This window comes from Molothrus ater, chromosome 3, assembly GCF_012460135.2.
Source record: "Molothrus ater isolate BHLD 08-10-18 breed brown headed cowbird chromosome 3, BPBGC_Mater_1.1, whole genome shotgun sequence".
Lineage (NCBI taxonomy): Eukaryota > Metazoa > Chordata > Aves > Passeriformes > Icteridae > Molothrus > Molothrus ater.
In genome coordinates this window covers 106,758,646-106,830,734 of record NC_050480.2, presented here as the reverse complement: position 1 = coordinate 106,830,734, position 72,089 = coordinate 106,758,646, and the positions used below count along the sequence as shown (strand labels likewise).

The 72,089-nt window shown below is 37.6% G+C and overlaps 1 protein-coding gene across 4 annotated transcripts; it reads left to right on the top strand.

Annotated features, from left to right (window-relative positions):
* The first annotated feature begins 14,787 nt into the window (after positions 1-14,787).
* Positions 14,788-63,222, top strand: HACE1 (HECT domain and ankyrin repeat containing E3 ubiquitin protein ligase 1). 4 transcript variants are annotated; one of them, XM_036380600.2, is made up of 24 exons: positions 14,788-14,950; positions 19,311-19,365; positions 20,422-20,511; positions 22,347-22,451; positions 24,150-24,225; positions 24,526-24,657; positions 25,517-25,599; positions 27,678-27,774; positions 30,387-30,488; positions 32,062-32,168; positions 35,908-36,154; positions 41,134-41,471; positions 42,573-42,641; positions 43,290-43,377; positions 44,606-44,717; positions 44,800-44,897; positions 45,085-45,172; positions 45,771-45,920; positions 50,842-51,038; positions 55,679-55,810; positions 56,510-56,608; positions 56,937-57,007; positions 61,789-61,902; positions 62,316-63,222. In XM_036380600.2, the coding sequence occupies exons 1-24, from the start codon at positions 14,875-14,877 to the stop codon at positions 62,416-62,418; spliced, it is 2,829 nt and encodes a 942-aa protein (XP_036236493.1). In that variant the 5' UTR covers positions 14,788-14,874; the 3' UTR covers positions 62,419-63,222. The 4 variants fall into 4 exon arrangements, with proteins under 4 accessions (XP_036236493.1, XP_036236494.1, XP_036236495.1 ...); XM_036380601.2 differs by having other exon boundaries at positions 14,789-14,950; positions 35,908-36,058; XM_036380602.2 differs by lacking the exon at positions 42,573-42,641 and having other exon boundaries at positions 14,789-14,950; positions 35,908-36,058.
* Positions 63,223-72,089: the final 8,867 nt, after the last annotated feature.

Here is a 72,089-nt window from a genome sequence, read left to right as displayed (position 1 = left end):
TACATCCCCCAAACTAAACTGTATCTGTTTTCTGGATCCAGAACCCCACAGGCCAGGTACAGCTGCAAACCCGAGTGATCAGTTCCCAATGGCAGGGAGGACAGGGGAGGCCACAAGGTTCAGGAGCACCCAGAGGTATGTGCTGTAAAACAGACTCCCCAGCTACAGTTTTGCCCCTCAGCAGGTTCCTTGTTGCACAGGAACCTTGCCATACATCCCAATTCAGGGAGTAAAAAGGTGAGTGACAAAGATGCTGAGAGGTCTGAAAATTTCAAAATTCAAATATGGGTTTCATGCAGTACAGGAAAACACACACACACACACACACACACACACACACACACAAGAAATCTGGAAAATCATATTTTTAATAAGTTTTTGGAAGCTAAACCCAGGATAACACCCCCAATCCTATCCTTCCATAGCCTTGCCACAAGGTTTTAAAAAGACACCTTATCTTATGGTACACAACATTCCCATTTGCTTGGCTGGCTCTTCAGGCACAGTCCTTATCCCCATCCTGCCCTCTGGAAAATGCTCTAGTGCAAGGAGAAAAGTGAGACAGAAGACTGGTAACACTCATCAGGTCTGGGTTGGTTTGTTTTCTGCCTGTGTGTGTTTGGGAGATCCCAAGAGATACTGGAAGCTGATGCAGAGTAGGTGGATGACTGTAGTGGTTATGGGTGGGCAAGTTTTTAAAATAAAAGTGGCAGAATAGAAGATAAGGAATGTGATGGGCAATCTTAGGAATGCAGGGCAGGAAATGCATTCTGAATTAGTGTCTTGCCATGGGGGAAGGTATACATCATCTATCATCATCACTGTCAATGGTTAAAACTGGCATTGACAGAAGCATCCATCTGTGACTGTCGTGGTTTAACCCCAGCCAGCAATCAAGCCCCACGCAGCCACTCACTCACTCCCCCACCAGCTGAGGAGAGGATTGGAAGGGTGAAAGCCAGAGAACTCGGGGTTGAGATGAAGACAATTTAATAGGGAAAGCAAAAGCTGAGCACACAAGTAAAGCAAAGCAAGGAACTAATTCATTGCTACTCATGGGCATGCAGATGTTCAGCCATTTCCAGGAGAGCAGGGCCCCATCATGTGTAATGGTGACTTAAAATAAAAATGCCACCGCTCCAAACGATCTCCCCCACTTCCCTTTTCTTCCTTTCACTTTATATCCTGAGCATGATGTCATATGGTCTGGAATATCCCTTTGGTCACTTTGGGCCACCTGTCCTGGCTGTGTCTCCTCCCAATCTTCAATGAATCTCCCAACTTCCTTTCCAGCATAGGCAGCATGAAAAGCAGAAAAGGCCTTGGTTCTGTTAAAACCCTGCTCAGCGATAACAAAAACATATCTATATTATCAGCATAAATCTCAAACACAGCCCCATACCAGCAACTATGAAGAAAATTAACTCTACCTGTGCTGAAACCAGCATACAATTCCAGTAATTCCTGAACCATACAACTAAAGTCATAGCTTACAACAGCTTAAAGGCACATCCACTACAATCTCCACCCCTGGTCCCCTGTGGGGTCACAAGTCCTACCAGCAAACTTGCTCCAGCATAGGCTTCTCACAGGGTCATGTCACATCCTCCTTCAGGCATCCACCTGCTCCAGCATGGGGTCCTCCATGGACTACGTGTATATCTTTGTTCTCCTGTGGATTCACTTGTCGGAACCCAGGACATTCCTCTGATTGCCATGGAGAACTTGAGACCCTGGTGAGGGGCTCAGAGACCTTGGCACGGAGTCAAAGACACCTGTGCCTTCAATTTCAACCCATGGAGAAAATTGCCAACTTTGTGAGAAGATTTACAAGCCAAAAGAGTTTGAGTACAATAATAGTTAACTTGTCACAGGGTGAAAAAGTTTTGGGGATTTAGAATGGGGGTTCAAGAGGCAAGATGGAGGAATCTGGGTGTGTCCTGTATTTCTTCTTCTTCTTCTTGTCCTCTGTTTTCTGCTGTGATGGTGACACTTTTGGATTGGTTTAGAGTACAGACAGACTGTCTAACATAGGTGACAGATATTGGAAAATTATTGTAAATAAAGTACATGTAGTTTTTAGTATAAAAAGCTAACACCGCCCCAAGGGTGGTCAGTGTGCCACGAACTGACCTGCTGGACTGACCTCAGTGGGTCAGAGAAAGAATGTATTAGACAAGAGAAAATAAACAACCTTGAAAACCAGAGCTGAGGAATCTCGATTTCTTCTTCTGTCATGGGGCTGGGAAAAAAAGACTCTTTAATATCTCAGGAGCCATTTCATTCACTCACCCATCACAGTCCTTTCAACTCAAGTTCACACTGGAGCTCCAGCCTGTCCAGTAGAGCAGCACAGAACACAGCAGCAATGCCTGGCCACCTGCCAGCCCAGGCGCATCGCCATGGCTGTTATCAGAATGTTCCCAGGCACAACAGAGGGAGCTGATAAGCAGTACAGCAGCAGTGAAAGTGAAAAGCAGCCAATAACCAGCACAATACAGTCAGGAAGGCAAGCCCCATGGAAGGAAAGGAGCCTGCTCATTACTAGCTAAACAGCATTATCAGATGTAAATTCAGTCTGCCACATCCTAATCAAATCTACCATTACTCAAAGTCTTTGAACCCCACATTGGGTGCCAAAATAAGACATGGTTTAACCCCAGCCAGCAATCAAGCCCCATGCAGCTGCTCACTCATTCCCCCACCAGAGAGATCAGGCAGAGAATCTGAAGGGTAAAGCCAGAGAACTTGTGCGTTGAGACAAAGACAATTTAATAGGGAAAGCAAAAGCCAAGCACACAAGCAAAGAAAAACAAGGAACTGATTCACTGCTTCCCATGGGCAGGTATGTTCAGCCATTTCCAGCAGAGCAGGGCCCCATCTTACTTAACAATGACTTGGGAAGACAAATGCCATCTCTTCAAATTTCCTCCTTCCTCCTTCTTCCTTCCACTTTATATACTAAGCATGATGTCAATATGGTCTGGAATATCCCTTTGGTCACTTTGGGTCACCTGTCCTGGCTGTGTCTCCTCCCAATCTTCAATGAATCCCCCAATTTCCTTTCCAGCATGGCAGTATGGAACACAGAAAATGCCTTGGCTCTGTGCAAGCCCAGCAATAACAGGAACATTTTTGTATCATTACCCCTGTGTTCAGCACATATCCAAAACACTGCCCCATAAGAGCCAGAGTGAAGAAAATTAACTCTGCCCCAGCTGGAACGAGCACAATAACTTTGTCTTAAAATGGTAAAACCAGAAAAGCACATCCTGAGAAGAGTGAGCAAGAAAATATCATTTAAGAAACCAATTAAGCATCAGGCAAGGAAAGAAAACTCTCTATTAATGGAGTACAGTAACTCTATTAGCTGTCTTCAATGAAACTTGAGCTTGGGTTGTACTGACTAATGTAAAGATACCCATGAAACCAAGTGCTTCATGAGCTTCCAGTGTAAGAGCTGGGGTGCTACACTACTTAGTCTTGTGACATGAACAAGATCTTTAAATGATGAATTCTAACAGAGTGTGTTTATAGGTATTGAAAATATAAATATTGTTATCTGACTAATCTGAAAATTGATTTTTTTCTGTTGGAAGCATTGGACTTTCTGCAGAAATTATGTGTGTTAGATATATTTTTAGATAAGTTCTGAAATTTCATTGTCTTGCTGACATTTGCATCGCTCCAGTGGTACTCATTATAAAATAATTGATGAGCACTAAGTCAATGTAAGTTAACTTCTGAGTCTATGATTCTGCAGCCCTTGTGACTGTGTTACTGGCCAATATGTCTAGCTGCTTTCCAGAACAGAAAGTACACAGGAATGAACCGATTATGAACCAAAAACTAGACAAGATTCCAAGCAAATTACAAGACAGAAGTTAAGAGAAACAAGAAAAAAACAGGTTTTCATCCTTTATCTTTTTACTTTTAATATTTGCAAAGGATTATTGTAAGTAAAGGATACTGTTATAATAAATTATGTATAAGGAAAAAGCTTTAACATCCCAAAACATTTTCCCTCCTAAATTTTGAAACATCCTACTACAGCCCATTCATTTTACAAAGCACAGAACAGATCTCAGCAGAACATGAATCATCTTTCAACCAGGCACACAACCTACATTTGCAGCCATGCTTGTCCCAGATGGCAGGAGACTTTCAGCCACGGGACACAGGTTCAGACAACTGGAGGCTCCACATGAGAGCACCGTCTCCCTTCCTGCCCTGTGTGAGTGCATTTGGTATGTCCCTGTCTTGGGATTACTATTAGGCAGTTGCAGAGTGGTGTCTCTGCTCTCTGTCATCTTCTCACCACTGAGAAAACCAGAGCCAAACCCCACAGCACCTTTAATCTGCATATTAGGATGCCTGCTCTCATCAGAAAGCAGAAGAAAATGCCCCAAGGAAGACTTGCAACCATCAAAGAGTGCATTATGAAACCTGAAGATACAGAAGGGGAATTAAATTTTAATAAAGTAACTTTAGTAAAATTGCTTTCTGTTAATAGCTGAATGCCAAGAGTCGGTGAACTTCAGTCAAGTGGTTTGTAAGGCTGGAGGTGTGAGGTGCAGGGCAGGCTGGCAGCCTTTGGGAGGATCCCATAAGATGGCCTGTCTGCAGTGAGCCAGTGAAGAAACCAAAGATTCCAAGTTTAATTTCCTGGTAAGTGTTGTGGTGCCTTGGGATATTTCAGCTACAAGATGATTTGTAAGGGGTTTAATTGTGTTATGGGCAACCTGTCTGTGATTGGTGAGGAAGCAAATGCTGCAGCTTGTCATTGGATCTCACAGTAAAGGAAGCAAAAGCAAATTTGGGTCAAAGCATATTTTGGTGTTTTGTCTGTATTTTTCAGAATCTGGGAAAGATCCTGCTGGAAAATTGCCTTTTTTTCACAAGATCACTTTACAGATCCTGGATATCACTTCAACTTTTTGAGCACAACTGGAAGATTGTATGGACTGCAGAAATGAAGGGTTGAGCAGAGGCACAGAAGCAGACAGCAGTTTTTCAGGCAGATCAGAGCAGAACAAAGCATCACAGTCTGAACAACCAGCAGAAACAACAACTGTGACTGCTGGCAGTAGCTAATGGTAAATCTGGTGAGCTAGCAGGTAGCAAATACAAGAACAGTGCTGATGTGAGTAGCAAGAGGTAAATAGAGTGTCCCTCAAAATAACCCCAATGTAGAGCACAGCTCCTTTGTCAGGGCTCAAATGGTGAACCATGAGGGAATGGATTGTAAAGTATTCCAGGAACAATGATCAATACCTGTCACTTGGATGTATCTAACCTGGACTGGAAATGGAGATTGGACTTTCTTATGGTCTTGCAGACATTCAGAACTGTTGGATTAGAACATGGTCAAGACTATTAGGAAAACAAAAATAGCTTAACAGAAAAAAGCCCGAAGTCTATATAGTCTGATGAAAGATGCTTGGAGAAAATGTGTGGAAAAGGGCAAGTGGGGAGGAACAAATCCCTGCTATGTCCTTCCTGTGAAGAAGAAACAAATATGCACAGGGGCTATATTTGGATCTGATCGTTCATTTTCATGAATATGTTTAAGACTATCAATATTATTCCTATATCACTTCCTCCACAAATATTTCAACACGATCAATAGTTTTCCCCTGCCTAGTTACTTACCAGAAAGGAGCCAATCAGAATAATCTGCTGTAATTCATTAACACTGACATCTTGTGGCTGCTTTTAGGATGACGCCTTCTGCCCGAACTTAGAAAAGACTGAATTTATCCCTCGGCTTAAACAGCTACTGTACATCCTCTCTATGTTACTGAGGATGTATTAGACACACGATTCTGAAAATTATGCAGTAGCCCCACCAGGGACCTGAGAAAAGAATTAATGCTGTATCAAAATTTAATTATCTTTTTTATTTCCCCTGCAGAGCTTTATGGTGTTGAATTGTTAATGCACAAAAGCATTCTTATCACTGCAATCACAGTCTCTTTAATCTTGTCTCTGTTTGCATGATAATATTTATCATCTCAAATATTTTTAGAATTGTTAGTAATCCTATCCTAGCACACTGAGCAAACTTCGTGGCGTTGGCTAGAGTAACAATGGAGTCTCCTTTGGTTTGAAAGTCTCTTTAATGATGTTCTGTCTTTTGTGAGTTAAAAGTTACCATGCCCAGCAGAATGTGTATAGTGAGACTTGCCTTTTGCATATATTGAATCAAGACAGTTTCTGGGACTCAGGTGTGCTCTCCAAGGTTTCATCATGTATTTTAGTGTGATGCAAGGGTAAAAGATGCACATCCTGTCTCTGCAAAATAGGATCCATTACAGAGAATACTATTTTTGGCAGTCCAAAGACTATAGAAATTTCCACATTATTTTTTTAATCTCAGGGATTGTGTTAAGAGGCTCAATATTCACAGTCTTCTAAATTTTAAAATAGAAGTTTCTTTCTTAAACAGATGTTTGCAACTGGCAATGTGTTGATACCAGGCTAGAACATAATTGGGACGTTTATCTGAAGCTCTGCAATCTTTTATTGGTACTTGATTAGCTTGTTCATAGGCATCAACAGTGTCTGCAGGAATGCTTTACATGAGGTCTGGGATATCAAGGGGAGCCCACCTGTGTAGCATCAGCAGCAAGAAACAGAAACAGCAGAACAAATATCTTTAGTCACTTTATCTGGTGAGGATAGATCAACCCTGTGTATGCAATTAATTCATTTATTTATTTGCTTGAGAAAAGAAAGGAGATTGCCTTCCTTTGAACTTTTCTGACTGACAGAATGCTTCTTTGTCTCCCAAAAACTAAAAATAGCCAAGATTTAATATACTCCCAAGATGAAAATGAGCTGATTAGGACCAAATTAATAGATTTTGCTTGTCTTCAAAACAGAATCAGTTCTAAAATGACAGCAAATAGTGTCAGCCTGAATTCAATTTTCACAGGGTTAACAAGGACCTGAAACAGGGAGAGATAACGAAAACCTCAGTATAGCACAAACTCAAAATTTGCAGCAAGTGGAGCAAAATAATGGTTCCACTGTTCATTCAACATTTTTATGTTGTTGTTCAGGATGTAACATAGTATTTCAGCATTTTTCACCTTGCAGGTTTCCTTCTGATCTCTGCTTGAGTGTAGTGGTGATGAGTTACAGACCTTAAGTTATGTTTATTGTTGAAGAATTGTAAACATGCATGTTCTAAAAACATGCATGAGAGAAATAAAAGAAACGGCCATCATTATGTGGAGAAAAAAACTTTCCTAACATCTGCAGAGAGCTCCTGCTGCACAGAATAAACAAACACAACTAACCAGAGAAGTGGTAGGAAAAACATGACAGCCAGAAATAATCTTGCAAGAACAACATCACCAGTGTTAGAGAGACAAGGACAGAATGGTTATTGATTTTTTCTTGGCCAAGCAGGTGTTTAAATACTTGGCTCTTCCCTGATTCCACCTAGACTAATACTGAGAGAATCATAATGATTAGCAGGAAAAAAAAAAGCCTTATGTTTATATCTTACTTGCTCTTTGGTATTTTTTTTCTTAAAAATGCTTTGTGCAGATGGGTTTTCTAAAAGAAGAGTAATGATATTTTTTATATATGAGATATAGTTGTAAGCTTTTCAAGCTCCAGTAAAGACAATGCTAACTTCAGGGCTTTGACATTATGAAAATAGTTCAAAGTATTTTCACTCTAATCCTTGAGCACTTTGGATTTGTTTTGAGGCACATTAAAGCTTCCTTTTGAAAAATTAATGCAAGGGAGATGTAGCACAAATATAGCAGAAATAGAATTGGTAGGAGCTGCTTCAGACCAGGAGCCTGAGTGAATTAGACAAAGTTTAAAAACATATCTTCAAGCCTGGACATATTATTTTTGAGAAATATCAGCAACTCAGTTTTAAGGAAATGTAGGTAGGTGTCAAGTAGCATTAACTGCTCCACAGAGGATAGAAATGGATGCTGCACAAGCTGTAATTGATGGTCCTTTAGTTTAGAAATTTTGACAGTCTATGTAAATCATGTGGGTCATAAAAATAGACAATAACATTTAAAAACTTATTTTAAAAAAATTTATACGTCTTTTTCAGCAGTACCATCATTTCAGAAAGAGAAACCAGGACATAGTATAGTTTATGCAGCAAAGCAGCAAAGAAATGAAAGGCAAGATAGTTCAACAAGGCAGATAAAATAAAACCAGAAAAAGTGATGGGGAATTTTTGTGATGTCCTGAGCCATAACTGCTGACCTGTCAGTTGGCAGAATCAAAGCAGCTGTGGTGCTTTCAGGGCCTTCTCTGAGCAATTTTCCCTCCTTGACAAATTTTTTCATCCTAAAATGAAAAAAAAAAAAAAGTAAAAGTATATACAGTTAATATTTTTCTAGAGCATGGTTTCCAGTGTTATCTAGGGCACTAAGTTTGTCCATTAAAATAATATACTAAAATGACTTCAAGAAATCCCATTAAGTGATTATAAAGCCAGCATATTTTTACATGGGATCATATTACTTAAAAATAAGACAAGGCATAAAAATAATAGATCTTATTTTGTGAGTTTTTAATATTTTAATCATTATTATTATAATGAATTATTGTTAGGATAATAATCAATATAAAATATTATTTTATTATTAATAATTAATGCAGCCTCTCTTAGTATTGCTTTGGCATCTGTAGGAGAAAAAATGAGGATCAGAAATCAAATCTGAAATCAGCCAAGTTCACATTTCTTTTGACAGTAGAAATAAATGTAGAGATAATCCATATTACTGTAATTGACTTTTAACCCTATTGACAAAAAAGCGGGGTTGTATGGATTGTTTTTAAGATAGATATGCAAATTAAAAATTGATTTCCAGTACAAATAACACATAAAAGTTAAACACCTTAAAGCTACATTTTCTTACCCTCAATACTAATGATAACAAGGTGAAATGTAGATTTTGGAATCCAAAATATCTCTGGAAAAACAAGGATTCATGTATACATGTATAAAGCTTATCTATCCAATGATGAAAATGTTGCCTGAAGTTTCACAGTGGTAGCATTTTACATGGCCAGATACAGTAAAACACAGCTGCATGAATTAGTGTACAGGACAGACATGCAGCTGTGGTAGCACTGGAATTCTCAGAGATAGGTACAGAGCCTCTGTTACTGTTTTCATTGGGATTATGCACAGTTCTCTGACTGCAGTGCCCTTGATCTAATTTCCTCAATCCCAAAGAGTATACATCCAGCAATAAGAATGGATCATTTTTGGGATCACTGAATGGATCACAGGGCTGGAACACCTATCCTATGAAAACAGACTGAGAGAGTTTGGGGCTGTTTGTCCTGGAGAAGAGAAGGCTCAAGGGAGATCTTCTGGGGCCTTGCAGCACATAAAGAGGGCTTGCAAGAAGCCTGGAGAGAGACTCATCACAAGGGCATGCAGTGATAGGACAAGGGGGGAATGGCTTTAAGCTGAAAGAGGGCAGGTTTAGAATAGATACAGGAAAAAATTCTTTAGTGTGAGGGTGGTGAGGCACTGGAACAAGCTGCCCAGAGAAGCTGTGGAGTCCCATCCCTGGAGGTGTTCAAGAGCAGGCTGGATGGGGCTCTAAGAACCTTGGTCTAGTGGAAGGTGTCCCTGCCCATGGCAGGGTGCTGGAGCTAGATGACCTTTATGGTCTCATCTAATCCAACCACACTTTGATTCTATGAAGACAAGCCCCCTCAAGAGCAGAGGGAAAGCACACATTTCCTGTGAACATCTTATGTTCTTTGATAGTAACATGGGGAAGAGAAAGATAGTTGAAGATCTCTGTGAATTAAGTTGATCTCCACTACAATTCTGCAAAGGTTCTCAGTTCTATAGCTTCATCTTCATGGCAGGCAAGTCCCAGCACAGTAAATGAGGGCAGTTTTCAACCTTAGTCTGCTGGCATGTCCAGAAGAAGCTGACTCAGCCCACAAGGAGCACATGGCTGTTGGGAAAAATGGCTCCAAGCCACACTCCAAAGATGTGCTGACTCCTAACCCTGCAATGCAGTGGAGAAGAAAATCTCTGCTGGCAGAGCTCCTTCCAGGAAGAGCTCAGATTGCACTTAGAGCTCACTGCTAGGGAATAGAATCAAGGCAAATGGAATTTCAGCAGGAAGAACATTGGCTCATGCCTGTCTATCTTGGGTATCCCTTAAAAGTATCATACTTTTTTCAGATTTTTAGGGGATTCCTTTATGAAACATGGACTACCGTGCCATCTTGGCTTGTATCAGAAACAGTGTGGCCAGCAGGACCAGGGCAATGATCATACCCTTATACTCAAAAATGGTGGGGCTGCACCTTGAATCCTGTGTTCAGTTTCAGGCCCCTCACTACAAGAAGGACATCGAGGTGCTGGAATGAGTCCAGAGAGTGGCAACAAAGCAGGTTAAGGGTCTGGAGTACAGTCTTCTAAGGAATGGCTTAGGGACCTGGGTTGTTTAGCCTGGGGAAAAGGAGGCTTGGAGGGACCTTACTGTTCTCTGCAATTACCTGAAAGGAGAACGTCAGGCAGGGGCTGGTCTTATCTCCCAAGTAACAAGAGATAGGATAAGACCAAGTTCAAACGGATTCAAGCTGAATCAGAGGAGGTCTAGATGGGGTATTAGGATAAATTTCTTCACCAAAAGGGTTGTCAATCACTGGAACATGCTGCCCAAGAAGTGGTTGAGTCACCATCCCCAGAGGTATTTAAAAGTTGTGCAGTACTGGCACTTAGGGACATGGTTTAGTGCTGGACGTAGCAGTGCTGGGTTAATGGTTGGACTCAATGATCCTAGAGTTCTTTGCAGGCAAAATAAAAAATTATGCTCTTTATCTATTTCTAAGTATTTACTGATATTTTCCCTTTCTTCAGAGATTCAATATTTTTTTCAAAATAGTGCTGTCTCACAGGACTTCTTGTAAATTAATAGGGCCTGTTGAACTGAATCCAAGAAGAAACCCTTTTATTTTTTTCGTAAAAGGAGACCACAAACTATAGATGAAATGCACTTTCTCACATATTGAATCTGTTCCTGTATTTTAGTGTTCTGTGATGACAAAAGGTACAGTTTAGGACTGGATGCTTGAGCTCAGCACTGTCCAGAGAAGGCTCTTTGTGAATAACTAGCAATCTAGACAGGAAAGACAGAAAAAAACTGAGATCCAAAGTTTACTAAGTCTTTATGCCACAAATTTTTGTTGGCATTTAAACAGAGAAAAAATCAATATCAATTCCTCACTTCTTTGCTGTAGGCTAACTAGCATAAAGTTCTTCTAATTTTGTATGTCTTTGTGAAGAATGTACAGAGGAAAAAACAGAGTGAAAGAGCTGAATGTTTTTAGTTTTACACAGTACTGCATTCCATTTCTGACAACAATCTGTGTTCCTCCCAATGATGAAAACAAAATAATTCTTATCTCTGAAGAAAAGTTTTCTTGTAGAAAAAAAAAATGCCACGAGCACCAGAGTTTTAACTGTAAAGGATGGTATTATCTTTTTTGAAAAGAGACAGTCTACCTCTAGTCCTTCCTGAGGCTGCTCACAGCAATGAAATTGCACACATAGCAAGGACAGCGTTTCTTTCACAGGGCTGATAATTGGTTTGATTTCATTCACTGTGAAAGTCAAGTTTGACCAATTACTTGTAGGCAGTTGAATATGACATCTTCAGATATGTAAGTGCAAGGAACAGATATATTGAGGTCCCCTTATCTCAGTATTGAAGGGAACTCTGATGATTGCATTCAATGAGCAAATGACTTAAACCTTAGGTGGTAACTTGGGAACCTTAATCTTTCCTTGAGATCTCAATTTTTTCCTTGACATCAAGAAAATTAATAAAATTTAGAAATATTGCTATACCTGTCATAGTAAAAACAAATTAATCTAATTTTACTATTTTCAGCTAATTTTGCTCACTTAAAAGTTCTCCATTTAAGACTTAGTCTTACTACAGATGTCTTACAAACACCTCCAAAAGTGTCCAATTCTAGTGCAATACCCATTTCTAAACTGGACAGAATTAATTATCATGCAGAGGGGCCTAGTTCTCCACAGCAGTCAATATAGGCATGGACAGCTGCAATACCACTGGAAAAGCAAACTGTTCAAGTAGAAATTTCCTGGAACATACTAAAAGCTCATAAAGTCAAGCTGAGACTTTTTTGGAATGATGCAGTCTACTACAAAGTAGTCTAAAAAAAAGAGAAACCTTAGCCATATATGCAGCCCTCAAACCCAGTGGGTGGATCTGGAATTAGATCATCCTCTGAAAGAGATACTGAATGTTGTGACCATTGACACTGACCACTGAGATCATGTCACCCCTACCTGGATTTCTCTCTGGCCTCCACTGGATATTCCTTCCTTGAAGTTTTATTCAGTCATCAATTAAAGCAGTTATTGAACGTTGTAGATTTCTTCATGCTGTAGTGGAAAGAAAGAATAAGGCTACAAAGCTGCAAATGCCCATCCATATGTCCTATCTGTTTGGGAATGTCTTGGCAAGTAGAATGAGTTTGTGCAACAGACCTGAAATAGGGTTAAAAATGGAGGGTGAGAAGGCAGGGATGTTCGGAGTGATGGCATTTGTCTTCCCAAGCCATCACTACACAAGGTGGAACCCTGCTTTCCTTGGCATGGCTGAACACCTGCCTGCCCATGGGAAATGGTGAACAAATTCCTTGTTCTGCTTTGTGTGCAGATTTTGTTTTACCTTTTAAACTGTCTTTGTCTAAGGCCCTGTGCAGAGAGAGCCTGTGCTGCAGGAGATTTGCTGGCAGGAGCTGTGACCCTGTGGGGACCCACACTGGAGCAGCCTGTTCCTGAAGGCCTGCACTCCATGGAAGGGACCCATGCTGGAGCCTGTGGCAGGGATATATGCTGGAGAAGTTTGTGGAGGACTGACTTCTGTGGGAATGACTCCACACTGGAACAGAGGAAGAGTGTGAGATGTCCTCCCTCTGGGGCAGAAGAAATAGCATAGAGAGTGTGTGATGAACTTACCACAGCCCTCATTTCCTGCCCCTCCTACACTGCTGGTGGGGAGAAGGTGGAAAATTTAGAAATTTAGGCATGAAGTTGAGGAAGAAGGGAGTTGGGGGGGGGGGAGAGGTGGGGAAGGTGTTTTTTTTTTTTAAATTCTGTTTTTGTTTCTCATTAACCTACCCTGATTTGATTGGTAATAAATTAAATTAATTTTTTCTCCAGGTCATATCTTCATGACATTCATTATTTTTCCATTTCTACTTTGTCCTGTACAGTGTTTCTTTTCCAGATAGCAGAGTCCAAGTCGGATAGCAGAGTCCAAGTCAGCTCTCACTTACATGGAATCCAATTCACAGGGCCTTTTGCAATAGAACAAGAGGTCATGGTTTTAAACTGAAGGAGGGTTGACTTAGATTAGATATAAGAAAAAATGATTTTTACAATGGGAGTAGTGAAACGCTGGGACAGGTTGCCCAGACAGGGGGATGCCACAGACCTGCAAACGTGTAAGGTCAGGTTGGACAGTGCTTTGAGCAACCTGATCTAGTTGAAGACATCCCTATTCATTGCAGAGAGGTTGGAATAGGTGACCTTTAAAAGTCTATTCCAATTTAAACTATCCCATGATTCTTGATTGTCCTTGTTGTCCTTTCTGAACCCTTTTCAAATCTTAGATAGCTTTTCTTCCTTTTTCCAAGTCAGAGTCATTGGAGCATTTTACAGAATGAAACAATGAAAGCATCACACAGAACCAGATCACAACAGATCCCATATACCTTCTTGCATTTGGAAGCTGATCATGAATAAAATCTTGTTAGGGTATGTTTTCTTTACATTCAATTTTTACATATTTTTTTATTCTCACTTTACAGCATTGTTATGTAGCCCATACTCCTCTGGTTTGCCAAGATTATATCAACACCTGAAGCGTCATTAAAGCCAAAATACCCAAGACTGAATGCTCCTTCACGCTTGACAACATGTATTATTGTCCTAGAGCAAGAAATGAATTGACAGGCTCATGCTGGTATTTGTTTCCTTGCACAGTTCCAAGTGTCTATAGATTTTGTGCTGGCACTAGAAGGGCAGTGAAGCTGGTGAAGGGTCCTGGAGCACAAGTCCTGTGAGGAGAAGCTGAGGGACCTGGGGTTGTCTGTTCTGGAGAAAAGGAGGCTCAGGGGTGACATTATCACCTGAAAGGAGGTTGTAGCCAGGTGGAATTGGTGTCTTCACCCAGGCAACCACGACAGGATGAGAGGACATAGTGTTAAGCTGCACCAGGGGAGGTTTAAGCCGGACGTTAGGAAGAAGTTCTTCACAAAAAGGATGATGAGCCATTGGAACGGGCTGCCCAAGGGGGAGGCAGAATCACCATCCCTGGAGGTGTTTAAGAAAATTCTGGGTGCGGCACTTGGTGCCACGGTCTAGTTGACATGGTGGTGTTCAGTCATAGGTTGGACTCGATGATTTCAGAGGTCTTTTCCAACCTGATCGGTTCTGTCATTCTGTCCCGCTTAGGTGCGTTTGCAGCCCCATTCCCTGCCGTGCTTCCGGGGAAACGAGCCCGCACGGGCAGGATCACCGGGCAGGGGCGGCTTCAAAAGGCATCACATTTTTATTTTTATTCATAACAAGCAGACGTTTAAAGATCCATTTTCCACGAGTTTCAAAACCCATCGCCCACACCCCTTTCCTTCCTTGAAGGAAAAGCAAACTGAGGGAATTCGCCACCGCCCCCAGCTCCGCCCCGCGCATGCGCGCAGGGTCCCGGGGTGGCGGCGGCCTGGGCGGCCTCGGCGCCGCCAGCGCCGCGATGGGCTGAGTGGGGGCGGGCGGTGGCAGCGAGGGGTGTCCGCGGCTCCGGGCTGGCCGCTCCGAGGATGGAGAGAGCCATGGAGCAGCTCAACCGGCTGACCAGGTCCCTGCGCCGCGCCCGCACCGTGGAGCTGCCGGACGGTAGGAGCAGGGCCCTGACAGAGCGGTCGGTCCAGGCGGCCTCCGAGCCCGGGCCGGCGGGGATGAGTTGAGGCGGCTGGGGAGGATGGAAACGGGCTCTCCGCCTCTGACGGGCTCCGTTTGTTTGTTTGTGGTGCTGACAGCAACAGCGGCTCCCCTTCCTTCCCCCGCTGCCTCCGTGGCGGGCGCGGGGGATCCCTGAGCCCGGCGAGCGGGTGCCCGGGGTGCCGGACACCGGCTGCATTCGCTGCTAAATCCTTCGCCAGGTGCCTCGTCGATGACAGAGCAGTGATGAAAAGTCTTCGTGGTTTTTTTATTTGGTTTGGTTTTTTTTGTCTTTTAGCGGTACTGAATTTTGTTTGAAAAGGCATTGTAAGTCGCTGTCACCCGTCACCGCCTAATTTTTTTTGGCTCTAAACCACTTCTACATGGGTGCTGGTCCCCCATATCAGGATGGATTTGAAAGCAGAGCTTCAGGCTCTTACGGCAAGTGTTTTGTTGTTCTAGCCAGGTCCAGTTTTTGGGAGGACTAACTGTAAAACTCTTGGACGTGCAGAATTCTTGTGAGTCATGTGCGGTCACTTTGCTTTCTTCAGTGTTTACTTTAATGGATGAGCTCTTGGCTGCCTGTCTGCCGGCTTTCATCTCCAGTGGTGGAGGACAGGAAGTCATATTCTGTTTTTTCTGTGTATTCCCTCTTTGGACTTCCTGGTGTCCTGCTGAACTGTGCTACTACACCCTTCACTTATTGTCACCTGTCAGTTCCAGTGTCTTGCAGTGCAGTTGCTCATAAATTTCACTTGACAGGCAAGTTTCAGGCAGATTTTGCTGCTGCTTGCAAGCCTTTGAATGGCAGCAGTGAAAATGGATGTAATACTATTAACTTAAGCTTAGACTTACAGAAATAATGGAGTAGCACCGGTTTAACTGATTGAAGATGCTAATATGAATAACACTTTGCACAACCTGTATCAGTTGGAGCTGCTTTAAATTTACTTCAGTACTAATGTAGGCAAATTGATTCTGAATTTTGTCTGTTTTCTTCACATCTTGGGCAATTTTATCTTACACTTTATAGGTAGTTATGTCTGTGGAATGGCAGTGCAAGTGCAAGCCTTGAGACCTTTGGAACAAGTACTTCTATCATCCTTTAGTGCAGAAGGAGTGTGAGTTCTATGCATTCCTTAGGAATTGCATGAAACGAATCAGTGGGACTGATATAAGGAGATAAATGGGCTTAAAGCTTTCTACACTGAAGTGTCAAACTACATTGCAAGAAGGTCTCTGTTCAATGGCCATCCAACTTTGGGTCCGTCTTAGCTCGTTAGGGATCTTCTTTCTTGACCTTGGTGTTCCTTAGGTTCATGCAGGTCTGCCCAAATTCTTCTTGAGAAGCAGGTTTGGCTTGTAGTATATTGTTCCAAACATGTACTGACAGGATCAGCTTGGAATATTCCACACTGGTCTAGGATAATATGTGATTTGGTGGCTTGTTGTGTGCTGTGTCTGGCTTCTTGAATTATGACTCCCCCCTCTTTACCCCCACTGTATTTGAATAACTTTAATTTGAAAGATACATTGTTTACCCCTCCATCCTTAAAGTGAGAGTCACGGTTCTCTCACAGGAAATTGAGATGTATGTTTGAATTTACTTATGCTGAAGAAGGCAATAAAACCCAATAAATGGAAGTATTAAACTTCCACTGCATATGCCATAGCCACTAGGGTATGATGTGCACAGTACTGACATTTCTCTGAGATTGTGATCTCTGCCAACTTCATGATGGTATCTCTGAGCAAATAAAGTAGTCAGTGTATCTTGCCAGGGCAGGATTCTAGAATGATGAATTTCTAGTGGTTTTTTCTTAAAGCAAGGCTTAACACCTGAGTCCAGTGCCAGTGAATACCCTGAGCTTGCAAGTAGAACCTTTTTTTTTTTATCACTCTCCCAAAGTATCCTTCAGCAACTGTTTTGTGGACACGTGAGAGCTGCACACAAATTTCTGGATGCTACTATTCAGGCTCAGTGCCTGAAAACTAGGTCTTGCAGCCCAAAGCTGTGACACTATGCTTGGTGTACCTTTTTTTGGTCTTTATATAATCAAGATTTGAAAAGCAAGCAAATAAGTTCGGTGAGTCCATGAGGTTTATAATGCTTTTTCTCTACCTGCTGTCATGCAGTTTGTGCCATTTAGAGCTTTTTTTTTATTACTAGAGAAAATAATCACCAAAGATAGGCATAATAGCAAAAAGCTTGGTTTTGTAACTGTGCCATAAATGCCTGTTATGGCCCAGCTACACTTGTATTTAACTATTGACTTTTTCTAGATCACTGCACTTGCAATATAGTTAAATATAGTTAGAATCAATATTAAGCATTTCAATTAAGTGTGCTGATATATTTAAAATTTTTTTCACCCTTTTTTGGTGTCTTGTATAGGGCCTGGTTGTGGAAATATATAAGCATGTAATGTTTAAATTTAGTTGATGTTCTTAAGTTTGGTTTTTTGTTTTGTTTGGAAAGCTTTATCTTCCTGCCCAGAGCTCTTTGAAACAGAGCTCGAGATTTTTTATTTTTTTTTTTAGTTTGTGTATACTGGGAGCTAATCATGGATAGATCTCGAAAAAGTGCTCTAATATTTTTCACATTTGATGTTTATTTAGCATCTATTTAATTTTGTTTCAGGATTCTTTCTCTCTGCGTCCCCTCCCTCCCAGCTTGTTCTTTCCCCAGCAGTCAAATTCTAGGAGTGCGTGTTGGAGATGGAGTTTTTTGATGCTCACAGAACTCTGCCATAAGAAACAATTTGTAGATAGTTCAAACTTGAGCTTGGTGATGGTTGGTGACTCTCTGCAATGTTTAATCATAATTTGGTGTTTTGAGAGGCTTGCACCATGTGTTTGCTATAAGCAATGTTGATTTTTTAAAATTTCGTTTTAAAAATTTTATAGCTGATGAAATGTGATTTGAATTTGACTTATCTCTCTCCAGTGTTCAAAGGTAATAATAATAATAATAATAATAATAGATTGTTAGAAGGAAGCATTGCTTCTTTCTTTTGTTAGCTAGGGACACACAACTTCAACTAGCTCATAGCAGCAGTAACCTTGAGACAGTGTAGAACAATAATAACAACAAATAGCACAGCTGCAGCATGATAACAACTTCTTGGATTCTACTTCATAATTCTGAAGAATCTTTATTTAAAATAAATTCAGTAAATGTCACCTTGCCTACCTAGTGGAAGCAGTGAATATGTAGAGCATGATCTGTAAAAGACATGAGGTACTATGCTTGTTTGGGACTGGTTTAATTCTTCCTATTCTTGGTTGCTTTGTAACTTTTGATTGATGAAGGTGCTGAAGAAAAACTTGAAAATAAAATTTTGTGAGAACAGTCCTGTATTTCCATATCCTGAAGCCATATACCTGAGTTATCAGAAAGCATAGCCCCTCCTGTCATAAGCTGGTATCTACATGAACAATCTATGGAGATTGTACTCTCAAAAATGGGTAGCTTGTTGAAGGGAAAAATTACAATAATTGTCCATAATAAAAGAAAAAATTAATGCGCATTAAAACCATTCATAATTATTATATGTTAAAAGATTTTAAGTTTTGTCAAATTAATCTTCTAAAAATAGTATTTTATTTCAGGAAGTCTGTAAGTGACCAAACAGGCTCATCACAGCCATGCAGATTGCTGGCATTTGCAGCAGTAGTGATGACAGAGTCTGTGTGGCTGAATGTCAGTGTGTTCCCACCACTGACATGGATCTTTGTCTTCTGGCCTTTTTTTTGTTCCCTTCAAGTGTGAAATATGAAACTGATTAGAGATTAAAAAGTAAAACGAAATTTATTGCACTCAGGTATTCAAGTACAGAGACAAAATGAAATGGTTATGAAGTAATTAAAAAAAGTCACTACTACAAAATCATAGTCTCAGGACTATGGAAGTCACCTTGGAAGATAGGAAACTTCCTTCTTTTTAAAATTAAATACTTAAGTGGTTTTGTTTTGTTTGGGTTTTTTAATGCACATCTCTTAAAAATTTGGATTTAGTTAACAGAATTGTCAATTCAAAGAAACTGACACTCCACTGAAAATTCTGTATTTTTTACTTTGTAAAAGAATAAAAGCCACATTGATATTTCATATATTACAATTCTCTTAATTCTCTCTTTTGTCTAAATAAGTGTGATTGCTTTTTCTTTATAATGAAACTTTGTGTGTGTAGAATCTCTGTAAAAAAATATCTATTTCAAGTGGACACTTAAAAATGTAAATAGGTGTTGCTACATACATTTATTTTACATAAAAGATATCTTTATGGTAACAGAGTAATTAAATTTCTTCCCAGATAATGAAACTGCTGTCTATACACTGATGCCGATGGTTATGGCTGACCAGCACAGGTAAGAGCTTCTTTAAATTTACCTTTTTCTTCTTTTTTAAGGTCTGAAAACCCCAGTCTGTTTGCTGAAGTCCTAGCTCCTAAAGCACTCTCAGAAGTCCAGCTGCTGGATTGCTGAGTTGTCACTGACTGTGTGCATCCCAGCTTAATTTTACCTGGTTTGATTTATGCCATAGATCGCAACTGGGATTTGTTCTGTTGAGGCACATGGGAAAATTTGTCATAGGATAAGAAAAAAAGTGTTGTTTTGTAACTGTGTCTTAATTCTGAGTGTTTATTTATGGGTGACATAGAAGCTCTTAGTCTCATTAGACATCTGGAATTCCTCAGATGAGCAGCTGTTTCTCTTACTGAGTTGTCCTCAAAGTGCTTGGAACCTGGAGGCTGTATAATGCAGCTAAGTGGTGCTTCCTTCACATGAATTTTTGTAGGGAAGCAGTCAGTAACTCTTACTGCAAGAGAAAGCTGCTTTTCCAGCCAGGATAGACATTGTTCTGCTATGCAGTATTTTGAGATCCCATGCAAGGGTTTTAAATTATGTGATTAGCCCATTACTGGAAGTTGAAAGGTCCTATTTAAATTTTTTATCCTGATCTTGTATCCTTCTACTTCATCATCATGATTTCACATACCAGTTCCCTCTGAACTTTGCCTATGTTTGGGAAAACTGTTGGATATGTGGTTGGGATGATTGTGATAAGGGGGAAAATGGGAATTTATATTTTGTTTAAACCAAAGCTGTTGAAATGCTTGTTTTTCATATTTGTAAAGAAGTGATTTGGTTGTTTGGTCTAATTCTTACTAGTTTACATACTTACTTACTAGTTTGAAACAGTTACCCAGTGTCACAGTTCATTTTTTATGTACAGTAAGAAATGGAAAGGTATTCTTAATCAGCAAATGCTTAAAAACTATGTGATCTCTTAGTTATTAGTTGTATGGAAAGGAAATAGTGATTAAGTAAAGAAAAGGGTATTTGTGTACAACTTAGAGTATGAACTTTGCTTGAATACTGTGAGCTATTTTTAAAATTAAAAAATTATTTTTCTATTTGAAGGTCTGTCTCAGAGCTGCTGTCAAATTCAAAATTTGATGTGAATTATGCCTTTGGACGTGTGAAGAGAAGTTTGCTCCATATTGCAGCAAAGTAAGACTTACTTGAGTCCAGTCCAGAAGTTAACAATGAAAATATTGCACAAATCTAAGGCACCAATGTAAGCTGGAAAACTCTATAGTGTCAGTTAACATTTTGTTTTCACACTTTTTGTATCTTGTTTGTTCTTCCTAGTAATGTCCCTGCCTCATAAGGAGGATTTTACACATGGTATCAAATGGCTCTCCAAATTTCAGTGAAGGAAGTCTGGCTAACTACTTTTTTACCTTTCTGTGAAATCTCAAGTCTTTTTAAAAAAATGCAGCCACGATGTGCATCCTGTATAGCTGGGTTACTCTTGCCTTTGTAGAGGCCTGAGAACTCTCATTTGCAGGTGCTGATTATTTTTGAGGTATTCTAAAACAGTGGGAGGTGTTTGGATGTTTGTTGGGAAGCAGCTGTTCCAAAGTACTTCATGTGACCATAACTAAAGGGAATATAACTCAGGAGCTCACTTCTAATAAATCTTGTATCCTGGCTAGAGGGCTTCAGTGCAAATTTTGATCTACATTATTTATTGTTTGTATAGCTCTTCAATGGGATGACTCCATTTTATATGTAACTCTGCCAAGAAACAGACAGGTTACCATCATATAAATAGAAATTAACCAGATAGTGTTTGACATGACCTTTCAGGAAACTAAACTTTAAACTGATGAATGAATGCTCTGTATTTATCTCCCCTTTTAAATATATTGAAAGTTCTTACATTTAAAAGGTTGAAAAAGTGCAAAAAACAAAAAAAAGGAAATAGTAGAAGTACTGCATATATATACCAGTATTTGGTCACAATAAAGGTGGAAATTCCAGCTTCTTAAACAGACTATTAGAAATAGCTGTTTCCCAACTATTTCATCTGAGAATTACATAGTGCTTATATAAAATTTACTTAAGGAAGTACTTACAAAAATACAAGCAATTTTTTTAGCATATCCTTTAAAATTATATTTGAAAATACATGGTACTTCCTGATTCTAAAGATACAAGAAGTTGTGTTACACTGAGTTTCTGGATTGTCTTTTATCCTGACTTAGTTATTGGGTCACAAAGGGGTCATCAAGCTGCTGGTTTTGCAACATATTGTACAGTTAGTCTTCAGTTTCTTTGGGTTGTTGTGTAGCAGTTCTGATGTTGGGAAGATTTGTAAAAATTGATTAGCTGGTTGCAACAGATACAAAAGTACTCTATTTATCTTTTCAATGAGCTCTTCCTCTTCAGGAGCAAGATAAATATGTAATGCAGAGTTTCTGTCCTCTTAGTGACATTGGTTATCCTGAAAAGCTGCTATATTATGTAAAGTAAAAGAGTTCAGCTCTTTATTACAGGTTCAAAATTGCTAGCAAAGAAATATTTGTACTAGCAAATAAATATTTGTACAAGTTTTAGAATTTTCCTGATATTCAAACTTCTAAACATAACTTCCAGACACAGAAGCATAACAAGCCCCAAAATCTCTAATGGAAAATTCAGTCCTGTTAATAGATTAGGGATGAGGGAGGTGAGAGGAAATTGAAAGCAAAACTTAAATAGTTTTGTTTATAGTTTAAAGAATTAACAGTCCTAAAGACTCACTGTTGTGTTTTAAAGTCATTAAAATCAAAGAGAAGGCTGGCATCTATTCATTGCTATCAGTTACATTTGGTCACTTCTCACTGCATTAAGTGACTATCCTTTAGCTTTGTGTAGCCTGAACTATGAGGGTGTAAAACAATTTTATGTAAAGATGTTCTAGTGAGTGTGATCTGTACATAATATTGCTGTTGTCTTTATGCCAGTATCGATTTGTAAATATCCTTGTTACAGTTTTACCCTTTCTTATTTTCTTTTAGCTGTGGATCAGTTGAATGCCTTGTTCTATTATTAAAAAAAGGAGCAAATCCAAACTATCAGGACATCTCAGGATGTACTCCACTCCATTTAGCAGCAAGGAATGGGTAAGTTTTTAAAATCTTTAAACTCTTAAAAAATTTTTGCATAATGCACTTGAGCTGGCATGTTCTGTAATATTTTTGCATAGTTAAAAAAATGCCTTTGGTTTTCACTTTTGAAAATAGAGAACATGGAGGTTAAAATTCTTATTTTGAGTATTCACAGAGTAATATTTTATAAATAGTAAGTCATGCCTGAAATACCAATTCCAGTACCAGTCATTTTAGTGTTTTCTGTTAATCAGGGGTGTGGTGGTGTTCACAGGGGCCCCAGGACCAGGGAAGAGATGAGAATGTTGACTCCATGTTTCAGAAGGCTGGTTTCATTATTTTATGATATATATTATATTAAAACCATACTAAAAGAATAGAAGAAAGGATTTCATCAGAAGGCTTGAAAGGAAAGGAAAAGAATGGAAATGGAATGATAATAAAATCTTGTGACTGACCACACTGTCTGAGACAGCTGGACTGTGTTTGGCCATTAATTAGAAACAACCACAGGAGACCAATCAAAGATTGTTGCATTCACAGCAGCAGATAATTATTGTTTACATTTTGTTCCTGAGGCCTCTCAGCTTCTCAGGAGAAAAAATCCTAAGGAAAGGATTTTTCATAAAATGTGTCTGTGACACAGGGGCATAATGATTCTTACAACAGTAATTGAACGAGGGATCTGTTCACCTTCCAGTTAGCTGAGTAAGAAAAGGTTTTGTAGGGCTTGGAGGGGGTCAGAGACTTCTGATTTTTCTGAGATAGTGTCTCTAAGAAAATTTTTCCTGCAAGAAAAGGAATACAAAATTGGCACAGTGTTAGGAGAGAGGCAGAGAAAGAACTCTAAACCAGCGAGCAAGTACCTTTTTAAGATCCTACTTCTGGAATTGTAGTTTGTGAAAACATGCAGCTGTGAAGGTAATGTTCTCTTTTTTCTTTTTAGGACATGTGTGTGATACAATAACTGAATTGTATCACAGCTGGTACTTCAGGTGAGGAGGTGGTAGTGTTTAGTGGCTTCTGGGTATGTGTGAGGTCTTGTAGGAGGGGAAAGAAGCAGGCAAATGGTTTATGATGAAATGCAGAAAAGCACACAGGAGACAGTTATGTGGAAATGAGTTATAAGAAGGGTGTGAAAGGTACCGAATAAAAAGGAAAAGCAAAATAAATTTGTAAAGGTAAAGCACTTAGAGCATTAAAAATGTTAAAAAACCAAACAAAACATGAATTAGGAAAAAATACCTCTACTTTTATTAAGGAAGTGCTTGTACTTAACAAGGATTTGCATAGTTTTACAATGACTGTCTCACTAGGTAATGATTTAGTGGCATACTGTAACAATGTCCACTGACATGTACAGGCAACGGTGAACTTCATGGACTTCTATTAGCTGAACTCATGTTTTTTGTCTTGAAAGGGTAGTTCATGCAGAGCTGAAACTGTTAGAGTAGTGGTTAAGTGCTTCTGCACTTTCCACAAAAACAGCTATGATTTTAGCCCTATGTTATTGTTTGCTACCCTTGCACTGTCTGAGTCTCTGTGAAGATCAGTTCTCTCTTTCACATGCTCAGTACTGTACTCTTTATAAATTGGAACCACCTGTTATGCTTAGAACAATCATAAATTAGAGTTAGTGGAGCTCTAAGAAGATATTTAGTCTTTGTAAGTGATTTTCCCTGACTGGATTTTAATGTGTTCTTTTGCTTACAGCCAGAAAAAATGTATGAGCAAGCTGCTGGAATACAGTGCAGATGTCAACATTTGTAATAATGAAGGCTTGACTGCAGTAAGTGCTATTAATTATCACAATGTTCATAAAATGAATGAAGAACTTGGAGATTCTTGGTTTTTAAGCTTTTGCTATCTTACACATCAAACCAAGCTGCTGTGTGTCCAGTGCCATCAAGAATCAAAAGATGTGATCAAAATACCTAAGCATATGATTGTATTGTTCAAAGCTTCTCCTAATATTATGCAAAGCTTCTCTTTGTGAAAGTGTTGACAATAATACAGCCAGGTTTGAAATAATTTTTGTGGTATATATATACACCATTGCTAAAGGAATGTGTCATCAATTTGTATTTAGATTCATTGGTTGGCTGTCAATGGACGAACAGAATTGCTTCATGATCTTGTTCAGCACGTCAGTAATGTAGATGTTGAAGATGCCATGGGACAGACAGCCCTTCATGTAGCTTGTCAAAATGGACACAAGACAGTAAGTTTCTAAACTGTATGAACACAATTGATTTGGGAAGAACTTGGTAACGCCTCAAAGTTGTTGTGGTTTTGTTATAAACTTCAGAGTAGTAATGCACATGATAATGGCTACAAGTGTGAGAATGCTGTTGTGTGTCTTAGTATTGACTGCATGCACTTCTTTGGGAGCAATTTATTCTTGTGGAGCTGATTGATCTCAGTGCCTATGGGAGTTGAGATGACTTACTGTATGCTGTTCAGCTCTTCTGCAGTGCTGTTATTGGCTTGTTAATATCAAGTTTTTATGTAATGTTAAATGTTTGAAAATGTTTTGCCTTATTTTTCAGAATATGTTTAATTCATAATTGTGTAAGCTATTATGTGATTTTGAAATCTGAAATACTAATTTACTGTGAATAAAAAATGCAAACAGAGTTGGATCAGTTACAGTTTAACTTTAGAAGTAAACAAGTTCAAATAAACTCTTCCATTATTGATCTGTGTGAATAATTTTTATGTCTGGCCTTGCATTAGGGCTGACTATTTATATTCAGAGTATAAGTTTGGATACTTTACTTGAACTGCATTAGAGCCCTATAGAGTTATACAGATTGCCACTAGAACTATTTACTACTAAAAAGAATAAATTGTAATTCTGTCTAGATCCTTTCTGTTGTTTGTCATTGCTGGATTTTAGAAGGCCAAATTCTGAAAAACAGTTACCTATAAATATAGAAAATTTATGTGACTGAAATACAACACAAGTTATTTGAGAGTCTGGTCAATGTTTTCATATTTTAGACATGCACTAAATATTTGCAAGCCAGCAGGGTTTTCCACTGCTCTTTTTCTAAAGGTGATGTTTTGTTCTCTTGTAGACGGTGCAGTGCTTGCTGGACAGCGGTGCAGACATAAACAGGCCAAACGTTTCTGGGGCAACTCCGCTTTATTTTGCTTGCAGGTTATATACTTTTAACTTTTGAATACTAGCCTAAGAATATTTTTTACCCTTTTGCAATAACTGATTAGAAATTACAAAGGATAGGAAATATAACAGCTGACTGGTGTTTAATCTTGTCTCATTTTTGAGTGTAGTTTAGTGTCTTATCCAAATACTTAGGTTAGTACTGCATGCTTATGTACCTCTTTCTAACAGACATGTTAAACACATACCTCTTCATGTTCTAGCATGAGTCATAAATTGATGACTGCTGAACCCTTTTCTGAAAAAATGAATTCTGCCAACTTAGATTATTTTGAGTACACTAAAACCAGAACCTTTTATAAGGCAAGTTTGGCTATTCCTTAATGTACAGTATGGTATTACAGTATACATGAAATGTGCATATATGTGTCAAAGTTACAATATTGAATTAAAATGACATTGTTGCTTTGATCAATTATGCTTTCTTGATAGTTATATTTCAAAATTAAACACATATGATAAATGATCTTTTGTTTTAATTAGAGCATTTCTGCAATTTGTTAGAAACATGTACAATTTTTGCAATCCCTGTGCTTTGATTACAGGTTAAATAGTTCACATAAGATTAACTGTTACTATAAGCAAAAGGAGAAATGGACTGACCTGCTGGTCTGCTAAGAGTTACATTTTGGGAGCTGTGGTCTCTGGAGTGTTGACCTGTGGCAGTTAAGAAGGGAAGTGGAGAATAAATAGCTGCTAGCCTTGGTAATTGATTTAAGGACTGGTATTTTTACAGACTTTAAAAGAAGTAAGCAGCTTGTCGTGGCTTGGAGGTTTTTCACAAGAAGGGAATGTGGCAAGTACGGGAGTTATATTCCTTAGAAATTACCAAATAGAGCATTTGGCAGGATAGAATGAACAGGGTGTGTACTACAGCAAACCTGGAAAGAAAGGTTGTAGGTTCCTGATGACAGGGAGGGCAGGATGTGGTAGCAGTGGCAGGTGGTAGCTGCAGGGAGGGTATCAGAATTCAAAGTCTGAGTCTGAAGCATCTGTTTTGTCAATGTGTTGGGTTGTGCACTTAGTCTAGAGAATTACAGTGAAGATGCTGCAAGCAGGCCATTAGTCTTAGCTCCTTTCTGACCTTTAGTGTTTATTTGCACTGAACTGATAGGCTGCACCCATCAGGCTGAGGATGCAGGCAGCTCTTGTATGTTCCAGGATGCCAAATACTCGTATCCATTGGTGTAAAGGGTGTACTGCAAACAAGCTTGAGGATTAAAACTTCACTGAAAAAACTTGTATCTGCAACTTTAATTGCTATGTCTTTTTTTATCAGTCTTTCATTTCACCCTTTAGATGCTTCTCTGTCATGTTTGGCAGTATGTGCACTGAATGCTAGTGAAAGCAATATTCAAGTAATTGTTCCATGTGTTTTTAATGAAGTAAATCTCTGATCACCGGTACTCAATTTCTCATTTTTTCAGAAGAAAGGATTTGGGAAAGTGTTGAGAGGTATAAATAGTTAGTTTTTCTGTTTTCTAGGCAATGCTGGCATGTTGGGAATTTTTTTACTCGATGGAACTAAGGGTCCTATACAACCTATAAGCAGATTAGTGAATAGACTTTGAATGCAAAAGTAAAAATCATCACTTCTAGAGGCTATGCAAGACATTATAGATAGAAATTAGAGCCATTTGAGTGATGTATTTATCTCTTGTACAAAAAAAAGAATTATCAATAAAAATATGTTGCTAATATTTTATTGATGATTAAAGCACAATTAGATTGTTTTCCCCCACATATGGTAGAAGTGAGCAAAGAACTTGGCAAAGATAACTTCCTCTGTGAAGTAAATTAGGATGTAAATTGAGAAAGAGCTCTCTTTTTGCAGGAAATGCAGCTCATAAATATTTGAGGCAAGGCTAAGATGAATAATTTCTGAATGATGAGAGTGACTCTGACTTCATAAATAGCCTGAATTTTGCACTACTCTTTTGCAGTAACTGTTTTCTTCTAGCTTATGTTGGTTTTGTTTGTTAGATGCAATAAAGACAGATTTATGACTCAGATCATAAATGCTCTCTTAACTGTCTTTCTTCTCTTTTGAATAGCCATGGTCAGAGAGACACTGCACAAATTCTTTTGATGAGAGGAGCCAAATATTTACCGGACAAGAACGGTGTTACTCCACTGGATCTCTGCGTACAGGTATTAAGTTAGCAACAATTTTTCAGTGAATTTCTCTGACTTGCTACAGTGTCACCTATCATTATTACCTTTTCTTATTCTTAAGGCCTCTAAAAGATGGTAGTCCTTTGGCAAAACAAGTGCAAAACGTAATTTTTTAATAATGAAATTGATCCTATAGGCAGGTTCATAATTTCTACCCTTTGCATAAGTCAGATGCAAGAATCATGAGAAAGAGTTTCCAGAACTCCATTTGACTAGAAAGTTTTGGAATCCTTGGTATAATGGTAATACACAATTTAGGTGCTTACCTGTTAACAAGAGGTAAAGGCATGTAGAAATGAGTGATTTTTTTAAATCTCAAATAATAGATTTTCTTTTCTCTTGAGAAGATGTTGCTATCAAAAACAAACAAAACTTTCATGGTGATGGCTCTTACTTTTCAAAGAAATTTCTATATCTGGACAAGGAACAAAATTCTTACATATTTCCAAGTAATGTGACATTTTCAACTGCAAAACAATTTCCTCATCACCTACTGCTTGAACTACTTCCTAAAGTGACTTTTTTTGATTTGTGAACACTTACACTTTTTTCTGTCAGATCAGTTGCAGGTCAGTGGGTAAATAACATGATTGAATGGAAGCCTTTGAACCTTTGCTAGTAATCAGACTAGAAAACTGAACTGAAAGCTGAAAAAACGAAATCACTAGAATGAGTGGACATCACGCTACCTTTGTGCATGTCATTAGTATGTCAGGATAAAATTTTTATTTTTATTGTTTTTTCTGTATTTTCAGACTATTTCAACCTCAAGATATTTAATTTCTGAGGTGTCCTCATGTGCCTAAGACTTGCACTTGAAATAGTTGTGTGTATGTGCAGGAGTGCTGTCTCCAAAAATATCTGTGGGATATTTTTGGAGTGTTTAACTCTGAAAGCTTTATTTCATAGGCTGTCTGAGAGGACCTTGATCCAGTTAGGTTACTTACAGTATTTCTCTTTGCATATAAGAAACCAAGTCCTCAGCTCTGGTCACTGAGAAGTGCCAGACCGCTATACTATTTCACTGCTGACTTGATTGTGAAATTCCATCAGATGTTTTTTTCTTTGCTATGGCAGAATGACTTATCATTACATGAAGCCACATGGAGTCTGATCTGTTTCAAGGTTTTCTGCAGCCACAGACCTGTAAGACACTATATGGCAGGAGAGGTTTAGATTGGATATTAGGAATAATTTCTTTGTGGAAAGGGCTGTAGAGCATTGGAGAGGAAGTGGTCAGGGAAGTGGTGGAGTCTCTACCCCTAAAAATGTTTAAAAAAATAGTGGATATGGCACTTGAGGATGTGGTTAAGTAGCATATGTAGGGGTGGTGCCAGGCTAATGTTTGGTCTTGATGATCTTAAAGGTATTTTCCAACCTAAATGATTCTATACCAGTATGTGCTTAATGGTAGAGTTATATTTTTTATGATTAGTGTTTTGAGTTTCTGCTTCAGTCTCCGGTTTTGCAATCCCTAGGGCACGTTTTTACAAATAAAACTTATCTTAACTTTTTTTAGGTGTGAGTAGTGACACCTGGTGTTTCTTTGTAGTGATGATCTTACTGTGTTTGAGATCATGCAGTATACAAGTTCATGATGCCAAGTAAGAATGGGGAAAACAATATGTTTTCTTTCTTTTTACTTTGTTGGTTTTATTCTATGCTTAAAAGTTTGTTTTTCAAACAAACACATGCTTTCAGAAAACTGAAATTATAGACTCATACACTTCTTGCAAACATTACCTTGATCTTGAAGATTTCATTAATTTTTACAGAATCTGGGTGGGTTTATTGTGAATATTTAATTTCTTGGTACCAGAAACAATTAAATTAATCTTTTTAATGTAGGGTTTTCACTGAGATAATGTCAACTGTCATTCACAGAGGAGTCCCTGAAGTTGCAGCAGTTAATACATTACATGGTCATCTTCCCAGAGTAGAAGTTCATGCATATTCAGGTGTTAGGTGTCTGCTTAAAAAATGCAGCTGTGTTAAAGAAGATTTGATACAAATAAATCACAAAATCAAGTTATTTTCTTTCCAGAAAACATTTTTTTCTCTGAAGGGTGGGAAGTTAGTTTAAGGCACATTCTAAGGAATTATACTTGTGTATTGATTTTAAAGTTAAGTAACCCTTTCATGGGTTTATCCTATTTCTTCCTGTAACAAGTCAGATATGTGTCCTATGAACCTTTAGAAAATGTTTGTTCTGAATAATTAGATTCTGGGTGTAATTAAGTAGATATCAGCAGGAGGAAGTGAAATGAAATATTGCACTGTTTTTAATCTCTGGTGATTGTTAGCTGAAGTGCTGTTCACCTGTACCTTTATTTTGGTAAGTAGGAAAATGTTTTAAGAAACAGAAAAATGGGAATGGATATATGTGAGCCAGTATAGTGAAAAAAATGGATTCTCTCTTCTCCCAAACATTTTGGGATACCTAACTTGGCTACATTTTTTGAATTTCAAATTATTTTAGAATAGGATTTCTCCAGATTAAAAAAAATTGTTATCCTTAATAGATGTTATTACCTGTAATAGTCTAACTCTCAATTTTAATGTTCCTTTTAATTAAAATGTTTTCTTAGGGTGGTTATGGAGAGACTTGTGAAGTCCTAATACAGTACCATCCTCGGCTTTTCCAGACAATAATTCAAATGACACAGAATGAAGATCTGCGGGAAAACATGGTAATATGGGATTCTGCGTGTTATAGCCAGGATCTCTGTCTGTGGGGAGAGCTTAGTGCTTTATATGAGTGGCAATCAGTACCACAGTAGTTGACCATTAGGTATCTTTCTTCCCTTGTGGAAAATGGGCACTCTTCACATAATTTTAAACACAAGAATTTGGAATTAAATGTAGGATCTGTTTTCATTTATTGTTCTAACTTTGGCAAAGTGATCTAGACAGTTTAAAGAGCAGATATTCAATACAAAGGTACTGGTAGGAGCATTCCTAGAGCATCCTATATATACAGGTAACTTTGTGTAACAGGGCCTATTTTCCTTCATTTAGTCATTATCTGCAGACATCCATTCTAGGATATGTCTTGAGGCTGAATCATCTGGAATTAACTTAAAAGTCTGTGGTATGAGCACTCATCTGTATGAAGTTGTCTTGTACAATTAAAGTGTAAAAGATTGCAGCCACAATTACATTTGATTATTATTTCTGTAGATGAAACTACCCTGTTTCTTTTTTAATGGTTCTCTTACACCTTGCTTCTTTGGTTATTGTGGGACAGTACAATCTGAAGCAAAGAAAAATCAAGGAAAAAGGTTTTGTTTCTTAATTGTGTAAGGGAAATGAAGCATGGGATGCCTCTTCCCCCTTGTAAATCTAGCTTGCTGTGGATTTTTAATACATTAGTTGTTTTAAAATGACTGTAAACTACCTTACAGACTGTAAAAAAAATATTTAGTAAGGTGTTGGCTGCCAATTTACTTAATTTAGTTTGCTAGATTTTTGATATTTTCATTTTCTCTATAACTCAATTACTTCCACTATAACACTGAGGATTTCCAAGTCAGTGTTTAAATTTCTGAGACAAGGTTGAGTTTTACAGAGTGAAATGATGCAGGTGAGAATTCTCAAAGTGTGTGTTAGATGTGAGGGGAGATGTTATAGATGATTTAAATTGAAAGAGAAAGAACTAAAACAATGTAACAAAAAGACCTTTTGTTTATTGTAGAAGTGAAGAAAAAAGTGAGAAAAATTTTTCATCTGTCTGAGTAATGGTGGAGCTGTGTGCAAAAACAAGATCTTAATGAGGGTGTATATAAAATATATTAGCTAATACATGGTATAGTTCTGCCTCATTGCCAAAATGTGATCATATATTGAAAATTATTTTCTATGGCCAAGTCTGAGCTGTTCTGCTTAATCTTGGGTAATGACCAGTGCATATTAGCTGGAAGTGATGGCATAAGGAAACTGGATATGTGTTACAAGTCAGGACTCATATTTTAAATGTCATAACTTGTTCTTATGAATTAATAATACAGGGTTAAGCATTCAGTGTTTGTAACACTCTGTAATGTTAAATACCCTGTAGTACATGCATTGACACTAGAAGTACCTTTGCACATCTGTAATCTTTGTAAATGATAGTGAAATGTTCACTGAGGCTAGATTAGAGGTTGTACAGTATACATATACATTATAATAATGCTTGGGTGATGGTGTTCTACATAATGGATAAATTATTGTTGATCTGATGCTCCTTGACACAATGCAATTGTTTTTGTTTGAATCCTTCAGTTGCGGCAGGTTCTGGAGCACTTGTCTCAGCAGAGTGAAAGCCAGTATCTTAAAATCTTGACAAGTCTTGCTGAAGTTGCTACAACAAATGGTCACAAATTGCTCAGGTAAGTGTGAGGTCACAAGCTGATAAACTATGCCACAGTTAGTGCCACTTGATAGTTTTAATAGTTCAAACTATCTGATGCTCAGCACATGCTGGAGTAGACGGATCTCAAATCTGATTTATATGACAATGTCTGTTTAGATCACTGTCTTCACAAAGACTTCAAGAGAAAAAGTTGGTCCTTGTACAGCTGCTGGTATCTAGAAGCTTGAGTTGCAGAGAAGTGTATTTTTTGTTTGATTATTTTGGCTATGTCAGCCCTAGGAAGGGAAGCTTTTCAGACAACTGTCAAATAATCCTTTTTTTTTTTTTTTTGTCTTCACCCTTCTCACTTTTTCTTCCCTTCCACAATTTTACTTTTTTACATTCTTCCTTAGTATGCTTGAGGAGAGTTTTGTTACTTCAGACACCTGTCTCATGTTTGCTGGCTCTGGTTGTCTTACATGGCTACTAATATATACGAGATTAAAAATTTCATCTATCAGTGTGCTGTCTCAGCAGCAGTAGCCTGAGGAGATGCATGACACAGGCAAGCATATTTATCTGGTATGCTTTCTTAGTTTTTGTGGCATCTGTTTGAGTTTGTGCAAAACACTGTCTGCAGTTTGTTGGAGCATCTTACTTTTTTCAACATCCAACAGATTTTGGTGTAACCTTTATGCTTTACTAGAAAATCTTTACTGAAAGAGTCAAGGGTCTGAAAGCATGAGTGAAGTTCCTTATTAACATGTTTTAAATGGCATTTTTGTCAAGAGAGCCTTGAAAGTTCTGGAATCAGAGAAACCTGTCAGCATAGGTTGTAGAGGATTATGACTTGGGAAGCTTTTTTTTTCACTGGGGCTGTGGTCTGAGGAGCCCATCAGTGAGATGGAAAATAAGTAGTATATTCTTACTCCTAAATACTTTATTTTTCTTCCCCATTAATCATGTTCAATTGAAATGGAGCTTGTAGATAGCAGGTCAGAACTCCTGGATGATTGTAGGAAATTCATTACACCATTAATAAATCTTCTTCTGGTGGCTGTTCACTTTGATGAATTAATGTAAAGGTCTGAATCCATTTAAACTTGGGGGTTAAAGTGTGTAGACATTAGTGAAATTTTGTTGCTGCAAAGATAACTTTCTGAAGAATTTCTGCTGTTGCAGTGTATATCAGCTTAACTTGTAACACATTCCTTTTTGTCTCCAGACTTCCTTAGAGCCAACAGATCTCCCACAAATAAACTGTGGTAAGGTGTCAAACCATAGTGCAGGAAAGGGTTTCAAACTTGCTCTGTATAGGGACATTATTGGAACTTGTGGTAGCTGGATGACATCATAGAGGTAGTATTTTGTTGTTTAGATTTGATTTGTTACTGTTACTGCTCTTCTGATTAGAGCAATGCTCCCTCAGTGTGGCTGTAGAAACAGTAGCTCTGTGCCTCTACTGTCTCTGAGTTTGAGCCTCTGTGTGCTCCTGTATGGCTGTGTATGGGTGGGCTGGTGGAGGCTGAAGACAGGATCAAAGGGTTGCATTGCAATGGGTGAGAACTCAGTTCCAGACATGCCAGTACTTGGAGTGTCCTGTGGGCTCTTACTGGCCAGCTTCTCTTTGGTACTTTGTAATACAGAAATGTGATAGCAAAAGAAAACAATTCCAAGACAGTTTCACAGATGCAGTTTTGCAAAAACTGTGTCTCTTTTCTCTCCAGTTTGGTTTCCTGGCAGAAGCAGTGAATTACTACTCCAAGAAATAGTTCTCAGTTGTTTTTTTATAAACACAATGGGGATTAAGGTAGTACTTGGTAGTACTGTGAGCATGGGCCTCTTTCCTCTCTCTCCTTCTTGCAACAAATGTGTAAAATGTACTTTGTACATGAAAACCTCCAATAGTGATATTCTTGCATGGCTGAACTTGATATAATCTCTATTAGTTTCCTGGGTACTAACCCACAGCCAGTTGCTTTTGGATTTGTCTATTGTTTAGTTCAAAATTATCTAAAATTGTCTCTTGTAATGCTTCTAGCAAGTATCCAGGAGTGCCACTAAATTTTTTCCTGAAGACTTTGGCCTTGAGTACAAGCAAAGACCCTGTTTCACTTAGCATTATCTTCACCAAGTATTCCCTTTTTCCAAGAAAATAATTGACATGTGACATGATTTGGTCTTGCTAGTGCAGGTTAGGCCTAGATGAATGTTTACAAATGTGCCAGTAGAAGTTTCAGTAAACTATTAAAAGCCCTCTAAGGTTTTTTCTACATGTGTGGGTCCTTATCCTGGGCACCAGGAAATTTCACCAGGAAAACACCGCTGCTAAGACATGATAAACCTCACTTGAAATGTTAGAAGGTTTTATTTTTTTTTCTCTTTTCAATAGTTAACTTCTTGAATTAGCTTAGCTTCTTTTAGTCATAGATTCTTTTGGTATATAAGCAAAGATTTTACAAATGCTAGCTTTTAGCTGTGATGAGAGCTTCTGGTAACACAATTGGAGACTGTCAGTCTGGGGATTTTCTTTACCTGGTTAAAAACTTAACATTCTTACTGTAGCACTGTTTGCTTTCTGTGTTCCTTTCTTAAATTGATTTACTGAATACTTACCAGGTTAAAGTATAAATTGTCACAAGAAAGTTGTACTTTGTATGGTAGTTTGGTAGAATTCTTAGTACATTGCTTTTAAAAGGTAACTCACAGTCATTGAAGTGTAGTGCTGAAAACAAATAGGTATTTTGCTGATAACATTGGGTGAATGAGATCATAATAAAGCTATGCTAGCTGTTACAACTAACTGTGTTTCAGGCTTTGTGTATTAACAGATTTAATTTCAAGAGATGTCTACAGCACCCTATAAGATGTCAGTTTTCTGGTGTTTACTGATCTGTCTGGGAAGCATGCTTTTAAGTTGCAAGTACTTTAAGGATAGAACTGAGTATGTACTCACTTCTATAGTATTTATAAGTTAGTAGGTTTTGATAGAAAAATAATTAATTTCTTGTAGTTTGTTATGCATTCAAAACAGAAGAATTCTTACTTCTTGTGGTTTAAGAAAGAAAGCCTAGTTGAGTTTGGTGGAGAATGCTCTGCTTGTGCATAAAGTAATGAATATCTCATATTTTGCACTGTTTTGGTACAGAGTTCAATGTTTGCTGGTTCAATTAAGGAGACATAAAACTTTCAGTGTATTTGTTGGATAAATAAATCACATAGTAGTGGTTTTGTTTAGTATCTTTTAAATTACATTTTTCTTGAATAGAAAAGTGGTGTCCTTACCATCCTGATCCCTTGTCTGGTTGAGGTAGCTAATGGGCATCTAGAATAATAGCTGGTGAGGGTGGGCTGTGGCAGCATATCTGATCAGTCAGTAGGCTTTTACTGTTGGATGCTTTCTTTTCTGGGTTGAGAAACATTTTCATCTGGATATCCCAGTTTGCTTCATGCACTGAGATCCTTAGGAAGTTGGATTTCTTCCCAGGGGTTCAGAAGAAGTGTATTAAAAAAAAAAGGAAGTATTTTGAAAGATCTGGAATTTGCTGTTCTTACTTCTAGTTAAAGTTACCTTTACATGTTAGTAAAATCATAATGCTTATATTTGACTTCTGGGGCTGGTGCAGGAAATGAAAGTTAGAATTTTCTAGGGTTTGAAGCTTAGGGTTTTTTTGCAGCATATGTATCAGATCCTACCATTACATTGCTTGCTCCTTATTATACTAAATTGTTTCATCTAGGAAAATAAACTTAAACATGCCATTTTTTTCCCCCAGCTTGTCAAGTAATTATGAAGCTCAAATGAAGAGTCTCTTAAGGATCGTGAGGATATTTTGCCATGTCTTTCGCATTGGCCCATCCTCTCCCAGTAATGGAAATGACATGGGCTACAATGGAAATAAAACTCCAAGAAGTCAGGTGTTCAAGGTCAGAAAAGTATATGATGTTGTTAGGAAGATAGACGTTAAAGAGATGAATTTCACAAAGCATGCATTCATTAATCAGACATCTCATGAACAGGAAGTAAGTTTGGTTGATGTTCCCTTTTTAAGTTAAACCTACCTCCTTCTCCTGTATTTTTTTTCCCACTGAATTAATTAATTTAGCCACTGATGCACATCTCATGTTATGATTTCTGTTTATTTCTCATTTAATAGATTGTTTGTTAGGTGTTGAAGGTTTAGCTACCCAGATAACCTTGGTAAATTTTGTTTTTATTTCTGTTAAGGGTATAGTAATATCAAAATATAGTGATATTGATATAATAGATTATATTAATGTAATTTCAAAATGGTAGTTGGAGATACACAGATGAACTGCTGATCAGTAAGCTTTATCCAGCTTCACAAGACAAATGGAAACAATTGAATTCTTGATCTGTTTGTTGTTCTCACTGTGATAATGAAATCTTTTCCCAAGTTGTTCTTGGTTTTTCTTATTACATGCTTTGAAACATATCAGCTCACTACTACCCTTGCAAAGTTACTAATTTATATCTACTTTCAAACACATGATTTGGTAGTGGCCATTTAGAGGCTTAGTTCCTGAAGGTGTTTGATACTTTTATGTTTGTTTGTTAATGAATCTCTCTGTAGAAAGTCAAAGATTGCCTTTTTGTAAAGATGCCCCAGTTTCCTGTGTGCCACTCAGTCTTCATTGGATATACAACGGCCATATTTTTCACAGCACCTAATAAAAAAGAACTGCAGGGTAGTTTTTCTTATCCCATCTTACTCCATACTCTTACACAGCACAGCTCATACCAAGAAATTTAGATGCCAGTAATTGAGGATTTTTCTTTCTTTTGCATTTCTTCCACTGTGTTGTGAAAACAGTATTTTGAAATTGCTGCAATTATTTGATGATATATGTTCATTAGGTTACTTCTAAGGGGTTTTAAGACAGAGCTATATTGATAAGATTGTGGAAGATGATACTCTTAATTCCTGTTTATTCAGTGAAGTATCTGAGTTTTTGTTTAAATTTCTTCTCTTGGAAGGAAGAAAAGGAGTAGACTGTTAAAAACAAAAAACATGCAAGCACAAATGTTTGTTCTTCTGGTAGCACAATAGTTTTAAGAACAAATTGATTTATATAATGAATATAAAACTAGTACTTGAGTCTGAACAAAATGTTATGAGTCTGTACATTTTGAGTCTGTACAAAATGTAATGCATTGTACAGTGTGCAGTGTAATAATTATCCTTTGGAACTGTTCATCAAAACAGGGCAATAACGTGGGTTTAACCAGAATTCTGTTTTTAAAAAACAAAATAGTATCTGTTTTGTTTTTTAAAAGCTGTACTGAAATCACAAGAATTATTTTATTAAAGGTAGCACTTCCTAACAGTTTTCATGACAATTGCTCCAAGTATACCACATTAAATAACAAGCAGATGTTAAGCACACTTCATACAAGAATTGTCTCCAGTAAGATATTCTGCTACCTGGCCCAAAAAGGAAAAAAGGGAGGTTTCCTGCTTTTCAACTCTAAATAATTTCAGAAGTCAGTATGAAAAACAAAAACATTCAACTGCAATTTGCAAAGGAAGTGGTATATCAGTAAAATCACTTATCTGCATGTCCAAATTGCTTCATATGATAAAAGAATTTTCTTAAGTTCCTGTGCATTTAAGTCTTGTGCAGTGGACTTATATTAAACAATTGCCACACTTGTCCCAGAAAATATCAGTAATTCTTTCACACTTGTGTGAAAACAACATGCATGTTTTTAGTAAATAAGCAAAATGTATACTACTGTTCCATTACCTAACAAAACAAAAATTTCAGGATGTTTTAAAAATTATTATTGCAATTATTGTAATTTATTTAGAAGTCTTATGAGTGAGACAACCCTGCAATAGGGTCACTGTTGTGTCCATGGTATTTTAAAGGTTGATTTAAATTTCAAACTCAGGAATATAAAAGTGCTGATGAGAACTTAATTTTGTTTGGGAATGGGCACACAAGTCTGGCATTGCTAAGTTTATCTACAGTTGTGGTTGGTTTAGTCTGTTCTTCCCTGAATTTAGAGTAGACTGGATAGTAGGAGATTAGATATCGTGCTGAGTGAATTGGATGACTTCCAGCTTTCTCTTAGTGCTACCTTTCCTTCTACTTTTTTGGCCTTTCTTTGAAAATGTGCTTTTGATGGTCTTTTTCACCTTCTGGGAGGAGATAAAAAAGACCTGACGTTTTGTAATGCTTCATTAAATTTTTCTGTATCAATGTGCTGATTGAACCTATTTTGAAGAGTTGTCACTGTAATGTAGCTGGGAAGGGATTAAAAATGTGAATATTCTTGATCTGAGCCTACAGGGGAATGTTATTTCTTGATGAGGTCAAGAAAATCACAGGGCTGTCTGTGCTTTCGTGGAATTCCCTCTATGGGATTCAGCATATCCAGATGTTTTAAAGTGGAAGCACTAGCTAATGGTAACACATTCTCATACTGATCCTGAAAGATACAAAAGAATCATTGAGTTTTGTCTCCCAAGCCTGAAACAAGCTGCTAACTCAAATGAGATCTTCCCAGTGAGAAACTCTGAGTAGTAATTTTTACCAGGTTTACGCTTGTTGCTTTTCCATGTATGGCTCTTCCAATTCCTGTTCAGTGTGATCGCATTAGGGAAACTTGCTGCAAAATTTCTCTGTAATTGAACAAGGTTGGGAAGTGCTTAATGTTTTTTCCTTGTTTCAGATACTGTTCTTTTCTAGAATTGAGGTAACTTCTCTGCTGTGACAAAGTCACTTCATGGATTAGTGATCTCCTGCACCCTGTGTCTTAAAAAGCTATCTGACATCTGCCAAAAGATTTTGCTTCAGTCTTGCAGTTTGAATATGGATTTGGTTACTGGTCTTGCTTTCTAGATGAGTAAAGAGGAAGGCATTGCATAGGTAAATTCTTGCATTTGGGAGGTAAGGTGTGCAGCTGTAAAAGCTTGGTACTCCATCAGACTTAGCTGTATAATTCTAGAGAAACTTTTCTGCACTGTGAAATATGACAACTGAAGTTTAAGTGGAGGTCTTGTTTAATGTGAGGTTCATGGTAAGAATTAACTGAAGAATGCTGACTAGTAGCTTGAAAAAAACATTGCTAGTGGTTTGATTGAATATGTCCATATGCCACTTGAAAAGGTCTGGTCATGGATGACAACAGAAAACGCTGACAGTCATGGGTATAGAGGTGATGGGCAATATTTAAAGTGTTTTATATCCTGAAGTTGGACTAAAGAGAAAGAATATGAAATGTTTAAGCTGCTGTGCTTGACTAGACTTTTAAATGAGTTTATGATCAGAAGCTGTGAAGAACTAGCTTTGGAAAAACAAATTGGGTGGAGAAGTTCTGAAAGGTATGCTAAATCTGTTGGAAATAAAAGATGAAACACAAGATAGTGGGGGAATATGGTGTCTGGCAAGCTAAACATTGAGAAGTTTGAGGGAAAAAAACTAGATTTTAGTATTCTAGTAAATAACTACCTAGTTTCTCCTGAGTTATGGGGTGAGAGTACATCTGCATTTTAATTCTTCTGTGTATTCAAGTAATCCTATTTGCCATTAGAAAGTTTCTTTACGTTATGTTTTGTGGTAAAAGTCTGGCAGATGGGTCTTGGGAGGAGGATAACTTGGTCCTTTATGGGAGACATTTATGTAGAAAATGCTACCTGTGCTGCAGGTATTCAGATCACCATCTAGAGAAATGTGTGGTCACTAGGAGCACAAGCATTAAGTGAGTCACGTACAAAGTACTCAGCAAAGCCTTCCAGTATTAGAGATCAGGCCTGCTTCCCCCCACACTTCTATTGGGAAAAAATGGAAGCATAGTGGTAAATTTTTAAATTGTAAATTTCAGCAGAATCTTTTAATACAGAGCTCTTACGAGAAGTTATTTATTGTGTATTGAGAGCATGTCAACTATGAGGTGCAACTGACAGTGCTCCAGATATGGATGCTCAGGTACAGATGCTGTGAGCAGCTCTTTATTTTCAAAAGCAACCTGAGAACATGAGAACGTAACTCTCAGTGTTTGCGAAGTCTTTGAATGTTTTCACTGAAGAAAAACCTTGATGCAGCAGTAACATATGGAAAAAGTAATCCATGTAGAAGTTCACTCTTACTTTTGGAATGCTATGAAGTACTTGAGTCAATTACCTCGCTGTAGGATTCATATCCCTATGGTCACTACACTGTGGGCTTGTGAAAAACCATTAAGGGGCCCTTGTGGATTTTATTATGCTCATGAGAAAGCAATAGGTCTTATCCCTGTTATCCCCACTTAACCTCTGTAGTAGGCCTGCAACTCAGAGTAAATGTGTAATGGGCGAATTGTACTGGATTTCAATTATATTGGGTTTTAGCAGGTGGTAGTAAAAAAAGCATGTCTTTGTTAAATAAAATGTATGGCCTTATAATTTAATATGGAATTCTGCCAATATTGTTTCTATTTAGTAAAGCTAGATGTTAGTGACCCTTACTCTGAATCATCTGAGGTACTATCAAAATGAGCTGTATGAGCTCACACTGTGCATAAAGCACATTCTTAGTAGACATGAACCTGAATCTGTGTGGTGTTGTCCATGGATTTCCTCTATCTTCTTGGTAGAGGAAGCTCCTTTGACCAGGTTCTTCCTAAAGAACTGACACTCTCTTACTCTAGAAACTGTGTGTTCCTGTTTCCCTGCTTGGCTGCAGTGGTTAGGCAATAGTGTGCTGTGTGAAGCCAAACTTTGTGATATAGCTCTTCTGTAGTTCTTTGTAAATGAGTTTTTCTTTCTTCTATCTTTTGCTTGATTTTTCTTCTATATGGAATTTTCTCTTTGTGCTGTTTGGCTACAAGTGCAGAACTTTTTATGAATATTTGCCTCTTATCTCTAACATGACCTCTAAAGGATCATTTAAAGCTTTAAATGATATTTATTTTCCTTAAGAGGATTATCACAATATTAATATTATCTGATGTCAGCATGTTTCTTTTTGTCTGTTTTTTCATGTGTTTATTGCAGCCGCTGGAACTGCTCTGGCATTCTCTGGATGAATGGCTTGTTCTGATAGCCACAGAGCTGATGAAAAACAAAAGGGACTCTGCCAACATTACTTCTATTTTATTGAAGCAAAAAGGACCAGATCACCAAGATGCTACTTCTGCGCCTTCTTTTGCCACTGCAGGAGCTGAGGGAAGGAAAGAGCTGTCCACTGATGCTGTTGAGTTAAAAACATATGATGTTGCTGGGAAGCAGGAAGCTTGTGCTGATTGTCAGGATGTTATCTCCATGACAGCAAACAGGCTAAGTGCTGTCATTCAGGCCTTCTATATGTGCTGCTCCTGTCAGATGCCTCAGGGGTAAGGAGACAATTCATTTTTCTTACCCAAACTATTACCATTTTAAAATCATACATACATTCTTGGAAAAATGTTGATACTGACCACATTGTATTAGTGACAGTCAAGGCTTTGCTGTTTAGGGCTTTCACTAGTTCAGTTATTTGAATGCTTTTCTTTTTTTTTAACGGTTCTAAAGGCACTGCAAGTTTTTTGTAGTGCTGCTGCCTATGAATGTAGCTGCACTGGGGCACATTTTGTTTTGAATGTCTAATGGCTCTTGGTAATCATGTAGTATACTTGTAGATAGTAGGATTTTGATATTTTGAAGCTTAGCTGTATTTGCTGAATATTTGCTGAATTAACCCTGAATTTAATGTGATTATCCAACAAGAAGAGCTATAAGCTCAGAAAAAAAAAAAAAGTGAGTTATCTTTGTCTATGAAAATGATGGCTGGGGCAAAACTTACTTGCCTATATGATATATAACAAGGAGAGTTCAGTCTCAAAGTAATGCTCACTTGGAATCCTGCCCCAGGTTGACAAACATGTAGTTTTGTGTGGAGCATGCAGTTCAGCTTAGGTAAGCCTAACATCATTGAGGTCTGGTTTAAAAAGGAAACAAGTGTGACCACTTGTAACTGAGGTCCTTGTCTGTCCAAGATTGTTATGGATTATATTTATGACTTTTATGGATTATATTTATGCCTAGAAGATTAGGCAAGTATGATGGTATTACAAGCTCCCTGAGGAATCTGGAAGCAAGGGTCCTACTACATGTCAACTCTTGATTATTCCTAATCACAATAAGGGTTTTTCTTTCTCTGCCAAACTGAGTTGAATAAAAACTTTCAAATTGGCCAGTAATATTTGTTTATTTATTTATTATTGGGGCATAGTTCTCTGTGGATGTTCTGGAAGATGATTGGTTATTGACATTTTTGCCTTTTCTATTAGTTCGTTATGAGATCTTAATGCTGTTGAATATTTAGTTTCATGATGACTAATTAAACAGCATCAGTTTCTAGTTGTGTAGTATTTATTTAAAAAAAAACAACAATTTATGTAATTCAAATTAGTTTCGATTGCACTAACCAAAAACATCTTATGATTTTTGAACAGGATGACATCACCTCGTTTTATAGAATTTGTTTGTAAACACGATGATGTCCTTAAGTGTTTTGTTAACCGGTAAGCTTCAACAAATATGGACCTTGTAGTCCACCCCTCTGTTCCTCCCCAGCAATAATTCATTTTTTTCTTCTTAGTGAGATGTATTTTTAGATTGTTGCTGTGATATATGAACAATATGCAGTTTAATGGTCTTGCTGAACTCAACAGTGTAGATTAATGATTCAGAGCTCAGACGTAAATGAACTCTTCTGCATATTTAAGTGATCTATTTGTAAAATTTGTGAACGAACTCTATTTCACAGAGCAAGCAACAGAATAATTTGATGAATGGATTCTTTCCTTATATTTGTTCCAAATAAGGCCTTCCCGTTTAAGGTCGATGAAACTTTGATTCTTCCTCAAATGTGTGATGACTTAAGGGAGTCTAAACCCTCTTTGTACAGTTGGCTGTTTCCAGAGTTTCTCTGGGACTGACAGGTTTATAACCTTCCTTCTGTGTGGGGAGCTGCTTCTAATCCTCCCATGTTTAAGAGATGAAGTAGTATAAGTTGTTTGGGAGCAAGACTTAGGAAAAAGTGATAAAATAGAAGAATCTTGCTAAACTTGTCTATATGGTTAATTGCATTGTTTCTTTATGTAGGCTTTTTGCATGGTGAAGCATTATTATTAAATCTCTAACAGGCTTCTAACCTATTTTTCTTTCAGAAATCCCAAAATAATTTTTGATCACTTTCATTTTCTTCTGGAGTGTCCTGAACTAATGTCCAGATTTATGCACATCATAAAAGCTCAGGTAAATGTCAGGAGGTGCTTAGTTACAACTTCTGTGAATATACAAAGCATTTTTAAAAAAAAATAATATTTAAAGAATTTCCATTTGGGAAGGATGAAAGAACTAAACATGGCCTCTAGTGCTTCTGAATCTGTAATGTGGAAAGATCATATTAAACAGGCATGGCAGCCAGATTTCTGTATTCATAATTCTCTAAAATACATGGGTGAGTCCATTTGAGATAACCAATGCTGGATGTGTCTTACAAGTCCAACTTTCAGTTCAAGAGTGAAATTTCTCTTTGTAAATCTACTTGTGCACAACTAATAGATTGAGCTTTAAAATGCTTTACTTTCCCCTAAATGACTTATATTTTGAGACAAACCAAAGGATAAATACATCACTATTACTTGATTTGGTTGTAGTTAGTGGTAGTTCCTTTAATGAAACACCATGTTGTCTTGTTGTCTGTTCCAAGAGCTTTATTTCCTAAGATGTGAACCATACTGTGCTTTTATTTTTAAAGATAAATTGCTTTTATTAATGCAGTTTCATTTTTGGGACATGGTGTAGGCGTATTGTTTATTCAATCTTTCATTGAAATGTGTGTTTGTGAAACTCACTACCTATGAGTAATGCGGAGACCCCGAGAACTGATATCCTGTTTGTTAGATCAACTCATGTACCTGCTGTGAATTGCAGGGGATGAGAGGGATGAGAAAGGCCATACTTGTGTCATATCTGTCTCAAAAGAGTTGCAAAATGTCAATATAAACACTGAGTCAAACAACTTAGAAACTTCTCACCTAGGAATTGCTTTGTAAGGTTTCTGGTTCCTCTGGGCTGTTTTATATTGCCAGTGAACCTTACTGCAAATAGGGCTGGTTCATATCACTTGTGCTTCTGTGCTCAGCTGTGGTTGATTATCAGTAGTTTTACAGAAGCCAGTGACTTATTTCTTATCTAAGTTCCTTCATGCTCTCCCCTAACCTGTAAGGAGTTTTGTGCTGTTTTTCTCTTCTGTGGAAAACTTAAATAGCTATTTCTGGATAGCTGGTGGTCCAGTCTTTCTGCAAGCACTCAAGTGCACATCTAGTCCTTTCTTCTTCCCAAAATACTGTATAGCATGCTGGGGTGACTCTGTACATCTCAAAAATCAGTTGAGAACTATGCATAACCGTTTGCTTAGGGGAGAGGAATTGTTCAGGGGAATGCATGTGTGTAATATGGTTTGCACCTTGCTTTGTAGCCATTTAAAGATCGCTGTGAATGGTTCTATGAACATCTGCACGCCGGGCAGCCGGATTCAGACATGGTGCACAGGCCTGTCAATGAAAATGACATACTTCTGGTTCACAGAGGTATTGTGTTCTAGATGGAATTAGTGTGTCTTTGAAAGATGATGAATGAAAATGAAAAAATTAATTGGTATTTTGTATTTAGATTCTATTTTTAGGAGTAGCTGTGAAGTTGTGTCTAAAGCAAACTGTGCAAAATTAAAGCAGGGGATTGCTGTGAGATTTCATGGAGAAGAAGGAATGGTGGGTAAAAGTGCATGGAACTTTTATGTTTTTATGGCATTTTCATATGGAAATATTAATTCTCATTCACAAGTGTGGTTTTGAGCTAAAGCCTACATTAAAATTACTTAAAAAGAAATGTGTTACTCAGCATAACTATTGAGTGAAAGTTTTGTGTACTAATATGCTTTATTCTCTTGACATGCAGGGACAGGGTGTGGTGCGTGAATGGTTTGATATCTTATCCAGTGAAATAGTTAACCCAGATTATGCCTTATTTACCCAGTCAGCTGATGGTATGTCTCTGCCCTTTTTTTTTCTTTTCTTTAGTAAGTTTAGGGTGTCATTTTTTATAAAAGCATTTCTATAATCCAAAAAATCTGTGTAGAGGCACAGATTATTTCATGAAACCTAAAAGGAGAGGTTGAGGTCTGCCTGTTTGAAGTAGTCTTCTCCAAGGAGGCTAGGACTGAACTGTCTCCTGCCTGCATCTGGCTGGAGACATATGAGAGGAAGTAGATATATTCTCATCCTTCCTTGGAGCATGTTCACAAGCTGACAGAAGCCAAGCCCATTAGAGTGAGTAAAACATGTGTATAGCAATACAGTAAGATGGAGGACCAAATTTAGCAGTTGGTAATTACCTTTTTGTTGATGATAGTTATTTTAGAGCAGTGCTTTGGAGAATGGCTAAGCAGTATCAGTGTAATAAGATGTTACATTCTAAGACATTTCTTTCTGACATCTTTTTTGAGTAAGTGAAAAACCCCAAACAGACTTTCAAAACTCCAAGAAAGAACTCTCGCAGTGTTTTCAGATGCTTAGAGTATTTGATAAATAAAAGCTTAATTAAAAAAAAAAGTAATGGAACATGATAATATTTTTGTTTTGTAGGAACAACATTCCAGCCAAACAGCAACTCTTCTGTAAATCCAGATCATTTGAACTACTTCCGTTTTGCAGGCCAGATCCTGGGGCTGGCTCTGAATCACAGGCAGCTGGTGAACATCTACTTCACAAGGTCATTCTACAAACATATTCTTGGTATGGTTTTATTAAAATCCTGCTTATTAGTCATAACAGTTGGCTGAGTAGTACACTTTTTCTTTTTTATTTTTTTGTGTGTTAAAAATGAAAAAGCCTTAGAAATTAGGTAGTCTTTTATGTACATCAGAGTCACAGCAATTCTTTGCATCACAATTGTGAAATTCATTTACTCTTCTGCATAGTGCCATTCTGGAGAAATAAAAATAATTGTTCCCTAGTTAACTTCAGATAGACAAAGTTGAGAATGTTTGTGAACTCTGGCAAAAAGCCATTGGGCATTATTGATCATGCAATGGTTTTTAAAAAGGTGAAGCCCTGCTGTTGAAAACCTCTCTGTCTACCTATTCCAACAAATACTACTTATTTCCCAAAACAGGGTGTCCGAACTAATGCAGGTTCATCCTGCCTCCTTAATGAGAAGTTAATTGATATGCTTTTACTGTAGCATTCAAGAGGATTGGACAGACGTTTTTATAGAAATATAACTTTTCTAGTAGGATAACCTCTGTTAGCTGGTGGTATCTAGGGCTTTTCTGTGCTCTTCTTTAAGAACCTTTGTGCCTCTTGATTGCTGAACAAGATGCCCCTCTTCTGCATTGTCATGAAAAAACTTCTCTTGAAAGAAGATGTGATTCCCTGTGCATTCTTGTAACTCCTCCAAGTACATAAATTTATTTGCTATTGCATGCAGAATTTCCTTGGTGTTTAATCACTAATATTTGGAAGTATAAGATAGCTTGATGGTTTTTGTCATCGTGTTGTCATCGTGTTGTCTACCTGCAGTCTTCCTGTGATCTATCCTGAGTCCTGGACAGATTAACTCTTAACCTCAGGTTTGCTGTTTATCTTCCCTGGAAGTGTTCAGAGAACACTTGCAGTTCATTGAAGGTGCAGGCTCAGTCATCTTCACAGGGGAGCATATTTTACTCTTCTCCCTCAGTGTTGCTTTCTGTGAGAGTGACTATGCTGGGCAAGAGCCAGTGGAGCACAGCCAGTCTGCAGCACCATGCTGGCAATGCTTCCCTCAGGCTGCCCTAGTCACTGATCTGCCCACAGGAAAGTGGTTCTAAAGTAGAGGTATCATTGCAGTTTGGTGCTGATTTAAACCTTGGCCTCTGACATCAAGAGTGAGTAGAAAAATCATGAATGATTTGGGTTTGAAGGGATCTTAGATACCTTGGGCAGGGACACCTTCCTCTAGACCAGGTTGCTCAAACCCCTGTGTAGCTTGGTCTTGGAACACTTCCAGGAATGGGGCATCCACAGCTTCTCTGGGCAGCCTGTTCCAGTGCTTCATCACCCTCACAGTAAAGAAATTCTTCCTAATATCTAATTTAAACTTACTGTCTTTCAGATTTAAACCTTTGCCCCATATCCTGTCACTGCTTGCCTGTAAAAAGTCCCTCTCCAGCTCTTTTGTAGGTTGCCTTCTGGTTCTGGAAGACTGCTTGAAGGTCTCCCTGGAGCTTTCTCTTCTCCAGGCTGAAAAAAGTCCAACTGTCTCAGGCTTCAGTCTTCATAGGAGAGGTGCTCTGGCCATCTGATCATCATTGTAGCCTCATCTGGAATTGCTCTGACAGGTCTATGTCCTTATGCTGGGGCTCCAGAGCTGGCTGCAGTACTCCAGATGGGGTCTCATGAGTGTGAGGTAGAGGGGCAGAATCATTGCCTTTGACCTGCTGGCCATGCTGCTTTCATTGCTATGAATAACACTCACAGGCTAATTTCCTTGTGAGATACTCACAAAAAAGAAAATCTTACTTTTCTGTTGTTCAGTGTTACCTAGAGAATAGAGAAGTGTTGTTCTTGTCACCTCTTTTGGAAATGGCTGCTCGTGATTTTGGGTTCCTTACTGGTTTTGGCTTGTGATGATATGCTTGATTGCTGATTTCTGAATTGACAAGATGGCCTATTACTTACTTCTTTCTTTTTTTTTTTTTTCACTTCGCTAGAATAAGTATTGCAAACCCAGCAGCAGTCATTAGTCTCTGTTAATAAGGTCTAACTGGTCTTAGTAAGATCTTGTCATTCCAACATTCTGTTTTACAGGCATCCTGGAACTTTCTAGAGATTTATACACATTAAACTTGTTTAAGGTCAAAATGCTCATAATTCTTTATCACTTCTTATTACTTATCAGAGACAAAGAACTGGAAAAATTATGCCTCCACTTCTCAAAGTAGTTGCTTTTTCTGCCTCAATCACTGTGATTTATTTAAACCTTTCCAAGGCCTTTTCCATGAACTTTGCACATCTCCTAACTTCTTGTTTAAGGAATCAGAGTTGCTCAGCAGTGAGTACTCCTGAGAATATTTGTTTTATTTTTGCTAACTCTTGTTCATGTCAAATACAAGTTATCTGGTTATAGACATAGAAATTCCCTTTAGCTTCTTGTCAGGCCTTAAATAAAGGAGTATGAATTCTCTTGCAGTCTAAGACTATTTTCATTCCTTTGGTTTTTCACCTTGCACTGAGATCCTTATTTTCTGTAGTGAAAGTATATCCATCTGCTGATGGCACTGAAACCACCAGTTGTGTGCTAAGCCCTTCTGTGTCTGAGGAACACTGTGAATCTCTTTCAGAGAGGAGCTCCTCTTTTTAGCCAATAGACATGATGTGGAAGTGACTTAATTAGAAGCTGAAACCCGTATGAACAAATGTTCATACATTTCTTTGAGACTCAGGTGGGTGCATTACCTTTTTCCACTGTGGTGAGTTGGGATCTTCCTGCAACAACATCTGGTAGGTGAGGAAAGATCATTAACATATAGCTGATGACTCAGCTAACACACAACAAATGTGCTTTATAAGGTATTAGGTATGTAGTGTGCATGATTGTTTTTGTGTGTGTGCTGTGAAACCAAACAGTGTTCCATAGGTCTGCATGTTTATTAAGGCTGCACTCTATTCCAGATGTAGCACAGGGAGAAATAGTCAGAAATTAGTAAGACCTCTTAGGTTTACTTTTCTCACACTTCTTATCTATCAGCCTTCTGCTTAAACTGGGGAGGAGCAGATGGTTTCTCTAGTGCTGTTTTCCAGTTATTTTGTATTTCTTTACAGATATGGTTAATTTCCTGTTAACCTCTACCTTCAGCTTACAAAGACAGCATATAGATTCTTAACTGTCCTATCTACTCTTACATTCTACTCTATAATAGAAAGTAGTCCTTGAAATGGCATAAACAAAAGTGAAAATTCATTTCTGGCTCAGTGTATTTTGAACTGGAGGCTTTAAATCTTGAATAATGAATAATTTTGTCTCAGAACTTACCTGTATCTCTTGGAAGTTCTCTGTTGCACAGAACATACCTGCTTCTCACAATTATACTAAGATAGACTTCTCTTCAAAGGGGGAGGGGCCTCAAGGGTATACAAGAGAAAGATACATACATAGTATTTTGTGGGAGTCAAATTTTTCATGATAAATCTGGTGGAATTTTTTTATAACTGCCTGCTTGAGTCTATTCATTGGTAAAATATCTGCCAACCAAATGACTGAGCTTAGTGCTTTGGTCTCACAACATGCTGACTATGAGTGTACTCTCATCATAACACGTGTTGAGTTTCTTCTCTAAAGGAGCCTCTGATTCCTACTTTCAGTCTTCTTTTCCCACATTTTGCACATATCCCTCAGAGACATCATTATTTCTACATTACATGTATCAAATGTACATATGCTTGCTAGTTAGCAAAAGTGAGAGTCCTCTGGAAACTACTAGACAGCTGTTAGTTTTTTTATTTTGAGAGAGGTGGCAGTGATATTTAATAGTAAGTTATCCTTCTCCTTAACTGGCATGTTGCTTGATTTTATTTGAAAAACAAGCCTTACATCTGTGTACACACCATTGCACTGCTTGTCAGCTCTTCCAGGGAAATACTGTAACATTTTTTACACTTGGATGTTTTGCAGTGGCTGCTAACCTTTGAATTTTGTGTTTCTCTGGGGTACTGCATCCACAATCCATAGTGTGCTAAGGCTTCTCCTAATGGGCACCCTTATGACACTGCACAGTGCATGGAAGATGGTGAAGCAAGGACAGTACTTCCCAATAACTTGCTTTTCCCTAAACCTACTGCTACCCTCACCCTCTGTCCCTTTTCACAGATATTGTATCTGTCTTGGTAGCACTGAAGTATCTATCATGCCAGAGTTAAAATAATCGAGGTCTGCTTTCTTGTGAAGAGGGTTGCTCTCTTGCATATACTAGGGTCACTTTTTTCTGGGCTCATTTTCTCAAATGTGCTTGAGTGCCATGCCTGTGGAGGGGTTTGTAAATAGGCACTTTCTGTTCCTGGTAAAAGTCAGACTTCTAGCAACTCTCCTTTTAATGCTTCTAAATTACTTGCAAGTTCAGTTTGAAATGTAAAGTTCCTAAAATAATAATTTTAAACTGTATCATAGATGTCATTTCAAATATGATTATAGAGAAGAACACTGAAGAGTAATAGTTTTCTGGGTACAGGAAGGTTGTCTCCCCCTCACCCCCTAAATAGTGCTCTGAGGGAAAAGATAATATTACAGAGAAATATGGTATTTGCATTGCTAAAATTTAGGTAGAAAACTTTAAGACTTTGTAGGAAACATTTTGTGTTCAGAACGAGTAGATGCTTTTACTGAAATCCATTAGTGAGCTAAAATGGTGCAAATTGGTTTTTCCAGAGTGGTATGTCATTTGCTTCACTAGGAGGAAAAACATACAGAGGAGACTTGATTCTGTAGTATTTTAAAAATAGAGTGTGCACAGTTCTGCTGTAGATAGCAACAGTGCATCCCTTTTTCTCTTTTGCTATTACTGCATTATTCTGGTTCTCTCTAGAGGGCAATCTTCTACCATGTATTAAGTTAGAATCCTTTTTGCTTTTCGTATTTATTTGAGCAGTTTTGTCTCTTTGTTTGTTTTTTTTTTTTTCCTAGGCATACCTGTAAATTATCAGGATGTAGCATCTATTGATCCAGAGTATGCAAAGAACTTGCAGTGGATTTTAGATAATGATATCAGTGATCTGGGTTTAGAGCTGACATTCTCTGTTGAGACTGATGTGTTTGGAGCAATGGAAGAAGTGCCATTGAAGCCAGGGGGTGCAAGTATACTTGTTACACAGGAAAACAAGGTGAGTATACAGATTTATTCAGAAGATGGTAGTATAGTACAAGCCATTGGACTGACTTTCTCAATAAATGGAAGCACGAATGGTATACCTGTTTTGGAGAAAATACAAAAAGATTGCAGTTGCCAACACTCTTTCCTCTTTTTCTAAGTTAGCATGTTACAGAAATAGTACTAAAATTTTTTAAAATAGTTCAGATTAGAGGTTGTTCTTTCTGACAGAACTGTGGAAGGAAAATAGGATCAATTTAAATGAAGGATTTATTTTGAAGTTACAAATGTTCCTAAATTTAAGTCTTGGGTATATATACCAAGGAAGTAGAACAGTAGCAATTTCTAAACATAAAATTATAGGTAATGTTGCAAAGTGTGCTGCCTGCTAGGCTGGTCTGTAGCACTGTATTGCTCTAATTAAAATGCAGATAATGGACAGAGTAAAAGTCTGCAGGAAGATTCTTCAGCCATTTATGAGTCACTTGATGTGTATTGAAATAACCTACTTTAAAAATTTACTTTAATAGTAGCAGGTTGAAAAGCCCCTGATTCCTCTGAAGCATTAATTCAAAAAAAGAAATACAGGAAAACACAGCCAGATTTTGAAGATTGTCTAGAAATTATGATAAACACAAGTCTAATTGAATCCTGCAGTTCCTGACTAAACACTTCTGAGTAACATCAGGAGTGTCACGGGGTAGACCTGTAGTTTTTTTATAACATTGGCTCTTGGTCCTGATGTCTGCTTTGTGTTTTGATTTTTATTTGTGTTGGGCTGGCTGGGCCTGTTCTCTGTGCTCAGTAAGCATCTGGCTTCAGGAGTGGTGCAGCAGCTGCTGCCCTGGGGAGCAGCCACTTGGTGTCAGCCTTTGTTGCAAGGGATATTGCAGTTTGTGTTGGAGCAACTGGCACTGGATTCTTGGAGCCTTAATCCTCATTTTCATGAAGGCAGAGTGTCATTCCAATAGCAGGAATACATCTTATTAGCCTGGTTCTGCAGTGATTCCTGCAATACAGTCATTTGTGAAAGAATACAGATGGTAAAAGAAGTCTAATTGTGAAGGTAGTGGATGCTTAATTTCTTTATTATCTGTTGGAGAAAGCAAGAATGTTGATTCTTGTGTCTGGTCAGTCTTAGCTTCTCAGTATATAAAAAGGTGTATTTAACATAAATTGTAGTTTCATAACAACTATTTAAAACTCGTTTTCAACTAACATAAATAGATTTTGCCCACATGAGGCTACTACCCGTTAGCAGCCTTATTTGCTCTCTTAATTTTAGAGCTGGGGCACAGTCTAAAAAGGGTGATTGAAAATGTGTAGAGGAGATGCTTCTCTATCTCATCAAGCCTTTGTCAGCATGGCAGGAGGGGACTAGAGTTGGTGTAGCTTTACTTTGAAAGGTGGTAAGAAAGAAGTGCTCTGGTAGTAACTTTGAAGCTATTAATATTACTGCATTTTTTGAATTTGAACTTGCAAAATGTGAAGTCAAAAACCATCTGTAAGATGTCATTGTTTTGTTCACTGACAAAGATGTTGACAATGACTGTGATGTTGAAAATCAAAGATATGTATATTAGTGATTTTGGGATTTTTTTTCCTGTTCATCTAATGTAACATAGTTTTGCAGTATGTTTTGGCTTAGCTGTTCTATCAGTTTAAATAGGAATGTGTCTACTTTACAAACAAAAACCTCTTTTTCTCCTGCAAGTGATAGCTTGTTTTTTTTCTGCCTTTACCCAAGGAATAATAGATCACTGTTTAAAACTCATTGTATTTATTATAGCTCTGGGAGAAGAAAATTCACCTTCTAAAAGAATTTGCTGTGTATGCACACTAGCAGATTACCTGTATACGAATGAATCTTTATCTCTTAAAAAACCTAAACAACAAACACAGGCACAAAAAAATCCCTGTGCCAAAACCAGAATAAAACACACCCTTGCCCCTCCCTGCACAAAAACCACCCAGCAGTCCCTTTCTCTCATTGAAAGCTGAAACAGAGTAAATGCATTACCAGTAAGAGCTATTTGTAAAGTGTTATTTTCTTTGAATGGGGTAATTTTCTTTTCTTATGTCAACTGTGTAATAGGTGAATGGTTGTGGGACAATTAGATGATGCAAATATTCATGTCTTGCAATTGCTGTGTCCATGTAGCCCAGCTGAAATACAGTTATAGCTTGGTTCAAATGCCTTTTGTCATGGTAATGGAGAGACTTCAAAGGGAAAAGTCAGACTTTGTCCTGAATTTATCTTTGCTCTTTGCTGTGTATCGTTTTGCAGCTTTCTACTATTTAGGAAAAAAAATAAAATCAGGTGTAGTCAAGATTTAACTTTATGTTATATTAGAGAATGGTGCAGATCTCACAATCCTGTGGCTTTCTCAGTCCTCTCAGAACCTGTCTGTGAGCTTGCCATTCTGTTTGTCAGTAAAATTGCAGGTATTTTTTTTTTCCAGGCAGCTTTAAAATGGAGCTGCTCTCTGAATCTGAAAATCATCATAACCATTGATCCTCGTCTCACAGTATATGGGATTGTGAAATCGAGGAAGCATGATCTCTGCTTTATTTACCTCAAAATAAAATACAGAACAACCCCTCACCCAAACTAGACTTTGCCATTATATTTGTGATGCCCATCTAATGTGTGTTCAATCAAATCTCTCTTCCTTAAAGAAGCCTGGATCATAACTTTATGTACTATGTAGGAATGCATATGTAGATCTGAAATGATGTAGGTATTTCTGTTTTGTAATGTGCTCCTAAGGCTTCAGAGGGGAAAAAAATGTAAATGAAGTGCACAGAAAGCAAAACAAATTGACCAGGTTGTTTACTGACATGTATTATGTAAATTCTGTGCTACAGGTCTTTCATCACATGCCAGTGCTGATAGCCAGGATGCTTGGCTGTTCCAGGCTATTTTAAACATTTCTTGTCACACCTGAACTACAGCAGCTGCTTTTTCTCATCATTAAAGTGTTCAATGTAGTGTTTTTGTCAAGCATAAAATAAGTAATTTTTTTTAAATGGATTTTTCAAAATAAGGTTGTGAATTTTTCTTTCCGCAGCCCTGTTTTTCTGGGGAGCCTAATTTACAAAAGAACAGTTTAAGAAATGTAAAACAAGCATTTCTGATCATTGAAAACAACCAGTGTTAATATTGTTTTGAATCCTGGTATTCCAAAAATTTCTGATTTCTTCTGTATTCACAGAATAATAATTTTGTCTAGTGCACTTAATTTCCTTTGGCTGTCTCTCAGTCCTCAGAGAAGGGAGCTATCTTCAGCTCCACTGATAGTAGGAGCAACCTGGGGAGATTACTAGACTGAAACTAGATTTTTGGGACCAGTTCTGCAGTTGAAGATATTCTTAGGTCATGTTCTCTTCAGAGCATTTCACAAATTAATTGTTCTCTCAATTTAATAAAATGGTGATAATTCATTTGAAAGTATCTTTCAACTGCAAACAACCCCTCTGTACATCTGTGAATGTAAGGAGCTGGCTTCAACAAGTATCCTTCTGTTTTGAAATGTTGCATAGTTTATTCTCTTTCTCAGAAAGGGAGGAAAGAAAAAATGCTTGGTTGCTTTTGTGCAGGTTCAGAACATATAAGTTTAAGTTGAAATATTTTAAAATTAAAAATCAAAGTAGTATTTTTGTAAGATTGGTCTCTTGAAGAAAGCTGATAGTTGAGATGGTTTAATTTAATTTCATGATTTTCTTATTAAGAGTCATGATTACAAAGTCAAAACATTTCTTTGAACAGAGTACCTAAATAATCTAGGAATAAATTTTGTTTTCAAGTAGAAAACTATTTTCTTGAGTAAAGACACTTTATTAAACTTGTGTAATTTGGTCAGGGTAGATAAGACATTTTTATAGAATTTTAATGTAGGCACTTTTCCCTTCAAAAAGTTACTTGTCTCCTTCTAAAAGCCTTCTTCCATTAACGCCACCTAGGCTTTTGTGTTCTTAACAAAAGCAAAGTTCTGGTGGATTCCTTTTCTGGCTGGCATCTTTTAAAGGGAAAGGAGCCCCCAGATCTCTAAAACATGTTATAATCTATTCCCTGGCTATGATGGAAGTTGTTTTCTGGTGGTTTTCTTTTTTTAAAAACCAAGGAGATTTTTCAAGACTTTCTTTAAAAAATGTAACTCTGCAGGCTTTATTATGTATTATTTTAGGCTTCAAGAGACAGGGAGGGGAAAGCAAGGAAGCTTTTTGTTTCATGAGCATTCCTTCTGAAGTTAGCCCTTTTTCCTAGGTAAAGTCAGTTTGCTTAAATAGAATATTTTTGCTTACAAACATTGGTGCTTATGCCCTTAATTGAGCTGAACGGAAGTGGTTAGATGTGGGCATGACAAATTAAGTTTTGTTTGCTTCCTTTATCCTAGACTGAGTCCCCATTTTTGGACTGGTTTTTGTAACAATTCAAACACTTCTGTTTTGTAAATGTCTTAGGAAGGAAGGCAGAAGAGCAGAAGGGGCTTATTTTGGGTTGCTTCCACGTGAAAAATGCAAAGGGACTCTTACTATGTTCCAGTGGAAGAGATTTGTGATGCATTGAGGACTGCATTTGTGTGTGTGAGTTTGTTTGAGCACTGTGTGGTTTTGCTGGGGTCTATCTTAATATTGTTTTCTATGTTGCAGGCTGAGTATGTCCAGCTTGTGACAGAGCTCAGAATGACAAGAGCCATTCAGCCTCAGATAAATGCCTTTCTACAAGGCTTCCATATGTTCATTCCACCATCTTTGATCCAACTTTTTGATGAATATGAACTGGTAAGATGAAATGTCTACATGTTTTTAAATGCTTTGTTCAGCATATTTCATCAGCAGTGTAAATGATATAGAAGTAAAGCTCAGTAACCACAAAATAAAGATTTTGTAGATTTCACATTGGCTTTGCTTCCTGGGCATCTATCAGTGAGGATCTCAGTATTTGTATTCCTGCTTTTTCAAATTGCTCAGGATTACCATCTTCCTGAAACTTCACATGGCAGTTAGAAATGCCCTAAATTATAATTTCAGTATGGAATCAGTATGTTGTGGCCTTTAAGTCTTTGAATATTTTCCTTGAGGAGGACAGAAATCCTATAAGAGTAAGGAGATGCTGTCTGTTGTCTTTACATTTTCTGAGTCGCAGTGTCAAATTCCAGTAAATACTTGTTGGTGGTTTGATCTTCTGTAACCAACACATCTCAAATTTTCTCTGAAGCCATGGCAAGACTCGGAGGTTTTTTCTTGTAGGTTCTTAGGCAATAATTTTTCTCTCTTGCTAGTGCATACTTAAATTAAAGAGATCATCTGAAGTTTTCTGAATTCAAGAATCTTCATGTATTAAAATTTAGTTGTGGGTTCCATAAGGTTGCAATAAACTAAAAAAGCACTGCAAGCTTTCTACTTCTCAAAGTAGCATTAACTCTTGAAATAGGTGGTTAGTCAGGAGGATTAATGACAATCTATGTGCTTCTCCTGAAGGAGCTCTTGTTGTCTGGTATGCCAGAAATTGATGTGAGTGACTGGTTAAAAAATACTGAATACACCAGTGGCTATGAGAGAGGAGACCAAGTTATTCAGGTAAAATTCTTTATTTGTTTGTTTTCTTTTTTTTAACAATGTAGACTATTTAATTAAAAAATGTTGAAATTTGGTTTTGTTGTTGTCATTATGTGTGTGTGTTTGTGGAAGCTTATTTTGGCCTGAAATTTGTGGAGGGTTTTTTATATTGTATTTCTACATTAATTAACTTTGTTTATTTATTTATTTATTTATGAATTTGGTCCAAAAAATATCCATAATTTAAGTAGAAAACTTACATATATTCCATTTATTGGTTTTTTTCAGTATATTTTCAAGTACTACAAGTATTTAATGGAAAATACAAACTAATTGTTTTGTCATTTAGTGGTTCTGGGACGTGGTGGAAGAGCTAACTCAGGAAGAGAGAGTGCTGCTATTACAGTTTGTTACTGGCAGGTGAGACACTCTTCTGTAAGAACAAATACATTGTCTAGATACTCTGAAATAAGACAAGAGACTTGAGAGACCATAAAAGATCAAATAGAAACTGTTTTGCATACTGGTTGTTCTATATGTTGATGGAAGTAGACAAAGTGTGTGTTAATACTTTTGCTGTCTCTGTTGCCTGTAAAATGATTGATTACTTATTTATTATACTTGACCACTTTGCAAGAGGCCTTTGTTGCTGTCCAGGCTGTTCTTGACAAGGCTGTAGTGAATTTAAATGAGCTTTATATTCTTTTTCCTGTTGCATGTTTATGTAACTCTTGGCTTTTCCAGCAATCAGCTGAGGCTGTAATATATGAGATAAGTACATTCAGTCAATATATACAGAATATCCTTCTCCTCAAGCTGAGTTGAATTTAACTCAGTGCACTGTGTCAAGATAATTTAATTAGTGCACTGTGTCAAGATAAGTAAAGATGTAGCCTTATGGAAGACTGTCTGCTTTATAAAGGTTTTCTGTTCTAAATTCTGTTTGTTCTCTAGGGAAAGCCACTTTTATTTCCCTTACGGTTTGGGTGCAGTGAGGGAATATTTTAGCAAAAAATGCCCCTGTATGCTGGGTGAGTTGCTGAGCTTGTGGGTACAGACATTTCACAAAGTGGATCCATAGACATAAATGTGACACCTGAGTTGTGCAGTCCAGTCTTTTTCTGGGAGCAGGCAGAGATCACAGCATCTTCTTGGTTTGATGTTCCCTTAATATTCTAGGATTAGTAGAGTAGTTGACCTTTTGTGTATAAGTTTTGTGGTTAAGCAAAGATAAAATACAAATTAAGATCATCAAAACTACCTTTTATATTAAGGAATTTCACAGTCACAGATGAATCATCAAATGGTCTGGTCTCCAAATTCTGTTAGTTTCACTTGCTTTATTATGAATTTCCTTGGTTCTAGGGATCATGGATGATTTAAGAAGCTAGTTGTATGCACATTGATCTTTTTGTCCTCTGAAGAAATGATTCCTGAAGTTGTAACTGCACATGTGTGGCATGCCAACTGCTGGTCTTTCATTTTTAGTGGACCAGTCCATTTCTAAATCTAAACAGCAAATAAGGATCTTTAAAATGTAAGGTCATGTTTCAAATGCTTCTTAAAACATTCCAGATGATACTGAAGTGGCATTCAGTATTTTCATGGCGTTTGGGATAATCTACTGGACTCTAAGAGGTGCTTTCTGTCAAGTAAACAGTTACACTGTCTGATTAATATGTGCGTCAGCATTATTTGTTTTGGTCACAAATCACCTACTGTCTTGTTCTTACCCATTTGCTTGCTAGTAGGAAAGAAATTTTTGGTGTGGCTTTAAGAACTCTGGTCTAGAATTTAAAAACAATCTGTTAAGGATTTTTTTTCCCTGTATCATCTAGGAGGAACCCTTTATTTTTTCTTCAGTGTTTGAAATGCAATAGATGTATTTTCCCATAAATATTTAACTTTTGAAAGTTACCTCTAATAGTGATATGCAGCTGGCATTTTTGCACATAAATCCCCAGACAGTCCTACTTTCTTTTAAATGGAAGATTTAGATGCTGACTTTTCTGTGAGCCTAGTACAGTAGTCAGCTGATACCTTAAGTAAAATTTTACATTAAAATTATACCTGATTTCAAACTATGATGTTTTTCTGGCCTCAGTGAAGAATTTGTTTCTATGGGTACTGCTTTGCAGGCTATATTCAAAAGTCTTTTTTTTTCCCCTCCATTTCCCTTTATTCTCTTCTGTACTTTCACTTACTTGATTTTTTTGCGCATGCGTGAAGTGAAACTGTTCTTTCTTTCCAGTCAAAGACTATTAAATTAATCAAGTGAATTAAATAAAATAGATTTATGATTACATCTTCAGTGTTTCTCTGACATCTCTAAATATTTCTTAAACTTTTCCTTTTGCCTTCTTCCCCCATTTTTACATCTCTTTCTCTTTTTCTCTTATGAAGTCTTGCTTTGGTGGTTTCAGTGGAGATAACATTGCATTTGTTGTTAATACCAATTTTGAGACTCTTTTAATAGTAAAGTAATTGTCATGAGCAAAGTTTGAACATATTTGGAGGTCTTAGCATACTCAAGAAAAGCCTAATTCTTTTTGTGGCTCATGTTGGGGATCTGAAAGTTCACTTAGGATGCCATTTATTCTTTCTCATCTAACAGCTGCTTGAGATATTGCCAATACTCTACAAGCTTTTCTTATTTTTCCTCCTCTTGATCTGTTTGATATTTATAATAGTACTTGGCTAATTTATTGTTAATTTTCTACTGGCAACTTCTGATGGGGTTTTTAGTGAACAGTTGGAAGGAAGTGTTGACAGCTTGGTAGATTCTAAATGATAAATTCTACTTTATTTGAATTCTACAGCTGCAAAGATTGGATAGAACTTCTTTGGGGACTGTAGTTTTTGTGGAGCAATAAGCAATATGCTTATGCTCTTTTAAGAAAAATTCAGTATAGTTTTTAAATATGAAAGATATATGTCTACTGTCATATAAGAAAGCATAAGGAAACAAGCTTAAAATCTCTTCTACAGTGTTTTCATTCCAAGCAAATTTATGCAAAACTTGTCAGTGGAAAAATAGGTAGAAAAGTCGTGATTCAGATGTAAACGTAGAAATTTCCAAAGCTGTGAAATTGTATTGTTGCTCTTGCACACAGCTATTGTGATATTTCTTGCATCTGTTTAGAAGGTTTTCTTTACTATATTGGCAGTCTTTTGCTTGGAGAGAAAACTCATTCTTGGAGGCAAAAGTTGGCAGCAATCTCTTTCTTTTAAATGTTCAAAGCCTTGCCCATGCTTTATGATTTTCACCTGTTTTATGGAAAGTATTATAAGTTACATTGAAAAAACTTTTAGATAATAGTGGACTGAAAGAAGTTTTCAGCAGTTAGGTCTCTGTTTATTGCTGATTTGAATGTGGGATGCTTATCAAAGGGGAGAAAAAAAAAAGTCGTTGCAGGCAAGGCAGAACTGTGTTGGAATGTGAGCCAAAACTGTGGTATAAGAGTACTGATATACCATCTTTACTGCTGCTCTGAATTGTTGCTGTAAGCACAATTCCATTTGTATCAGAAATTATATGCTCCAAATAATCAGCACTTCTCTCTGTAGTGGTTACTTTGTCTAGCAGTGTTTGAACTATATGCTCAACATTGCTGTTGTTAAGCTGGGTAATACAGATTTATGTGTTGGATACTACAGCTAGCTCTAAAAGGTGTGTTTAAAAGGTATTACTGTGGGTTGTATCCCAGCTCCTTCACATTCAGCAGCAGCAGCCATTATGCTTGTGCATTTTGCCAGGTAGTTTTACTGTGAGTGGAAACATTACTGCTTCTGGCTTTTTTATTTTCCTTTTTCTTTTTTTTTTTTTTTTTTTTTTTTTTTTTTTTTTTTGAGTTTTTTTTTGGATGCAAGGGTGGTGCTAGCAAGATGTTATCTTGAAGTGTATGTTGGCTTAAGTTGATATTATGAAAATATCTGAATTTTATTCTATTTGTTAGTTTGGAATTACAGAGAGGGAGTCTGAACAATGGGCTATTGCCCATTTACACCTGGAGTAATCTTTGAATAATACGTTGGTAAAGGGAAAAAATGATTAAGTGAGATTGCATTCCTGAAGATGCTAGTGATTTTTTAGTGTGTTCTAGTTTTGCCATAGTTTGTCACTGGGCTATAGTGTGACTGCTGTAATGGTTTTATTAGTTACTTGAAATATTTGGTCTGAAGGAGTAAATGAACAGACATGTCAAGGACACTTTGGTCATTTGTCCCACAGATAGTAATCAGAGAATAAACTGTTTTGTGATGTAGCTTAAACTTGAAGCATAGACATGTTTGTCTTAGCTGAGATAATGCCACAATATTAGAAGGATATAAATCTGTTAGAAGGCATTCAAAGAGACCATGGAGATGGTGAGGGGCCTTGAGGGGAAGCTGTATAAGGAACAGCTGAGGACACTTGGTCTGTTCAGTCTGAGAAGAGGAGCCTGAGAGGGGACCTTGGAGAGCTCATTGCAGTCTGCAGCTTCCTCAGGAGGAGCAGTGGAGGAGCAGGCACTGATCCCTTCTCTGTGACCAGAGACAGCACCCAAGGGAATGATGTGAAGCTGTGTCAGGGAGGTTAGGTTGGATGCTAGGGAAAGTCTTTTCCCCCAGAAGATGGTTGGGCCCTGGAACAGGCTCCCCAGGGAAGTGGTCACTGCCCCAACCTGATAGAGTTCAAGAAGGATTTGGACTGCAGTCTCAGGCACAGGGTGTGGTCCCTGCAGAGTTAGGAGCCAGATTTCAATCCTTGTAGGTCCTTTCCATAGAATATTCTGATTCTATGAACATTCTGCAACAAAAACTGGTTATAGAAATGAGTCCTTCTTGCATGCAGAATTATCTTAAATGTCAGCCAAACAATATGGTGCCTATTGTCAGTGGACCAATGTATTACTTGGTCTTGTAATTAAAAACTTTTAAACAACAAGAATTTTTATATCAGTAAGAAAAAGGGAACTTTAGTAAAAGTATTAGTAACTGTCAAATTATCCTAAGTAAGAGATATTTTCACTGTAAAGATTACACTTATTATTATAAGTGTAATCTTTATATAAAATTAATTATATATTAATTTTTCTTTTTTTCACGTCTGTATTATACTGTAGGTGACAATAAGCTGAGTTTGGTCTCAAACAGTTCACCTATTATTATTTTGTCTTATAACATTATGGCACTGCTCTAACTTCTGTACATTTTCTCAGTTCCAGGGTGCCTCATGGTGGCTTTGCCCATATAATGGGTGGCAGTGGATTGCAAAATTTTACTATTGCTGCTGTGCCATACACTGCAAATCTTTTACCAACATCAAGCACATGGTATGTTAACTATTCCCATTAAAATATCTTAAAACCAGGGCTTTTTCATTCAGTCACAGTCAAAAATACAGTTCTCTAGAATATTAAAAGGTCAAAAAAAATTTAAACAGTTTCTGCAGTATTCACTCTCCAACATGAAAGTGGTGGGTTTATCTCAAAAGATGTTACATTATGTTTGCTCATTGTTTGCAACTCTAATTTGTCTAATTAAAGATGGTGAAATTAATAAAGGAATATTAAATTTAAATTACTGTATTATAACTTACTGAAGTGAAAAGCAACTTAATTTCCTACAGTATATTCAAATGCTCAGTGGTACTAAAAGTCTGCACAGGCTTTTTTTCTTCCATACATGTGATCTCTTCAGGGTTTTTGATCAGAAATCTTTACTGTTGATTTTTTTTTTTTTTCAGTATCAACATGCTCAAGTTACCTGAATATCCAAGTAAAGAAATCCTGAAAGACAGGCTTCTTGTGGCATTGCACTGTGGAAGCTATGGTTACACAATGGCATAATGAAGTCTAGAAAACCTATCTGACTGTTAATGTGCAATTTTGAGTGGCAGAAGTAATTTTGGAAACTGTCAATAGAAAAGCATCTTCAATGCTGCAGCCCATTGGCAGGGCTGGGTTTCAGAACAGCATCATCAGCTTTCCCTCCATTATTGTGTTGTCAAGGTAGCTCTGATACCATCATAACTAACTTCTCAGTATGCTGTATTTTCATTTTTTTAAAATTACAGATCTATATGGAAATCAGTTTACATGCTTTTCATTATTACTTCAATCTGAGAAAAGTTTGTCAGAATCTCTTTCCAGAGTTTACATTTGATTTCCAACTATGTGGGTAAATGACATTTGCATTGCAGTTTACTTTGCACTCAGATGGAATACTGCAAATGAAAAGACTTGTACTTTATGCCTTGCTGCATGTGAAAGTGCCATTTATTTTTGCAGACCACTACAGAAAGTTCAATTGGAATATTGTACAGTAAGACAGAGCTGATGTATTTTCCATTTCTTTGCATAGTAACAGAAAGAAAATTTTATAACTTTTTAGTATTCTAATGTATATAATATGTAAAGATTAGACTGTTATGACTGGAAAAACCCAACAGATTGAGTTTATCTAGTTTATATTAGAATTTACACTATATTCTACTAAATATTTAAAGTATTTGTGACTTTATAGTCAACTTGCAGTTCAGAATTTGTAAATATTGTTTAAGATCTATATCCATTGTTTGAATGCCTTTACTCTTTCCTTGATATAATTGTATGTTCAAAAGGTATTAATTAAATTTTAATATTTTAACCAGACTCTGAATGTGACAAATTTGTCTGTCTCTCTGGGCAGATTATTCTTTTTTCTATGAGGATTTTATTACTCTTTCTATAATTTAAATTGTCATGGAACCAGTATTTAAGGAGTCATTGTCAAAGTGTATGGATAGACATAAAAAAATGCACAAGGAAGTAAATTGAGCTTATGAGGGTAACTGACTAAACTGTGGTACTTAGAATCTCATGTCCAAAATTTATATAGAATTATTTATTGCTGGTTTTTTTTCAGATTTTATTTATTTTAATTTACAGCATACATAACCTCTCTGGGGGAGTGAGAGAGAAATCCATGGACCATCTTGCCACAGTAATTTCCTTCTGGACTAAGCTTTATACATGAACTTATTAGCTTCATTTCCTTTTTGGTTCTGTTTGTGCACATGTTGTATAAATGTTGGTTTAAATTCTGAGTCTGTGGCTGCCACATGAGGAGAACACCAGTTTTGAGTAGTGGAAAGAGCAGACACTTCCAGCAGAACAGTCCAGGGAAAGCTGCTTGGCTGTTGCTTTCAGGAAAGGGAATGAAGTCTTGAAGTGAGACAACAAAGTCTTAACAAACTCTGGCAAGGAGATATGACTAAAAAAAAAGTGCAATTGAAAAAAAACCCAGAAAATTTGGAAATAGAGTGACTACAACCAAATGGACTGAGATGAAATGAGGGGCAATGAAAAGGTCTAAAACTTGCCAAAATTACTCAAATTAAAATCCTGAAATCAGGGAAGAAAGGTAAATAAACAGAGAGTAGAAGAAACTAAAGAAATGAAATGTTAAGGAAAAAAAGGAAAAAAAAATCCAAAACCAAGTGAAAGCAATAGAAGTGAATGGGATGATAAGAAGTGCAGGGAAATGGACCAAAGCTTGCCCACTTAATCCTCATTGAAATCACAAAGATTTCATTCCCTTTCCTGAAAGGAAATGGGGAGATGCTTGAAATGGTCTTCTCTGGCATGCTTGAGGAAGCTTAGGCTATTTGAATAGGTCAGATATTTGAGAATGTGTGGGGTTTTAACATTTAATCCCAGTTGCTTTGGATCCTTCAGTTTAGCAAAAGCACTTGGCTTTCTTGCACAGCTGGGCTGTGCTTGGTTCCCTGGTTCTATTGCTTATTTTATTATGTGCTTCTGCAAGGTACATTGATAGAGGACAGTGTTTTGAGCAGTACAAGGTATTTGTCAGGCATTGGGTATTTTCTTTATGTAAACTGCGATTTTTGTCTTTAAGGTTTTACTCTAAATAGTGTTGTTTGTTAACTGCTATGTAGTGTGTGCTTTTTTTTTTTTCCCCTTTCACATGTTTTATTTACAGTAATATACAGCAGTTTCCAGGAAGCCAAAACATTCCATGCTCCTGCAGTGTTCAAAATAAGTTATACTGCAAGTCTGAATGAAGACAAAAAAGAATTTTTCTTTTTTTTCATGTCTGTATTATACTGTAGGTGACAACAAGCTGAGTTTGGTCTCAAACAGTTCACCTAGCATGCTTGGCAGCTGGCTTTGAAATGTAAGGGAGAGCAGAATTTTAATGCTCTCAACAGTTTCCTATGACACATCTCCCTCTTCCAGCCTCACAGTAAATTATTCTTGTTGCCTCTGTGCCCTATGTTATTCATGTCCCTTATGATGCATCTTGTAGGATTTCTTGTAATGTTTGCACTACTTACCCCCCTCAGAGATTAGAATGAAATTCCTCTAAAATCCTCCTGTAATAAGAAAGCACGATGTAAATATGTAGATAATGGGAAGAGAGCTGTTGATGCTGGACTCTTGGTATAACATCAACCTTGTTATTGCTTGTTTTGAACAGGGTTTTTTCCTGCTGAAACTGAACAGTGCTGTTGACTGCAGCTGACCATGTGAAGTTAGCAGGATTTAATTACTGCATTGAAAGACTGTTTTTAGGACACCTGTGCCCTATTAGCAACAGGGTATGAAAAGCCTGTTGAGAAACTATAACTTAATATAGCTTATAGTTTAGAATGGTTAATTGGTTTATATTTGTTCTCCCACTGTGCCAGAACAAGGCAGGGTGAGTATTTTATCTTGGAAAGAACAGAGCAGATGTCTTGTCAGACCATAGATCATGAGTGCTCATTAGCTTTTATTATCTTTATGAAATGCTAGATAGCAAAGCCTAGTTTTTGATGCTTGAAAATGTATTGTGCATCTAATGTTGCAAAACCATTAAAATCATAAACTGTGAAATGCAGCTTAATGACTTCTACTGTATGTTCCATAGTCAAATAAGATGGAAATTGGAATGAGAGGAAGATGGTGATTGGCCTGAATTTTCCAGATACGTGGAGACTTCCACATGCACAGTAGAAAAAAATGTTAGGATCACCTGTGCTTTAGAAATTATGGTTAAGTCAGTAGTTTATGCAGCTGTTGTTACTGAGAATTTTTAGCATATCCATAGAAGAGCATTTGTCTAGTAAAGTAAAACCAGCGAACTACTAAACTGATGCTAAGAACCAAAGCTTTAAATCAACTAGATTAAACCTCCTCAGGGATTCTTGAGTTGTAAAGATAAGTGATTTTCAAGTCAGAACATATGTTTTTATCCAGACTTACTATAGACAAGAGACTGTGATACATGTTTTATAGACACTTGTCAATTCAACAACATTTTACACTTTAAGGACACTAGCAGAGTTAATGTACTTCTGTGGGTCTAGCTGTTGTTTAGAGGCAGTAGGAGTCACACCACATAAAGAAACCTAGTGTAAGGTTACTGGCTTAGTCTTAGGTTAATTTCTGGCTAGTTTCATTTGAAAATAGCTCTGTGCAGTTAGGTAGATTGAAACATTTCTGATTATGTGTGTAAAGCAGCATTTCTAGTTTCAGTTTTAAAAATCTGCATCTAATTCAAACTAATAGAATATATTAATCCAAATGGAATTAAGATAGATTGCACCTTTAGTTTGGGTTTAAAAATGGCATTATTGCATGTCTTCCCATAAATGGTATATAATTTAGTTGAAGAACTTTGTTTTTGAAATGCTCACTTAATATGTTTGAAATGCTACAAATTGGACTCCAAACACCACTAAGAAGGGCTACAGTGGTTCACTGAAATATTTCCTCTGAAATCAATGTCATTTGTGTGTCAATCATTTGTGTTAGAAAGTGTCTCATTGAAAAAACTTTGGTCTCCTTATTTTATTAACTATATTGATATATTTTCTCTTATATCAGAGCCCTCCCAGATTTTTTCCTGATCCTTTTCTCTGAATGTAACATATAACCATTGGTAGGAATAGCAAATAACATCCCTAAATTTGTGTCAGGTTTTTCCTATGGGAAATTTAAAAAAAAAAAAAAGCTAATATGATTGGAAACTAATGCCAAAAGAGCAGAAGTTGATCAGGAGTACAAACACTATGAAGGGAAGTGTCCCTGAGCTCACTGTTTGCAGCTGCATATATTTGCTGCATTAAGTGTTTGTGACATTCTGTGCCAAGAGTTCAACTATTCAGTTTCATACAAAGCCAAGTGATTCATTGGGATTATTAGGATACTCCTGGGATGGCTTTGCCATTCTGATTGCCTCTGACATACCAGTTTGCTTAGATTAAAAAGCAATTGTTGCTGTCCAGTCAAATTTATAACCCCTGGTAAAAGGAAACTGAACCCTAGTGCTGTCCAGTATATAAAAACACTTTCAGTCTACAAATTACATGGATTGGAAAGAAAACTGAATACTTGAGGAATGATCCTAGTTAACATGCATAGGGCAAAGATTCCACAGGCATCTAATCGACAGCTTTCTGTGCTGGTAAGTTTATTCTGATGTATTTACATCATTGTATAAGCACTATTTTAGATTAATTCTTCTAATTGCTGTCTTTATTTCTACAAAGTGATGCAGCTATTGATTGGTATTTGGATGCCTGTGGATGTTACGACAGCATGGCTTTTTGGTGTAAGTCAGCTAAAAAGGGGATTGCACTATGGGGAATCTAAATTTTGTGCTAGATTAGGTCTGGAGAGGTGGCTTGGAGACAACTACTGTGCTTTACCCCTGATGTGTGGGACATATTAGGGATGCTCTTAGGTGTAGGACCATAAGCAAGAAAAAAGAGGAAATAAATGGTAGAGGTTCACTTCTGAAAGAAGAGTATCTTCAGGAAAGAGGTGTCGTGTCCTGAGTATAAATGTGGAATAACAGGGGTGTTTTGGGAACAGATATGTCATTCAGCTGGCAGATGGGACGAGTGCCTGGGCCTCGTAGAAATATGATCCTTTTTTCTTCCCTGCCTGGTCTGAAGGCTGCAGTCTGCTGCCACTGAGATTGGGAAGACTGGTTGGGCTCAGCCAGGAGGGTTGCTGGAGCATGGTGGATTTTCTTTATGTTGGATGCTAGCTCAGAATGAGCTTACTGCTGACTTGTCATTTTGGTATATCCCCCCCCTCCACCCCATGCCTTATGGCAGATTTTTTGGCAGTGTTTGCTAAAGTGAGTTAAGGTTCTGCTGAAAGGGCACCACTTCGAGTTTTATGTGAGAAGGGACTCCCTTCTGTGCAGGTGAGATGCTCCCCATTAAGCAGAGTGGCATGAATAACTGCTGAAATGTGTCTCCAGTTTAGGAAAATTCTAAATGTAAACTCCATGGGCAGGATATCTGGAGATTAATAGCCATAACTGTGCTTTTGGTCCTTAGCACCTTGACATAATTTTGAAATGCACTTTATTTATGTTGTGTGTTTGTTTTGGAAATGATCTCTCTGTGTCTTTGTTTAGGTTGTGGTTCTTTGTGGAAGTGTTTTTATTTTAGCGTATTTAGAATTTCCATCTTCACTATTGACTGGATTGTGGCAATTTAAGAACTATCTTAGACCAGGCAAATGTGTTTCCAGTCTTTGCTATTTATTAGAGTTTCTGTGAATTGTGTGACAATCTCCTGTGTCTTCACTGGTAACGCTACCAGAGGAATGGACTGAACTAATACAAATGTATGAGTGAACAACTGTGATAAACTTTAATGTGAAGCTATGCTTTCTATAAAGTGCATTAATACTTCAGTTTAAACTGTCTGAAAGTCCAGCAGTGTGTAATTACAGCTCATAGCAATGTGCACTCTGTGTGTGTGTGTGTAAATGCCTGAGGAAAAGGCTTTTCTTACTGTCTTTTACAGAAAAAAAAAGAAAAAGAAAAAAATGCCTTTGACCATATCTTTCCCTGCTGGCCTGTAGGTTTTGTTTCTGCTTGTCTCTCTGTCTTGTTTCCAGTACCAAGCTTCTCAGTTCCTCAGTCTTGACTGGTTTGATGTGAGTTCACCAGGGGCGTTTGCTCTGTCATGTATCTTTGTAGTTAACAGACAGCAAAGTTCAATGGACAGGCAGATGACAGGGAGGCTGCTGTGGCTCATGTTTGGTGTCTGCGGCTGGCACTGACCCCTTTGTCACCTCGGTGAACCCCTTCGTGTGTCTGCACGGAGGCTGTGCCATTGCAGTTAGACTGAAAACTTCTGAGGGATGGGGACAGCCTCTGTGTGTCTGTGTGACACTGTGCAGAGCAGATGAGTTTGGCAGGGACATGTGGAAGTATCCAGAAATAGTGTCTGTGGTTTTACCCTGGGTTTAGTTCTGTTGTTTGGGGACTGTCCTTGAGTGGGGTCTCAGGAGCGTACTTGCTCTTCTGTCTCACCCGTCCTGCTGAGCCCTTCTGGCAGCTGGAGCAAGCTGGAGCAGATGGCTGTCATAAACTTGTGCTTAGGAAACCTCAGTATCCTAAAAATGCTGTTTAGTGTTCACCAGTTACAAATTTTGCAAATGGTAACAGAAGGGCTCCGTATCAACCAAACTCTGTCCAAGGCTTGCTTCTGCTTCAGTGTGTCATCCTCCCCTGTCACCGTGGCTGTATGCTTGGTGAAGTGTGGGGAAATATGTTCATTCCTGTGGTCTGTCTGGAAAGCAGTCATGTCTGAAACCAGAGAACTGCTGGGGATGCTCCATCCAAGTGTTCTCAGGTGCTTTAACTTGCCCTAGAAGCACCATCTTCTCAAGAGCCTTCGTAGCCTTGATGCTGGAGGTTTTTACACAGCAGACACTGATGGTCTCAATGGAGAGGTGCTTCTGATAAGGTGGGAAATCCCCATGGTTTAATGCTGATTCCTTAACTTTTCCTTAACTTTCAGATAAATAAGGATCTAAGTGTTGCTTTCCAGTTTGTGACAAAGTTGAAAAGTTGCTTTTAAGAAGTAGGAGTTACCCTGTGGCAAATCTTACTTTCTCATTAAAGCAGAAGTGAATTTAATTTTCAGAAGCCATGACACATGATGAGTGTCATGCTTCTCTTACTTGGGTCTGTTTCTGTATCCATTCAACATCACCTGGCAACTTCTGTCCCTAGACTAACCACCTAAATTTGAGCCCATCCCAAAAGTCCATCTTGTGTTGATCCTACCTTTTTTTATACCTACAAACTCTCACTAATGCAATCTATGCTTAGAGTCTGTATTTTTTTTTGTTATGTGGAGAATCTAAATCTAATCTGGACCTTCAATATGTATTTGCAATGAAAATGATTTTTGGTTGTGGAGAGATAGAATGTAAGAAAATAAAGATAGTGCAGAAGGTAGTCTCTCACCTGAACAGTTGCAGCTGTACTGATCACCGAAGATTAAGAACAGGCCTGCCCTTAATAGGCCACAGCTGTGTCCAATAAGAAGAAGAGTGCTACAAAATTGTGGGTCAGATGGTTGAGGAGAGAGTTGGAGTTTGTTGGCTGTGCTGTGAAGAAGAAGGAGTCAATCACATGAGGAGCTGCACATGAGAAATCACTGAGAAGGTATGGGACTTTTGAAATAAGATGACAACGTTTGGTTTAATAAAATAAAGCCCACTGCACTTGTATCTTTTTAAGATGAGCAGTTATGTACATGAAAAAACTTGAGGTCTTTGTTTGAAGTGGGTGGCACTTAAAGAAAAACCTCAGTAATTTGGGAAGCAAGGGTGGGGAGTTCCATGATTTTTCTAGAAATGTGCTGGTCTCTTCATCCAGAGTGCTATCCTCCAGCTCTACAGAGATACTACTTTTTAAAAAATACCTTATTTTTCCTATTACTGCGGAGTATTAGATCTTTCAATTTCATGCAATTACCCTTCCCTTTAGACAAATCAAACTTCCCAGCATCAGGAAGGCCTCTGAGCAGGCTGGAAGGCAGCACAGAAAGCTGTAAACCAGCAAAGAGTCTGTAGGGTCTGAAGGTCTCTAATTTTGAAGGTGACACATAGTTATGCGGTGATTTATGCCAAGCAACAACTCCTACCATCCCTCAAAAAAGGACTGCCAAGTATTTAAAGTATTTCCATTGATTTTTCTGCCTTAGGACAGCTATTTACTCTGATCCTGGACCATAAAGCTGTGCTAGTTCAGTATGTCTGAACCTGCTTAAGTAAGGGAACTTAATTATTTTGACATTTTTATCTGATTTCAATCTTTGTAGGATACCAGGTCTTCCAGCTGCCAAAGGCCAAACTAAATGTGGGATATCCTCTTCATCAGACTCATGTAAATTGGTGGGTAAGGGAAGGTCTTTATTCAGAAACCTTTGCTGAAATTCCAAAGGCTTTTAACTTTTGGGCAAAAGCATAATTTTTATCAATGACTTGTTTAAGAAAATGGTCTCTTGCTTGTAAATTGCAGGAATGGTACTCTTGCTTGTAGTTGCTGGAATGGGAGGATCATACAATGTGCCTCTAATGAATAGTATTTAATTCAGAGTTAATTAGTCCAATTCTTCTTTCCTCTACTGAATTTAGTGTTTATATGTCAGCTTTTTTTTCGTAGACAGCTGTCTATGGGAGGTGTGAATTTGACCTTGAATAATATACCTCCAAATTCCCTCCCATTTTTGATTTCTTTTTATTGCCAAACTGCTAAATTTATGTTCTGAGTAGTGATTTATCTAAATCTTTACTGAATTCAGGTAATATAAATGAGGACACTTACCTTTAAGGAGCCTTTTACTCTCTTTAGATTCTCTTTCTCCAAGTTTAAGACCACCTTGAAATACAAAAGTTAACATCTGCCCTACACTATGTATTTTCATATGTATTCTTGAGGAGTTCTTAAAATTCTGAATTTTGGAGGAGCATGTGTTTCTGCTTATGTTGTCCTAAGACCATATTTCCTCTTTATTGCTGGATCTCAGTTGTGGCAGGAAAAGACTCTGATCAGCAGTCTCCAGAGAAAGCATCAATGTCTTGATAAGGCATTTCTTCTACTACTTGTCACAGGGTACCTAGGGCAAACTGGGGAAGTTTCCACAGAAATGTGTATGCACAGGCTGCTGAATACATCATCTCTTAGTTTCAGAGCTGGGGCTGCAAACATGTCTCAAATGTGTCAGCAAAACAGCTTTACTTAAAAGAGGATAAAATGAGTGTCTTGAGGGAGAAGCCTGATGGGCAGACAAAGGGACTGTAAAAGCTGTGGAGGCCCTTTGGGTGCAGTGCCATGAGCAGGCTCCTTTCATTTCTAATTGCAGAAAGTGCAGGAGGGCTTCTGCAATGCTCGCCTGAGGCTTGCCAGCTCTGGGATATGCTCCACCTTTCTCTCCTGCCTTGTTGTCCACAGCTGCCCTTCTCTTTCTGTTGCCTCTTCTTTTCTCTTTCTCCTTCCTCTCTCATCTTTCCCTGTTTTTCTGTGGACAGGGAGAGTTATCCTTCCATTTGTCACAAAGAAAGCAGGGCAAAAAGAGCTCTGTGTTGTGGAAACACTTCAGCTATATTTTTTTACTCTGCATCAAATCTTATTTTAGTTCCTGGCACCAGAAGAACCAGCAATCTGAGATGTGCTCCACCATAGCCCCCCCAGCTGGCTCCTATTGCTTGTTTTG

Excerpts from the sequence above, each read along its gene's own strand:
- HACE1 (XM_036380600.2), top strand. The coding sequence starts at position 14,875 with ATGGAGAGAGCCATGGAGCAGCTCAACCGGCTGACCAGGTCCCTGCGC. Across the intron at positions 19,366-20,421 it reads GTTATGGCTGACCAGCACAG|GTCTGTCTCAGAGCTGCTGT; the intron begins GTAAGAGCTTCT and ends TTCTATTTGAAG. Across the intron at positions 44,718-44,799 it reads CATACTTCTGGTTCACAGAG|ATTCTATTTTTAGGAGTAGC; the intron begins GTATTGTGTTCT and ends TTTTGTATTTAG.